The sequence below is a fragment of the Miscanthus floridulus genome, chromosome 15 (assembly GCF_019320115.1).
Source record: "Miscanthus floridulus cultivar M001 chromosome 15, ASM1932011v1, whole genome shotgun sequence".
Lineage (NCBI taxonomy): Eukaryota > Viridiplantae > Streptophyta > Magnoliopsida > Poales > Poaceae > Miscanthus > Miscanthus floridulus.
In genome coordinates, this window is record NC_089594.1 from 19,703,268 (window position 1) to 19,775,356 (window position 72,089).

The following is a 72,089-nucleotide window of genomic DNA, read 5'->3' on the forward strand; positions in this document are numbered from 1 at the left end:
AATTTCCCAAAAAAATAACGACAGCCAAAAAAATAGAAAAAAAGAGGGGCAAAAGAGGAACAATATCTAGAGGAGCACATAGAGAAGGCCAAACGTTATTTTGGAACACTAATTGATTTCAGATGAAAAAAATCATGAACATAGAAGTTGCAGAACTTATCAAGATCTACAAGTTTTATTTTGGTCATTTCTTCATCCGATAAAGTGGTAATAACATTGTTCACAAAATTTACATATCTCTCTTATAGTTTCATAAACAATAAGAGGGATATGTAATATTTATGAACAATGTTACTACCACTATATCGGATGAATAAATGATCAAAATAGAAGTTATAGATCTCGGAAAGTTACGAAACTCTATAGTTAACAACTTTTTAATTTGAAATCATCTTGTCAAGGAAAATTACGTTTGAATTTCTAAAATTTAAAATTTAAATTTTGTAAACGATCTCGGATGGAGAAACAACCAAAATAAAAGTTATAGATCTCGAAAAGTTATGAAACTTTGTAGTTGACAACTTTTTCAGTTGAAATCATCTTGTCAAGAAAAACTACGTTTGAATTTCTAAAAATTTGAAATTTGAAATTTTTAAACGACCTCGGATGGACAAACAGTAAAAATGAAACTTATAGATCTCGATAAGTTATGAAACTTTGTAGTTGATAACTTTCTCATTTGAAACCATCTTGTCATGCAAAACTACGTTCGAATTTCTATTATTTGAAATTTAAATTTTATAAGTGACATCGGATGGAGAAACTACCAAAATGAAAGTTGTAGATCTCAAAAAGTTATAAAACTTTATAGTTGACAACTTTTTCATTTGAATTAGTTTAGGGCCTCAAACAATCAATTTATGCTCAGTTTTGTATAATACATGGGGAATCAAAATGGATTATGGACACAAGTGAATGTGAGGTGTAGTGGTAGAGGAGATGGTGTGCGAGTGAGAGGTCGCCGGTTCGAATCCCGGCCGACGCAAAGTGTGTAAAAATCGTGAAAAAATGCTGCAACCATAGAGTGAGGGTGTGTGTGGCTGCCAGTGGGGACCTCCTCAAATCGTGAAAAAATGCTGCAACCATAGAGTGAGGGTGTGTGTGGCTGCCAGTGGGGACCTCCTCGGTTAAATTTTTTTTGCTATTTTCCCCCCTTTTTCGTTTCTAAAAATTGATTTGTAGGGGCGGCTCAATATCCAGCCGCCCCTACAAGGGGCGGCTGATAACACCAGCTGCCCCTACAAATCGATTTGTAGGGGCGGCCTGGGAACCGCCCCTACAAATCACTGATTTTTAGCCACCCTTTCATAGGGGCGGCTGGCAAAACCGCCCCTACAAATCGATACCAGCTGCCCCTAAAAACCTTTTTCTACGTAGTGTACAAATACCTCTGGAGGCAAATATTTGGAGCCTAAAACTGGGGATCTTTTTACGGCTCGGTACGCTGATAGTATCTTTGATGAAGAACACTTCCCGGCATTAGGGGGAGGATTGTACCTTAAATCTAAAAAATGCTGGGAAGTAGAATGGAATGACATGGGCATCCATTCAATTGATCCATGCACTAGAGATGTTGAACTTGAAGTTCAAAGAATAATTCACCTGCAACAATTAGCAAATAACTTACCAGATGCTTAAACTAATATAAGAGGAGTGTCAAAATCGCATATTCCTGCGGCTAATGCACCAGAGAGAGTGGAAATACCCATGGAAGTAACAAATTCCACTCATGCCTCCAATCCTAGGAAAAGAGGGAGAGAACCGGATGACTCGGTGAATGAGTCGCGGAGACGTCCACAAAGACAAAACACCGGAATAAATGCATTACGCTCCCAATCAGTAGTCCCAGAAGAGACATGCCCTGAAGGCGATGGCCCTAGTGCTCATGTGCGCACAAATATAATAAATAGCATGAGGGCATCGGAACAACCAGTCTCAAGTGACACGGGAAATCCAAATGAGCTGGATGATTCAAATGAAGAAATGGCCACAAACTATGATCACTCAAGAGAGTTATATAATAGAAAGACTATAGTTGTCGACATAAATTTCTTCTCTAAGATTGCTACTGTAATCGATGAGGATCACCACAGTCGGAATTGCGCTCAGATTGGGTCAAATGGAAGAAAGCAATAGAGATGGAATTGCGCTCGCTTAAAAAAAGGCAAGTGTTTGGGCCTGTTGCCCGCACACCTCCCAATGTCCCCCCAGTAGGAGCACTAATGTATCTTGCGAATTGCACTAGGCCTGATATTGCATTCGCGGTTAACTTGCTAGCTAGACATAGTGCAGCCCCCTACAAGGAGGCATTGGGTTGGCTTTAAAACAATATTGAGGTACTTCAAAGGCACTGTAGATCTTGGTTTATTTTTCCTGAAGAAAAATGATATGACTATGGTGGGTTATGCAGATGATGGATATCAATCAGATCCCCATAATGGTATATCCCAGACAGGTTTTGTATTTCTCTATGGTGGTACAACTATCTCATGGCAGTCGTGTAAGCAGACCTTGGTGACAACATTTTTGAATCACTTAGAGATCATAGCTCTATATGAAGCTGCACGTGAATGTGCCTGGTTACGGCGAATGACTAACTACATCTAGAAGTCATGTGGTTTAGATATTGCCGATACCCCCAGTTGGTATTTATTAACACACAAAGATAAATCCGCAAGCGCACGGATACCGCTGTAGCTTTCACCCGGAAGTATTCCAAGTATCATATCCACAAGGAAACATGTGAGACTAACTACGGTCTAACTTAACAAGGGGTAGCAACAAGGTTAGGATAAACATGAGCATAGAGGGGATAACTAAGGTTCTCTTATTCTGACTTCAGAAAGCTATGTCTTCTACTATTCAACTAGGGACATTACTAGGGAAATACACTAGCAGAGGATGCTTTTCTTCGTAACTGGGTCCTACTTGGCCTACAAACAGGAGGTGGACTACAGAGGATTCAACGAGGCTATAAGAGTCACCCTCGCGAGCTACCACCGATCCAGAATGCAGGGTGCATCCACGATTAACCCAAGTCTAAGCACCACACTTACACTTATAATTAATACTTTACTCCCCCTAGGAAGAGAATAAAGCACTCAAAAGAGTCATGATCCTGATGAACAATATAAACAAGATGCTTGCTTGAATCAGAAGTTGATTACCAGAGAAATCTCAGAAGCAAGCTCAAGTAGAACTTGGATCCGCCAAGGTACAAGCCGTAGAGAGAGCACCGACAAGCCGGCACATCCTCCAAACTCTTCTCTCACTCTCTATCTCGCTATTTCTATTTACAAGACTAGATCCAATAGAGGACTAATCTTCTCTCGATTGTTGTCGGTGTTTCGAATAAACACCAACTAGTAAATTTATATTTGTTGTGCGTTAGGCCCGGATGGTGTGCTAAAGGACATAAGGTTTATACTGGTTTGGGCAGAATGTCCCTACGTCCAGTCTGCTACTGCTTGCGTTATTAGCACCAAAAAAGGTTTGTAGTAGGGGGTACAAACGGTCGAGAGAGGGACAGGTCCCAAGTCTCTGATGGAAGGGTCGAAAGGATGCCAAGATCTCGGTTGCTGCTTGGCTATGTGTTGTGCGATGTGTTGTGTATGAAATTGATCCGTCCCCTTAGTGGGGTGTCCTGCCCTACCTTTTATAGACTAAGGGGGAGCAGGGGTTACAGATGGGAGAAAGAGGAAAAAACCAAAGGTAGAGACGGTCCTTCGAAGGCACCGAATCTTTCTTTTCCCTTGAGCCTGTCCTGCTGACATGGCAGACCATGCCAGGGATAGCACGTTCACTGATCCTGACATGGCCGTGCCCTGGCTTCATTTCAGCAAGTGGTTACGTCCCATCCCACTCCGGCGGATGGTGCGGCATGCCGGGGTGCCGAGCCGTGATCCTACAGAGAGCAGACAGGGAAGTGACTATACATCCATAACTGTAGATGATGCGAGTTCTCTCTTGGATTGTAGTGGTTGTCATATGTTTATGTCAAGATCCGCGTCCGAGGGCTGATGGCGGTGCCCACAACACTGTAAGCCAAAAGTTGGCGCCTACAACACTGTTTGGGCTTTGCCATGCCAAGAAGGGCTTAAAGCGCCCGTCCTGTCGTATCCTGATGGTACTTTCCTGCAGGCGTGCAAGGCATGGTCCTCGGTACTGCGGTTGACTAGAATGTCCTATCTTACACTGTGCCCATCATTATGAAGGAGCAGAGTGCAGTCGTCGGGCAAGGTGGAGCCAGCCCTCAGTCGCTGAGCGAGGCGGAGCCAGCCCTCAACCGTTGGGTGAGATGAAGTCTGCCCCCTAGACATTGGGCGAGGAGGAGTCTGCCCCTAGGCATCGGGCAAGGCGGATTCTACCCCCAGATGTCGGGCGAGGCAGAGTCCAGCCCTAGGGGGTCGGGCAAGGTGCGGCCAACCTCCGGTCGTATGGACAAGAAGCACAGTTGCATTTTTGTCTGCTAGAGAGCATCAACATTCGATGGTTATTAGCTTCACCTCATTGGGTACCCTAGTATTAGGTCCCCGACAGTAGCCCTGAGCCCCTGGGTGATTCAAGTAGAATCAGCTGGGGTGATTTGACATGCCAGAGGGTGCGCGTGAGCGCACCCGATGGGTGTAGCCCCTGAGCCCCCGGGTGATTCAGATAGAATCGCCCGGGGGGTTTTTTTATTCGCTATAGGGTGTGTGCGAGCGCACCTGTCGGGTGTAGCCCCCGAGCCTTCGGGTGATTCGGATAGAATTGCCCGGGGGTTTTTTTGATTCGCCAGAGGGTGCGCGTGAGCGCACCCATCGGGTATAGCCCCCGAGTGATTCAGATAGAATTGCCCAAGGTGTATTTCGGACCCTTTGCAATATGGCTATGAGATTTGGTATTTTGAGAACTAGATAGTTTTAAAGAGAACCCTAGTATCCCGTTCACGGGGATTCATTCAGGGTTAGCCCGGTTGAGACTCAATCATGGATCGAGACTCCCTTGAGGTTCGTGTGCCTGAGTTCTGGCTGCTTGCGGGCCCATCCCTCATTAGGACGACCGTTGAAACTATTGGGCCAGCCCTCGAACTCCTGGGCCCGGGCGGGCTAGAGAAATGGTTCTTGACCTGTATCCCCTCTGTGGGAAAAGAGTCCTAGTCTGCCCAGGAAGGCGAAACGTCCGGCAAGACTCTGGTGGGAAAGGATATGGATTGCAGGCGCATATCCCGCGACGTGACATGGTGGTATATCATGGTAGGCATGGAGATCTAGGAGGATGGTTGCCCTTCTCGCATCCATCGCCCCTATAAAACCAAGGGGTTCGCCCTAGGGTTCCGTACTTTGCCTTCTTGCCTTTGCATCTACATCTTCCGCCACCAATTGCCTGAGCCTCCTACACCCACATTGCAGCCATCGTCGAGCTCGCATCCACCCCCCTCCTAATCGTCCAATGGAGCTGTGGTGCAGATCCGACGTCACCCCTCAGCGCCTGGAGGGCCTCGTTCGCTGTGGCCTCCTTTGCTCACTTCGATGACCTTGGGGTGGCGCATTCGGAGGAAACTGGCTCACTTGTGGCCCATGCCATAGATATTATGGTGCGGGTGCGCCAGCTTGAGGAGAACGTCTTTCGCGCTGGGATCACCCAAGCCTTTGCTGTTGCCCGCTCTCATTATGATCGGGAAATTGACTTGGAGATAATGAGCCTCGGCTTTGCGCCTGGCTATGAAGCCTCCAAGCTGGATGAGATTGAGAAGGCGGTGACTCCCATTGTGTGGAACCTGGCGGACAGGATGAAAGACATAGTTCTCCCCCCGAGGAGATTGTTAGTCGAACAAGTCTGATAAACATTTATCTGTAATCTGTGGACAAGTGTTGGTTCTTTTGTGTCCAAAAATAGATTCATAATTTTGTTTTGTTTGTCTGAACTTGTTTTCTTCCTTTTTGCTTTCGAGAAAAGAGGTTTATGCGATCCGACCCTTCCGTTCATTAAGACCGTAGGGCCTGAGGTGTATAAGGAGGAAATTTCGATTATGCTGGTGAGAAAAGTTACCATAGCCATCGGGGCGTGGGTTTTGTGTAGTCTTACCAGGCATGCTCGTTTATCTGTTCCCACAAACCTTGCCGCTAACCTTAATGAGAGGAAGAGGTATGATGCAATGACTGTTTCAAAAAAAGGGAGGTATTTATACCTTTATCAGCCCCCGAGTGAGATTTGACCCCTTGTGGTCGCTAGGGCCGGATGTTACTAGAGACTGAAGCGAGGGTAGCGAACTTACTCTTGTATTCGCACGTACCCCTTACTTAGGATTTTAACGATCATTCTGTGACCGTGCGTTTGGTCTCATTGCTAGCCTGGCCTTCCCCGAGCCCCCGCGCGTGGCGGGGATTCGGTCAAGGGTTGACTCATTTTATGACTGTCGCTCCGTTCGTGGTTTTCGTGACTAGGGGGGTTGAGGCGACATCACCTGCCTCAACGGCTCAAGGGACGTGCTTGATGAGCTCGCTAACGGGGATGTTCGAATGGAATCTGGTCCCATCGCTCGTGATAGGGTCGACAAAGCCCTCGGGTGACGTTCCGTTGTTCCATACCGTGCCTTCCAACAGATTCCCCCTTAATGGGGATTCTAAGGGCTCGGCTAGAGGCTAGATTGAACTAAAAGGTTGAGATGACCCTATCCATCTCTATGCGGGTTGGGCAAAGGCCGCTGAGGCTCATCTATGTTTTCTCCCCAGGCTCTTGTTTGACGCGAGGTGGCCTCAGGCCCTTCGTGGGCTAGCCTTCGAACCTCGATCTCCTGATCTAGGATCAGGCGGCTCGAGCCCCTGAGCCCTTTGGGGTCCGATAGGGGTTGGCCATGTTTTACGCGTCACCTCATCCTCGGTTTCTGCAACTAGAGGGGCTGAGCTGACGATACTTGCCTTAATGGCTTGAGTGCTGTGCTCAATGAGCTCGCTAACAGGCATGTTCGTGTGGAATCTGAGTCTGTCATTCGCTGACGGGGTCGGTAGAGCCCTCATGTGGCATTCCACTACTTCTTAACCTGCCTCCCAGCAGATGCCCGAGCCGTTCGATAGGCTCAGGTGGCCCGTTGGCCTCTCCTCGACGGAGATTTTCTGGGTTTGGCTCGAGGTTAGAATCGAACGAGAAAGGTCGAGATGTCCCTATCCACTTCTGAGCGAGGTCAGGCAAGGCCGCTGGGGCTCATTTTGGTTTTTCTCCCCTAGCTCTGTTTAATGTGAGGCGGCCTTAGGCCCTTCGTGGGCCGGCCTTTGAACCTCGGTCAGTGCCGCTCATATCGAATGAGGCGACTGCCACTTCGTGACATGACACGAAGCGTTGAGATGCAGCGATTGCATATGCAACGTTTGGATGTATGGGTTTAATGTATGATTTAATTGAAACGAAAGCGGGGGTCGGTGATGTTACCTTGGTGGCATGAGCGAGGAGAAACTTTTACCGGACATGTCCGTGCAGAGTTTGGGTCTAACATTTGTGACGGGGCCGGTGTGACCTGCATGAGCATCACAATTTTTTGTTTCTGTCTCTCGGCGGCGATCCGAGCTGTTTGATTGACTTAGGGGATCTGACAGCTTCTCCTTGAAGGAGATTATGCAGGAGGACCCCTCCAAACCCTTCTCAAGAAGGCAGATGCTAAAGTTTGGGGTGCGGGGAACTGTGAATTCGATTATGCTGGTGAACAAAAACACTATAGCTGCTGGGGTGTAGGGTCTAGCGGTTCGTCCAGTTTTACTCAAAGTTTTACACCTGCACACCGCGCCTCCGGTTTTAAACATAAGGAGGGGTCGGGCGAAGAGGATGTCTAAACAAGTAGACACTCTCGGCAGCCCCTGAGCGATGTCCGTGCCCCTGCCATTGCTGGGGTCGGAGGCTCGGTAGTGAAATTAACACACAAAGTAAGTAAACAAAGGTGTTTATCTTTTGGTGGCTGTTCATTCGGTGTTCACATGGGCTGTCCGATCGAACCAGGAGGCCCGTTGGGCTCCCCTTGATGGGGGTTCCATCATCTGGTCCTTCCAGATGCTGCCTAGGAAAGCGGGGAGTCGCTTGCATGCGGGTGTGCCTTGTTTCTCGCGCCCAGAACATGGTAGTGGTGGGCCATGCTCGGGCCACATCCCATTCGACCAGGCGTCATCTCATCGAGCAGGGTGCGTCCCGTCGGTCAAGGTGCATCCCCTCGAATTCCCATCTGCATTGAATATGGGAAGGGAGAGGGTTTTTTGTCCCAACCTTTCACCTTTCTCCAACCACTGCATCTTGTCCTTAAATAGGGGGGAGAGAGGAGTTCTTGTCCCATTCCTCCGCTTATTCTTGAGCTGCCGCTTCTCCTCCTTCTTCCTTTTCACCGAGCACGTTCGCATGTCATGGCGGTTCCTAAGTGAGAGAGGGTAATGCGAGGGAGAGAACTCATAGATCCGTTCATTAATCTGGAGCGCGATGTCGAGCTAGAGGTTATCCAACGTAGATGAGATGGTGTTGGCCGCCTTGGTCGAGGAGGGGCCGCTTCCGCCAAAGGAGGCATACTGGAGGGTGCTGAGCGTCGTCGGCTTTGTCGTCATCCGCGAGGCCTTCGTCGAAATGGAGCCGTACAGGGACTTCTTTCGATGAATCTTCCCCAGGCGAGCCTTGTTGGTGGGGAAGCTGCCCAGGACTACGTTGATAGGGGGTTATACCCTTGCAGGTGCTCAGATCGGCCAGTTCATGAAGCTTGATGAGATGTCAGAGACATCCATCAGTCATGGCAACCTTTCTTCGGTAGGGAGCGCCCCCCGTCCAGGTGCTATTATTAGGGTTGCGGCTGATCACGATGGAATAGTCCCTAGATGCCCTGGCAAAGGATCCACGGTCATTGACGTGGTGCTCGACGTTGTAGACGACGGCACCCTCAGGGATCCTGCAGAGCGGTAAGATGTTGCCAATGGAGAGCATGGCGCGTCGACCATAGTAGTACTTAGAGTAGATCTGGTCAGAAAGTGTAATCATTTAAGTTATGGGGGGGGAGCCCCTGTGGAAACAGTCTTTTGTATTCATGAATACATCAGTCCCTTTTTTGATGAAATCACTTTATAAGCGATGAATTTGTGCAAAAAATGAACAAATTCTTAAATTTCGTGATGGCAAACAACTTTTTAGCTCTTCTCCCTCTTTTTATAAAAGAGGTTTAGTGCCTTCCGACCCTTCCCATAGTTAAGGTCGCAAAAAATTGGAGTGCGAGTGAGCCAATTCTGATCACGCTGGTGAGCAAGGAGGCCGTAGCCATTGGGGCGTGGGTTTCCTACAGTCCTACCAGTTATACTCAGATTTTGTTCCTGAAATCCTAGTCCTTAGGACTTACCATGAGAAAAGAGGGAAAACATAGAGAATGTTTGCAAGATAACATAGCGAGTGCTTGCAAGATAAACATACTTATATCAGCCCCCGAGTGAGGTCCAACCCCTCGCATTTTGTAGGGGTCGGATGTCATGAAAGATCGGGGATTTTTTATGACAAAAACTGATAAGAGAAAGTATGCGTTTATTTAAGGGTAAAAATGATGTAGCTGCTCAATGTTCCAGGCGTTGGTGAAGACCTCGCTGTCGATGGTTTTCAACTTGTAGGCGTTTAGTCGGAGTACTTTCGCAACAACATACGTCCCCTCCCTAGGCAGGGAGATCTTGTGATGGTCCTTGTTGCTCTGCACGAGGCAGAGAACCAGGTCTCTGACGTTGAAGGCTTGGTCCCGCACTCATCGGCTGTGGTACCGACGCAGCGCCTGTTGGTACTTGGCTGAGCGGAGGAGGGCGAAATCACGAGCTTTGTCTAGCTGGTCCATGGCATCTTCGTGGGATGCCTCTGCTCCCTATTCATCATATGCTCTGATCCTTATCACTCCATAGTCGAGGTCGGTTGGGAGGACGGCCTCGAAACCATAGACCATGAAGAAAGGCGTGTAGTCGGTGGCTCAGCTAGGAGTTGTCCTTAGGCTCTAGAGCACCGTAGGGAGCTCGGTGACCTAGCGTGCACCAAACTTGTTCAACCAGTTGAAGATCCTAGGCTTGAGGCCTTGTTGGAGCATGCCGTTTACGCGCTCGACCTGCTCATTCGTTCGGGGGTGCGTGACGGCGACCCAATCGACCCGGATGTGTTGTTCATCATAGAATTGAAGGAATTTCTTACCGGTGAACTGTGTGCCATTGTCTGTGATGATGGAGTTCGATACTCCAAAGCGATGGATGATGTCAAGGAAGAACAACACAGCTTGCTCAGATTTTATCACGAAGATCGGTCGAGCTTTGATCCATTTTGTGAACTTGTCTATGGTGATAAGTAAGTGGGTGTAGCCCCTAGGCGCCTTCTTAAGAGGCCCAACCAGATCGAGCCCCTAGACCACAAAGGGCCACATGATGTGGATCATCTAGAGTGCCTGGGCCGGGAGGTGAGTTTGCTGAGTGTAGTACTGGCACCCTTCGTAGGTGTGTACGATCTGCTCAGCGTTAGCTACTGCAGTGGGCTAGTAGAAGCCCTGTCGAAACACGTTCCCAACCAAGGTTCTAGGCATGGCGTGGTGACCGTAGACCGCACCGTGGATCTCGCTCAGCAAAAGCTTCCCCTGTTCGATGGGGATGCAGAGCTGTAGGATCCTAGTGTGGCTTTGTTTATAGAGTTCGCCTTCTACAAGAACGAAGGATTTAGCGCAACGTGCGAGCTGTCGAGCTTCCGTCTTGTTCATTGGCAGCATGTCACAAAGGAGGTAGTCAAGGTAGAGCTTTCTCCAGTTGATCAGAGGGTCAGGCTCTGTCGCTGGATCCTCTTCTAGCTCCATGACCTTGGGGCCGGATAGAGCTGTTGGTTTGTTAGCCCCCGAGGCGGGATCAGACAAGCCATCATTGGCCCATTCTAACCCTTCATAGCGCACCAAGGGTTTGTGTTGGTCGCTCTCGACCAGACGCCGCTTTTGTAAGCGCGTCGGCCACCTCGTTGAGGCGTCTTGGGAAGTGATTGAGTTCGAGGCCGTTGAATTTGTCCTCCAGCCATTGGACTTCTTGGCAGTACGTAGCCATCTTGGTGTCGTGATAGCTTGACTCCTTCATGAGTTGGTTGATGACCAGCTAGGAGTCGCCCAGGATGTCGAGGCGTTAGATGCCCAACTCGATGGCGATGCGTAGGCCGTTGATGAGTGCTTCATACTTGGCCACATTATTGGATGAGGGGAAATGGAGATGAACCATGTACCTCATGCGAACCCCGAGGGGTGATACAAAGACCTGTCCCATGCCAGCGCCCTTCTTTATCAGTGATCCATCGAAGTACATCGTCCAGTACTCTTGATCGATGACCACCGATGGTGTTTGGACCTCAGTCCATTCTGCGATGAAGTTAGCCAACACCTAGGACTTGATCGCCGTTCGGGAGGCATATGTGATGCCTTAATCCATCAACTCGAGTGCCCACTTTGCGGTTCTTCTTGTGGCATCCTAGCTCTAGATCACCTCGTCAAGGGGGAACGACGTCACGACTGTCATGGGGTGTGACTCGAAGTAGTGGCGTAGCTTCCTCTTGGTGATGAGGACGGTGTATAGGAGCTTCTGGATTTGGGAGTAGCGGGTCTTCGAGTCGGATAGTACCTCACTAATGAAGTACATAGGGTGTTGTACCTTGAGGGCGTGCCCCTCTTCATTCCACTCTACTACCAGTGCGGCGCTGACCACCTGCGTGGTGGCCGCTATGTATAGCAGGAGGGATTCTCCGTTGCTTGGAGGAACTAGGATCGGGGCCCTTGTAAGAAGCAGTTTGACCATGTCAAGTACCTCCTGGGCCTTGGATGTCCACTCGAAGCGGTCGACTTTCTTCAAGAGTAGATAAAGGGGGATACCTCATTCGCCGAGGCGTGAGATGAATCAGCTGAGTGCGGTGAGGCACCCTGTAATTCACTGAACCCCCTTTATGTTCTAAATCAGGTCCATCCTTGTGATGGCTGAGATTTTCTCTGGGTTGGCTTTGATGCCATGCTCAGAGATGATGAAGCCGAGCAGCATGCCCCTTGGGACCCCGAAAACACACTTCTCAGGATTGAGTTTGATGCTATTCGCTTGGAGTTTTGCAAAGGTCTGCTCAAGATCGGCAACGAGGTGGTCAGCCCATTTGGACTTAACTATGATGTCATCGATGTAGGCCTCAACGGTCCACCCGATGAGGTCCCCAAAGCATTTGAGCATACAGCACTGGTACATAGCCCCAACATTCTTCAGTCCGAACAACATTGAAACATAGCAGAATGATCCGAAGGGGGTGTTGAAAGACGTCGCGAGTTGGTCGGACTCTTTCATCGTGATTTGATGGTAGCCAGAGTACGCATCAAGGAAGCAGAGGGTTTCGCACCCTGAGGTAGAGTCAACTATTTGGTCTATGCACAGCAAAGGAAACAGATCCTTTGGGCATGCCTTGTTGAGACCCATATAGTCAACACACATCCTCCATTTCCCACTCTTCTTTCGTACAAGAATGGGATTAGCTAACCACTCTGGGTGGTACACTTCCTTGATGAATCCGGCCGCCGAAAGTTTGGCTATCTCCTCACCAATGGCCCTGTGTTTCTCCTTGTCAAAGCAACGTAGGTGTTGCTTCACCGACCTAGAGCCTAGGTGGATCTTCAAGGTATGCTCGGCAACCTCCCTCGGAATGCCTAGCATATCCGAGGGTTTCCACGCAAAGATGTCTTTGTTGTCATGGAGGAAGTCGACGAGCCCACTTTCCTATTAGGGGAAAGTGTGGTACCAATGCGTACCATTTTGCCCTCGGAACTGTTGGGGTCTACAAGGACTTCCTTAGAGCCCTCTGCCAGTTCAAACGACCCAGTCAACTTCTTGGCATCGGACGCTTCTTCGGTGACCTCTTACCTAAGGGTGGCGAGCTCTTTGGAGGCGATGATTGCTGTGGCGTGACCGCAGCACTCGACTTCGCACTCATAGGCGCGCTGGAAGGAGGTGCCGACGGTGATGACCCTATGGGGGCCCAACATCTTCAGCTTTAGATATGTATAGTTGGGGTTGGCCATGAACTTCGCATAGCATGGACGTCCTAGGATGGCGTGGAAGGTTTTGGGGAAACCAACCACCTTGAAGGTGAGGGTTTCAGTCCTGTAATTGAACTGATCCCCAAAGGTAACGGGTAGATCGATTTGCCCGAGTGGTATGGCCTTCTTCCTAGGCATGATGCCATGGAAAGGCGCTCGGGTTGGGCGGATGTGTGTCCGGTCAATGCCCATCTTGTTGAGCGTCTTGGCGTATATGATGTTGAGGCCGCTACCTCCATCCATTAGTACTTTGGTGAGCTGCTTTAGGCCAATGATTGGGTTGACCACGAGCGGATATCCTCCTAGGTGCGGGACGTTGTTAGGATGGTCGGTCCGATCGAAGGTTATGGCGGACTCTGACCACCGGAGGAAGAGAGGTGTCACTGATTCGGCCATGTAGACCTTGCGGCGCATGACCTTCTGACGACGTTTGGAGTCGTAGGCCGCTGATCCTTCGAAGATCATAAGGCAGCCGCCCGACATCGGAAAGCCGCCGTCCTTCTCGGTGTCATCCATAGTGGGGGCAGGGTCCTTTCTCTGCTCCCCTTTGTTGGAGCCTCTGGACAAGAACCACCGCATGAGGTTGCAGTCCTTTAGCCGATGTTTCATCGGAAAGGTGTGGTTCGGGCATGTGCCCTTGAGTAATTTTTCAAAGTGGTTCAGAGTGCCCTCCATGGGCTTCCGACCACCCTTGCGGTCAGCAGCGACCATGAGCGCTTTTGGCAGAATGATTGGAGGTGCCTTCATCGGTGCCCTCGTCCCGCATTGCCTTGCCTTCGAGACGATCGAAGATTGCTCCGACCGCCTCTTCTCCTGAGGCATGGCTGGTGGCGATGTCCAGGAGCTCCTTGGTGTTCCACGGGCCCTTGTGTCCCAACTTATGAACCAAAGACTCATAGGTAGTCCCAGACAGGAAGGCTCCTATAACATTGGCATCGGCGACGTTAGGGAGCTCGTAGCACTACCGGAAGAAGCACCGAATATACCCATGAAGGGTCTCACTAGCCTTCTGACAGCAGTTCTTGAGGTCCCATGGGTTCCCAGGGCGCTTGTATGTGCCATGGAAGTTCCCCACAAAGATCTCCTTCAGATCCACCCAACTCTGGATCATGTTGGACGGTAGGTGTTCCAACCACGCTAATGCCAAATCGGCTAAGAATAGTGGAAGGTTGCGGATAATGAAGTCATCATTATCCACACCACTGGCTTGGCAGGCATGCTGATAGTTTTCGAGATAAAGTCCGAGGTTTGTTTCCCTAGAATACTTAGGCATATTGGTAGGCGGTCGGTACCTTGGTGGGAAAGTAGTATTGAGGATGTGCCGACCAAAGGCCTGAGGGTCTGGTAGGCTAGGGCTCGAGCTCTAGTCCTCGCCGCTGTCATAGCGTCTACTGCAACGAGAGTGATAGCCACAATGGGCTCCTTCTCTCGGGTCGCTCTAGGAGCGTCTGCGGGCATTGAGGGTGCTGCCTGCGTCGCGGTTGCGGTCGAGGCACTGATGCACCAGGACCACGACGCGCTGCCTACCGCCTTGTGGTGCCTGGTGGACTAACGCATCCCTGGCGAGGCGCGCTGAGGTTGTGCACTGGCTAGCATTGAGCTCGCGTCGTCTCAAGACAGCGAGCTCTTAGCCCGCTGTGCCACCATATGCTCGACTAGCGTGCGAATCTCATGGTGGGCCTAACGATCCTCGGGCGTCGCGGCCTCTGGAAGACCATGGAGCAAGGCCGTCGCGGCGGCGATGTTCTGGCTTGCCTGGGCAAAGCGAGGAAGGGCTTCATCATCAGCGATGATCCTTCGGTTCACATCACGGGCCCAGGTGTGTGCGCCCACCGTCTCCGTGGCGTTCGATCTCCCGATCGACCTCCATGCATTCCCGCACAAGCTAGATTCTGGCTTCCTCGATCTCCCGCTTTTGGGCTCTTAGCTGCTCCACCCCTATGCAAGGTGGGGCCACTATCCCCCCTTCGGTTCTATCGTCGAGGTTGCCTACCGAGGTAGCCTCCTCCGCAGAGATGCTTTTGACGTGTCCCTCAGGGATACCTGCCATGAAACATTCCCAGGAGGGGTGATGGCTCCCCTTGCTGGAGTCAGAGCTAGAGTCCAACCCTAGCTCCTCCACGAGGAGGCCGTGGAGGGATTCTGTGATGCTTTCGATTATCCCCACGAACTCATTATTCGTGGGGGGCGGGATCATGCGTTGTGCCACAAGGTGGCTAATGGTCCCTGTGGCGTTGTAGAGACCAAACAAAAGCACCATTGGGGCACTCCATGTGGAGTGTTCTGGAGAGAGGGTGAGGCGGCGTGGGTCCTCCCTAGATGGCTAGAGTCCAAGGGAGACGCCGGCTAGCGCTTAAGCCTCCCGTAGTTGAAGCCAATGGAGGCGAGAGATTGGATGGCGGCGTGGGCCAACACCAACTCTCCTCCCACCGTGACGATGAAGTCCAGGTCACCGAAATGCTCATATGCGCCTAGGACCCAGCTGATTGCGTGGCTAGCCATCTAAGGCCTGATATGGAATGCGTAAAGGTCCCCTACCTGGCGCGCCAACTGTCGGTGTTTCGAATAAACACCAACTAGTAAATTATATTTGTTGCGCGTTAGGCCTAGATGGTATGCTAAAGGACACAAGGTTTATACTGGTTCAGGCAGCATCCAGTCTACTGCTGCTTGTGTTATTAGCACCAAAAAAGGTTCATAGTAGTGGGTACAAACGGTCGAGAGAGGGATAGGTCCTAAGTCTCTGATGGAAGGATCGAAAGGATACCAAGAGCTCAGTTGCTGCTTGGCCATGTGTTGTGTATGAAATCAATCCATCCCCTTAGTGGGGTGTCCTGCCCTACCTTTTATAGACCAAGAGAGAGCAGGGGTTACAGATGGGAGAAGGAGGAAAAACCCAAAGGTAGAGATGGTCCTTCGAAGGCGCCAGATCTTCCTTTTCCCTTGAGCCTATCTAGCTGATATGGCAGACCATGCTAGGGATAGCATGTTCGCTGATCCTAACATGGCCGTGCCCTGGCTTCGTTTTAGCAAGTGGTTACGTCCCATCCCACTCTGGTAGATGGTGTGGCATGTGGGGGTGCTGAGCTGTGATCCTACAGAGAGCAGACGAGGAAGTGACTATACATCCATAACTGTAGATGATGTGAGTTCTCTCTTGGATTGTAGTGGTTGCCATATGCTTATGTTAGGATCCGCGTCCGAGGGCTGATGGCGGCGCCCACAACACTATAAGCCAAAAGTCAGCGCCTACAACACTGTTCGGGCTCTGCCATGCCTGGAAGGGCTTAAAGCGCCCATCCTATCGTATCCTGATGGTACTTTCCTGTAGGCATGTAAGATATGGTCCTCGGTACTGTGGTTGACTCGAATGTCCTATCTTACACTATGCCCATCATTATGAAAGAGCTGGGTGCAGTCGTTGGGCGAGGCAGAGCTAGCCCTCAACCATCGGGCGAGGCGGAGTTTGCCCCCAGACGTCGGGCGAGGTAGAGTCTGCCCCTAGGCGTCAGGCGAGGCAGAGTCGGGCCCCAGATGTTGGGCGAGGCGGAGTCTGTCCCTAGGCATCGAGTGAGGCAGAGTCCAGCCCTCGGGGGTCGGGCAAGGCTGAGTCCAGCCCTCGGGGGTCGGGCGAGGCATAGCCAACCTCCAGTCGTTGCATTTTTGTCTGCTTGAGAGCATCAACGTTCGATGGTTATTAGCTCCACCTCATTGGGTACCCCAGTATTAGGTCCCCGACAATTGCTGGCTTTGATCCTAAAGATATGAATTAGGGTTTCAGGGATGGATCTGCTATAGGGGTACATGGCTATATATATAGGGTGTAGCGTCAATTCTGGACCCTCAGATCAAACAGACTTAAAAGGACGGCGTAGATGCAATCTAGGAGGCGGTGGAGAACCGACATTCGAAGGGGAGGCTGATAGGTGGATCCCATAGGCCAGCTAGCTTGTAGGTGGGACCGGCCAGCCCCACATGTCATCCCCTTGTGGTCTGCTTTAGTGGGTTGCCTTCTAGAGTGTCTAGAGTCTTCCCAAGTCGATACCATCATGGATAAACATGATTTGCTTTGATGAATTGGTCCTCCTTGATGGTTTTCTGATTAAACCCTACTAAAAACATAGAGTCACCAAAACTTATGGAATTGATTAGTTTAAACCCCTAGACCAATGTTTGGTTATGGAATTAAGTATATATGCAGGTTATATTGATAGTTTATAATTGATGTTAACGACCGTCAACAAGCTCCCCCGAGCTTAACCTTTTGCTCGTCCCTAAGCAAAGCTAAACTCAGCAATGGATCAGGAGTTGCTACAATGTTTTCACTCATCAAAAGTACACATGCGTTCAAATAAGAATTCTCCTCCGAATAAATTGATCTGACTTTCCAAACTTACCCATATTACCTTCAACCATGGGGCTTCTTAGACTTCACTTGGGTCTTGAGCAATTGAAAGACAGAACGATCAAGTCAGGCACTATGTCTCAAGTTCTTTGTTCGACCATTGTTCTAGAATTTTTATAAGTTTTCAAAATAAAACTCAGAGATTCCATTGTATGACACTCTCAAGTCTCTCAATATATGTGGTATTTGTGGATCCTCACCAAGGCAATAAAGATGTAATACCTTTTCTCTTCCTACTACTAAGGCTTATGTGGAGTTCATAGGTAGGGAGAAAGCTAGAGCATACTTGCGATGCATATATTGTAAAGTCAAACAACGGATCCAAAGAGAGTTGAGTCATACAATCAAATCAAGATGTGCATGTGTGTGGAATATATGGTGGATATATATAGTGGCTAACCTAATTCTACTTTGCTCCTTGAAAACTTATCTCTCTTTTGAAAACTTGAAAACATTTGCTAGAGAGCAGGGGCTATCTTATTCATCTTCTCTTCTTTTTCTAGGCGGGCATCTAAGTACCCATTGTTTTTAATATCTCAGACACTTTTGTGTCCATTTTTTAACTCTTCTTCTTTTTTTCTTTTTTATATATGAATAACTTTTGCATAGCCCATATCTCTTTTTTGCAACAAAGCTTTAAGAGATAGCAACAAGAACTTGGAGCTTTTATTTGGTGGATGGAAACCTATCAAGCATGCTTTTGTGTTCACTCCTAGTGTAGGAGTAAAATATTTTTGGGTGGATCTAGATGGAAGACATGTTTTTACGCCTACCCCCAGTGTAGGAGTAGTGCAGATTTAGGTGGTGTGTACGTGATCTTGATTTTAAGAGCATGACAAATCTCTCATAAGGGTCAACAAAGCTTGACAAAACTCAATGCAAAAGCAAGTAGCATATATGTGAAAGTTTTCCTAGCCTAAATAACATGTATGACTCTAATAGGAATTCAAGCTTTGTCATACAGGAACTCATCATGTAACATTTTTATGTTTTTCAAAAGATAAATCTCTAGAACTTTAGTGTCACTTGGAACATGATAAACAGCAACTCAGACCATCTCATATCATATCCGTCAATTACCTACACTTAGATCAAGCATATGCTATCCACGAGTTTCAAGTTCAGAGTAAATCTTTATATCAAAATAGTCGTATCCAAAACTCGAGAGAATTCAAGGCTGAAAACTAGGTACTTGAATGAAATTACAACAGAGCAACTATTCATCATTTCTATTTCAAAGATTATCTAGAGAGTCCTCTTTATTTGTTTCAGCTCTTAAAAACAAATTAAAGCAAACTAGACACACCTTTTTTTATTTTGTTTTCAATTTTACTAGATCCACATTGTTACTAAAAATGACTAATGTAAAGATAATTTTTTATTTTGTTTTTCATTTAACAACTTTTTTTACTATTTAAAAGAAATTAAAACTAGAACAAAAGGGAAAAGAATACTTACCTAGATACACGGGAGTGCATTCCCCCAAGCTAGCTCTTTCGGTGAGGGTTCGGTGTTGTAAGTCCTTCGAACTGGACTTTTCCTTGTGAAGTTTATTAATCGAGTACCTCGGTTTGCTCTAAAGAAGAGGGTTCTTGTGATGACGCCTCTAATAGTGATGTCACATTCTTCTGCCAAACCTGTCTTGATTTCAAGTTTTGATTTTGGTTTGACAGGTTCAGAACTTTCACTTGTAGAAATTAGGGAATCGACTGTCTTCCCCCATGTTTTGCTTGAAGTGTGTCCTCCGCATAAAGACAAGGTAGAGATCAAGTGCATGGGCTCTGTTGGTGGGAAAACACCAAGATAACCAAAACTTTATTCATTCTTCTCTAACCTTAGACACATGGAACAAGATAAAGTTGATGTTATGCGCGCTGTTCAATTATAACATGGGTGGTAAGATCAAAAGATTGAGTATGAATGTAGCATTTAAGTGCATTTGGCCAAAAGGGTTAAATTTCTTAACCCATTGAAGGATTGTCTATCTCTACATAATGTATTAATCTTTACAAGATTATGACTATCATCTTCCAGAGATAGGATGTGCACTTTTTAGTTTAATTGGTTAAGGCTGTGAGATCAACAAAGTGGTGCTGGGAACAAACTAAACACGTTGAGTTAATCAGGTTAGATCAAGCAAGTTGTAACTCAAACATGTTTATTTATTTCTTGTTTATGCCTATAAGAATTAAGGAAAAGCTCTTTTAAATAATGACCATTTACCTTAGGATGTTACCTTTGTCATTGGAGCGTCATGACACCATGTGACGAAGGGTAGATGATTCATGATAGTCCTTCCCTTTTTGCTTGAAGTTTTCCTTGTTCGGCTAGCCTCATAGCTTGGGTTGTTTATGGACTTTTTGTTTCCTAGATTGCACCCTTTCTTTCTCATCCTTTTGTCATGCCATCTTTCTGCTCTTCGTTCTTACCGTTTTGTTGGGCCTTCAGCCTCACTCATTGTTTTATGTCTGTAAAGGATTAGTGAACAACACATACCCGAAGGATTGTACAAATAATTCAAGGCAGAGGTAGTGTTGTAATAGGGCTGAAGGTCATCTATGTTAGAGTTGGTTTTAACATATTAATTAGCATAGAACTTTTTATCCCATGTTTTAAATGATGTGCCTTGCTTCATCTTTGATTTGAATCCATCTCGCAACTTACCCAATTTGAATTTAAGAGTTTCCTGTAGGGGTTAGTCCAACAAAATATCTAGTGTCTAGACAAGTAATTTTTAGTTCAATAACCAAACTAGACTTCATGTCTAATTTGACTAAGGGAGGCTACTTAACCTAAGCACCATGCTTAATTTAAACGCCTATGGAAGTATGTGCAGTACTTCTAAACCAAAACTTACTATGGCAGGCAAAGGTAGCATGAAAGCATTATAGAGATTTATTCAATTGGAGATGAAAAGGTATGATTGTTATTTAGCAAATTGAGCATGGCTTAAAGGTAGAGACAACCAAAATTAGCAACACGGCATAAGATTTTTCAGAGAAGTTCATCCCCCACACTTGAATTTTGCAAATGCAAAAATTGAGTTTGGATGGATGTGATTAAACGTTGCATGATAATTGGTTGGACATACCTTACATCATCATCCTTCATTCCTTTTGCTTTAAACCTAGAAAGGTTAGTGACAAAAATACCCGAAGGAATATTTTCATAATTATATTGCTATGCTCATTTCACAAGGGCATCACAGCAAAAAGATGAAAGCTCATGTTATCTTCCGAAAGTGCTTGTTTTAGGACAGAAGCTCATCCTTGGAAAACCTTCGAATTGTGCTTTAAGTTGGTGGAGTGGTTTCCCCTCCAACACCAACCTTTGCATACCTATCTCAAGATTTACGCCAACACACAACGAGATTTGCAATATTTATGATAAACATACACGTCTGCAACCACCCTTTCAAAAATTTTATGAAAAAGAAGTATGAGGGGGTTGAAGATCTCGTGTGTGGCAATGGAGAGACCAATTGGTTCAGGAGATTTCTCATACGAGCATGGATTTGATGAGATGTTCATGAAATAACTTCCATGCTCGTCTATGTAATCTTCCTTTTCAAGCTCCAGGGTTGATTCTTCATGAATGTCCATAGGTGAAAACATTATCTCCATCATTCCATGCCTATGACATTTATTGGACTCTTTATTGTCCAAGATTTCCCATGGATTGGTAACACTTGGGTTGATCTTGTCTAAGACCTCGTCCATCCATTCAATGGCAACGACACATAAGTTCTTAATATCCTCTAGCCATTGTTGTTGCTCTTCTTGGTCTTCCTCATGGTCTTCATGATTCCTATGCTTAGTTTGTCATAGTGGATTTCTAGGATCATCATGAGACTTAGGAGAAAGAGCATCAAGGGATTTATCGAGGTCAAGGATGGGTTTAGAGATGGATTCAGAACTTATATCGGTTGTGAGCATAGGAGGGGAGAAGATAGGATTGGTTTCTAAATGACTCGGCTCTCCTTCTATGGCATCACTTGACATGCCACCCTTGAGTTCTTCCTAATGTCCTATATGGGAATAAGGATGCTTTCTAAGAGATCCCTTCTTGAGAGGAATTGAATTGTATTCGTTCGAAGGTCTCTTATGGAACTAGAAGTTTAAGCTTTTCTCAAAATCAGCATAAAAAGATCATCCTCACAAGAAATTTCAAAAGGTTGAATTTCTTCTTCCCTTGGAGAATTTTGGGTATTGATGATTCAGGATTGATAGCTAAATCTTGGCATTGGAGTGGTTGTGATTTGGCTATCAAAACTTCATATTCTTGTTCGGGGTATAATTCCTTCACTTCCTCGGAGAGTTCATCATGACTGCTAGTGCAGGGAATATTTCCACTAATTCTATCAAGGATAGTCCTTGCTTCACTAACAGACAAAAAGAGGAAAGCTCCTCTAGACGCTGCATCAGGGGATTGCGGAGAATCCTTGCTAAGACCCATATAAAAATGTTGAAGAAGCATTGGGTGTGAAATAGCAAGGTCTGGGCCAGTGGTAATAAGGCTATTAATACGATCCCACAATGTGCCAAGAGATTCTTCTTTTAGTTGTCTAAAATTTAGAACCTCTTTTCGAAGTCTAACCACTCTAGAGATGGGAAAGAAACGTAAACAAAATTTAGAGCATATCATTTCCCAATCTCCTTGCATACTTCCTATGGTTCGACTATATCATTGTTTAGCTCTTCTCATCAAATAGAACAGAAACAACTTTCATCTTAAGGTTTCGTCAGATGTGCTAGCGATACGCAAGCATGCGTAGGTCTGTGCAAACTCCCATAGGTGTGAGTATGGGTTTTCGTTGCCTTCTCCTGAGAAGAATTGTTCTCGAATTAATTTTATTAAGCATGGGCATAGCTCATAGCCAGGTGCTAGGATATGCTCTGAAGATTTTGGTGGCTGTAGGCTTGCGCTCGTAGGTTTAGCATATTGATAGATAGGAGTGGAATCCATAGTGAAAAGGAAAAGAATAAAAGATAAAAGATAAAAGATACAAGGTTAACCTAAAGTCGTAGTTAATTCAGCAACCATTTCCCCGGCAACGGCGCCACAAGGCTTGTTGGTATTTATTAATGCACACAGATAAATCCACAGGTGAACGGATACCGCTGTAGCTTTCACCTAGAAGTATTCCAAGTATCATATCCATAGGAAAACATGTAAGACTAACTATGGTCTAACTTAACAAGGGGTAGCAACAAGGTTAGGATAAACAGGAGTGTAGAGAGGATAACTAAGGTTCTCTTATTCTGACTTTGGTAAGCTATGTCTTCTACTATTCAACTAGGGACAATACTAGGGAAAGACACCAGCAGAGGATGCTTTTCTTCGTAACTAGGTCCTACTTGGCCTACAAACGGGAGGTGGACCATAGAGGATTCAACGAGGCTATAAGAGTCACCCTCGTGAGCTACCACCAATCTAAAATGCAGGGTGCATCCACGATTAACCCAAGTCTAAGCACCACGCTTACACTTACAATTAAAACTTTACTCCCCCTAGGAAGAGAATAAAGCACTCAAAAGAGTCGTGATCCTAATGAACAATATAAACAAGATGCTTACTTGAATCAAAAATTGATTACCAGAGAAATCTCAGAGGCAAGCTCAAGTAGAACTTGGATCCACCAAGGTACAAGCCATAGATAGAGCACCAACAAGCCGGCACATCCTCCAAACTCTTCCCTCACTCTCTATCTCGCTATTTCTATTTACAAGACTAGATCCTATAGAGGACTAATCTTCTCTTGATTGCTGGCTCTGATCCTAAAGATATGAATTAGGGTTTTAGGGATGGATCTCCTAGAGGGGGTATAGGGCTGTATATATGGGGGTAGCATCAATTCAGGACCCTCGGATCAAACCAACTTAAAAGGTTGGCGTAGATGCAATCAAGGAGGCGGTGGAGAACTTACATTCGAAGGGGAGGCTGACATGTGGGGCCCATAGGCTGGCCGACCTATAGGTGGGGTCGGCCAGCCCAACATGTCATTCCCTCGAGGTCTGCTTTAGTGGGTTGCCTTCTAGAGTGTTCTAGAGTCTTCCTAAGTCGGTATCGTCGTGGATAAACGTGATTTGCTTTAACGAATATGTCCTCCTTGACGGTTTTCTGATTAAACCCTGCTCAAAACATAGATTCATCAAAACTCATGGAATTTATTAGTTTAAACCCATAGACCTATGTTTGGTGATGGAATTAAGTATATATGCAGGTTATATTGATGATTTATAATTGATGTTAACGACCGTCAACACCCCCACTATTATCTATGAAGATAATACAGCATGCATTGCACAAATGAAACAGGTTATGTGAAGAACAATCTAACAAAGCATATATCTCCCAAGTTCTTCTATCCCCATTATCTCTAGAAGCAAGGTGAGGTACAAATACAACAAACTAGGTCATGTGATAATCTAGCAGACCTGTTTCCAAAATTTCTGCCTGCTACTATGTTTAGAAAATTTGTTAAAGCAATTGGTATGAGATTTTTAAAGGATTTGCAATGTTCAGGGGGAGAGCGCCCCTAAATATTGGCTTGCGCTTTGGGTCTAGAAGATCCTTAATCATATAATCTTGAAGATTATAATATGTCCAGAAGACAACCGTTGTACTCTTTTCCCTTCATGAGTTTTCCTAAAGTTTCTCACTTAAGGTTTTTAATGAGGCAACAAGTGCAATGCATTAAGCGGCAGCAATGTACTCTTTTCTCCATTTTTCCCATAGGGTGTTCAGGAGTTTTTAATGAGACATGTGCTAGGCGCGGTATTCGCCCTAGGGGGAGTGTTAAGATATCCCTTAGGTACCTTAATTATGGGCTCATACCATATATACCCCTGAAGGGTGGACACTATATAAAGGAACTTGTACCCATCTAATCTAATGATAAGAGTGTTAGAGTGATCTCCACCAGTTGGCCCAACGGCCAATTGGGCCCTTGATCCACGCCCTGATCGGGGCGCCCAGTCGTTCTCCTAGCTGATGCCCCCCATCACGTAGCACTATAAAGAGGAAGGTGGGGGCCGGGGCGCAAGGCACGAGGTTCACCGCAGCCGCCAGCGCCCCACCAGTTTTCCTATCCCTAAGCTGATCTAGAGGGCATGCTGTAAGCAACGGGAAGCGTCATCACCTTCATCGCCACCACTGGACTGCCTCTGCATGGCTTCCTCGACTCCGACACTAGTGGCCACGTCGTTGCGGCGCCATGGCTGCTACTACGCTTGGCGACCCAAGTCTTCTATTTAAGCTAAGTATTACCTACTGATCTATGCCTAGAAGTACTTTCAGACTTATCAAAAGCATCAAGAGCTAGGTTGAGTGTAGATCTAGATCAAGGGTAGAAACCCTAACCCTAATGACATGGACAGAGAGGGAGATGGACTCACCAGAGCTCCTCCACCGCCATCACCACCGCCATCACGAGGGAAGAGACCCACCATTGAGCGGGCAGAATGGGAGCAGCCATCGCTCAATGCTGTGTGCATAGGCACATGGGCTCAGGGCACTGAAGTGGGTGTGCGCTCCGCCAAAGGACCCACAATGGCGTCGTATCCTCCTCCGACTACCACACGTGGCCTCTTCTTTGGGCACCACCGGCGAGAGAGGGTCGAGGGGGAGAAAGTCAAATGAGGCTAGGGTTAGGGGAGGTAGACCAAGAAAAAAAGGGGACTCACCATGCTTCTCCATAATTGGAACCACCGCCATCACGTGGGAAGGAAACCGAGCCACCACGAACACGAGCACTCGCCGCCGTGTAGTATTCATCTTGGGCTCGGGTCTAGGGCACCACCCGAGGGCCGCTCGACGGCAGCGCACTCAACCTCCGATGAGCACATGTGTCGGCAAGGGGCCCCACGACAGCGCCATCATCCCTCTGGACGCATCATGAGAACCATTGACGCTCCATCGAGCAGTGCACGTGCATAAAGGGCGCCATCACTAGACCACTCGACGATGGCGCGCTTAACCTATGGTGGGTGCGCGCACCGGCGAGGGGACTGGCGGCGGCACCGTCAACTTCTCTCCAACCACTGAGGTTCTAGTTGAGAAGGGAGAGAGAGCTGGCGTGGCAAGGAGAGAGAAGTAGAGAAAGAAAATGACCTAGGGTTTTCCATGTGAGCAGCCACAGCGGGTTTTTTCTCGGGTGAGAAGCGTGGATGGTCGTCTGATGCGATCCAACAAACGGCATCGCTCGAGCTAGAATCAGCCCATGCGGATGAGTGAATTCCTAGCCCAGGTCTAGGTTGCGGCCTGGTTGTAGGGGAGCGGGCGCGTGCGCGCTGGCGAAGCAGGCTACTGGGCCACGAGCACAGGCACTACTGGTCCGAGCACTACCGCTGCATTGTGGGCCGCGTGTGAGCGCCTGATGGGTCGGACCAAATGCACAGTAAAGGTTATAAATTTGTTTATTTATTTTTAGAAGTGAATTTTGATGAATTTTGATTAGTTTTTCATCTCTATTCAATTTTGAACCAACGGGATAAACTGTTTAGAGAGTAGATAAGTACACAGTAAAATACTTCTGAAAAGTAGATAAAGAATTTTTCCATGTTTCCGCTATAAAGTTTAATGTTTATTATCTTCTAATTAAATTCAAACCAATGGAGAATTTAATTTGAAGAGCAGTTAGTTTTAGTAAATTATGATTATGTTTATCCTCTAATTAAATTGAAACCAACGAGAAAATTTAAATTAGAGGAGTAGTCCGATTTGTTTATGTTAAATTATGGTATTGTTATTTTCCGACCAACGTTGATGATAACAATATTATAATGAGTTTAAGGTTGAAGTTTAAATCTCTGATAAATTTTACACCAACATGGTCATTTTTTCAAAGAGTAGATAAAGACCAAGAAATGCTCCTGAACTAATAGAATGTATTTTATTATCGTGTTTCTACTGAAATAAAGTTGATTATCTTCTAATTAAATTCGAACCAACGAGAGAATTTAATTTTGAAGAGTAGTTATATGTCTTTCAAGTTAATTTATAAGTTTTATGCATTAATTATATTTTCTGCCCAACGGTGATGTAGAATTGATGTAGAAGCATCTTGTAAGTTTTATTTTTAACCGACGAGATCACTCGGCTGCATGCCAATGGGCTACAATGCTGCGGCATGTGAATGAAAAGGCTTGAGTCATGCCAGTTTAGGATAGTTTTTTGTTAGTTTACTAATTTTCTTATTAAATTGGAACCAACGAGAAGATTTAATTAGAAAATGAAATATAAGTGAATGTTTTAGTCATCATGACTAAATTTTTTGTTACGGTAATTTGTATATAGATTTATCCCGCATAAGGAGAAGTTTGATATAGTACTTATGCTAGTCAATTCTGCATGGCGGGAGAAGTTTTGTGATGACTCATATGTTATTGTATCCCGCATAGCGAGAGAAGTTTGGGTAGCTTTTATGCTATCCTAGTATTGACCATGGCACAATAGAAATGCACTATTATGGTTAATACTAACCAAAATATAAGAAAAAAGATGCAAGCGTGACTTGCAAAAGTACTGCTAATAAAAGACCTCGATGAGTTCTTGAAGTGGAATGAAGAAAGTGTACTCCTATACGGATCAAGAAATAACTTTGTTTGCATGACGTAATCATGTGAATGAAGTAAGTTATAAGTCTCTCCTCGTTCATAGTTTTTCTGAATAGTTCTCAAAATTATGTCAGTAAAGTTCATGCCATATTTCGAGGGGAAGGAATAGTAAGATCAATTAAGAAAGATACTCTTCATTAAGAGTGAGATAAAGATTAATTAAGATGAATGTGACCGTCGGAGGAGTACAACAGTCACAATAACGATACCCCTAAGCAGAGAAACAGCTAAATTCCTAGATTTTTTAAAGTTCCAAGAGAAAGATAGCGTAGTCACCATCAAAGATATTAAAGCGGTGTTTAAAGCGTCATATAAGGTTTTAACAGATTGAACCCAAATAAGAAATTGGAAGATACACTATCTTTATAAAAGATGGGACGATCTGGGGGAGCACGGTATATAGAGACCTATGACTTGAAGAGAAGCGGAACTGAGTGCCCACTTTAGTGATTCAAAACAATGAATTTCTCAATACCTGTTGATGTTGTATGACTTATACAACACCTGTTGTTAGCTCTTCGAAGAAGATGAATAATGTAAAAAAGAATCTTGTAATACAGGAGCCTATAGAATCAATTGCCTCTTGGCAATGAAGAGCAACAATAGCCCCACATGAAAGTGCCAGTAACTGAGGCCCAGAAGGTCTCAAAGAATTAGTAAACTAGTTTTCTGATGACTCTGAAGTCTATGTTAGTGAAGAAATTCAAATGGAGGGTGATCCCACCTCATTTGAAGAAGCCATGAGAAGCGTTTACTCGTTTGAATGGCAAGAAGGTATGGAAGTTGAAATGAATTCGATGAATACCAACGATGTTTGGGACTTAGAAGAAATTCCTAATGGACCCAAAATAGTAGGCTATGAAAGGGTCTACAAGACAAAATATGACTCCAAAGGGAATATGGAAAGATATAAAGCATGACTTATAGCAAAAGGTTTTACGCAAAGAGAATGAATAGATTACGATGAGAGTTTTCTCTCCAGTCTCATGCAAGGATTCTTTTAGAATCATAATTATGTTATTGGCACATTACGATTTAGAGTTACATCAGATGGATGTAAAGACGACATTCCTCAACGAGGATTTGTATGAAAATGTTTACATGGCACAACCCAAAGGTTTTGTCGTGGAATAAAAAGAAAATATGGGATGCCGCATGTAGAAATCTATTTATGGGTTAAAAACAAGTCTCTAGACAGTAGTATTTGAAGTTGATGAAACGATAAGAAAGTTTGGGTTTAAAGAAAATGAGAAGGACAACAACATTTATGTGAAGTTCAAGAATGGAAAATTCTTTTTCCACATCCTATGTATAGATGACATCCTACTCACTAGTAGTAATGTTAATCTGCCATTGGAGAAGAAGAAGTCTTTGTCCTCAAGTTTCAATGTGAATGATCTTGGTGAAGCTTCATTGGTTCTAGGAATTGAAATTCACCAAGATAGATGAAAAGGGCTATTAGGACTATCGCAAAGGCATACTGAGAAAAGATTCTAAAGAAATAAAGTTTGCATGCGAGTAAACCTATGCCTGCTCCTATAGTCCAGGGTAATAGATTTGGGAACTTTTTGTGTTCCAAGAACTGATATGAGATCGATCAAATGAACATGGTTACATATGCTTCAGCTATTGGAAGCTTAATGAATGTACAAGTAAGAACTTATCCTGACATAGGTTATGTATCTGGGATAGTTTGGCAGAAGTCTAGTCCAGATATAGATCACTGAAATGGAGTCAAGAATGTCTTACAATTTTTGCAAAGTATCATAGGCTGAAATGGAGTCAAGAATGTCTTACAATTTTTGCAAAGTATCATAGGCCTCATGCTGAGTAAGAAAGAACAAGTACTCTCAAATAGTTGTGGGTACAATTGTTAAGTTTTGGCGAGATGTGTAGTGAAATCCACAGTAGTTGCTAACACCCGCAGTTGGAGTATTATTATGGAAAAGCTCCAATGAAACAGTTGTGGTGTCATCAATGATGCATACCATAGTATAGCTTGTCATTAGGCCTCAAGAACAGGCAAAAGTGGTTAAGGGAATATGCACCCAGATTTAACAATGGTAGTCAACAACAATAACCATTTAATGTAGTTAACTCCTAAGACAATAGATCAAGTGTGCTGCCAAACACATTGACATTAAGTTATATGTTGTAAAGGAGAAAATCCAAAATCATTTGGAAGCATTGAGCATATAAGTACCAAGCAAGTACTTATGGATCCGCTTACCAAAGGCTAACCACCTAGTGCATAAGCCAAGACATGGGTTTATGTGAAAGCCTATGATTTTTTGATACTAAGCATCTAGTTGAGAATCTGTTTCAAAACAGAGAGGTGCATTGTAACTGTTTAATCTAATGGCAATTGACCGTGATGATAAGGCACGCTCTATGCACTGATCTGCGATGGAATGGGAAAAAGATAAAGTAAGTTAAGTTTAACTCATAAGGTGAGATCAAGAGGGAGAATATTAGATTTATCTCCACCAGTTGGCCCAACGGCCAATTGGGCCCTTGATCCGTGCCCTGATCGGGGCACCCAGCCATTCTCCTGGCTGATGGACCCTCATCGCGCATCGCTATAAAGAGGAAGGTGGGGGCCAAGGCACAAGACACGAGGTTCACCACAGCCGCCGGTGCCCCAACGATTTTCCTATCCCTAAGCCGATCTAGAGGGCGCGCTGTAAGCGATGGGAAGCGCCATCACCTTCGTTGCCGCCACTGGACCGCGCCTGCACGGCTTCCCCGACTCTGACCCCAGTGGCCATGTCGCTACGGTGCCATGGCCGTGACTATGCTTGGCGACCCAAGTCTTCTATCTAAGCTAAGTATTACCCACTAATCCATGCCTAAAAGTACTTTTAGACTTATCAAGATCAGTTCCTTCCACATTTCCTGTCTCTCGTGTGTGCTACTTTTGGGGTCGGGAAGGGAGATGGGTCATCTACCATCCTCTCCACACCTAATCTGCTATCAGGAGGGGAGTTTGGATTAGGAGATCCACGATGACACCTAGATCTTAACTGATGTTACCAGCAATCAACCACTTGGAAACTCTGGATGGAGTGCCAAGGCTTACTTTGATGTTGTCATCACATCGTCTTGGCTTATGCATCCTTTTTTCGTTTCATTTCTCGTGTTGTCCCAAATCTCGGTATAGGCAGGATCGATCGCAGGAGGTGCCACGATGGCATGCCAGCGCACCCACGCTGGCACTCGGAGCCTCCGAGGTGTGCCGAAAGGACTAGTGATGACAACATCATCTTCGGAATTAGAGGACAGGGACAGAGGTGTCGCTACAGTTGAGCATGTCCTGCAACACCGCCACCTCGATAGCATCGTGCTCAGCCTATAGAGCTCATGGGAAAAGTTGCACACGGGCTCCCAAAACAAGGCGCGGGCCTGGGTGCATGTGCCGGGAATAGAAGGATACATGCATAATTTTACGTTTTCACTAGAAATGTCTTAAAAGAGTAGAATTTCATACAAAATTCTGCTTTTTCATTATAAATTTCTTTAAAAAATAAAATTTTATGCGTAATTTTGAGTCTTCACTAGCAACGTCTCGAAAAAGTCGAATTTTGTGGAACAGGCCACATCATGCCAATAGAGCTCATGGGGAAACTTGCTTGTGGCGGCTGGAATAAGGCATGGGCCTGAGCGCGTGGGCAGGGAATAAAGGAAGGATACATGTGTAATTTTGTGTCTTCGCTAGGAAGGTCTCAGAAAAGTATATTTTTACGTGTAACTTGTGAAAGCATCTAGGCCCTTAGTTGGGTTTCGGTGATTAATGACGACACAAGATTACTATGACTAACATGTATTTTGTAGAGACAGTTTGAGTTAGATCATGGTAATGGAAATTGATTGAGCAATCATGGTTGTCATGCCCCTGTCGAAGGAAATCATTTCGGTTTTAAAAGGATGGACGACAAGGTTAATGATGGACTAGTTCTAAGTTTTGTTTGGCGTTAGAGAGACACTTAGAGTAGTTTAGGACTTTGTTTTTCCTTTGGCCGTACTATTAAGGGGGATATAGACTAGTAGCTTGATCTAGATGATTCTAATGGATTAGGTGTGGTGCACATGTGTCAAACTTAGTACTAGGTAGCTCAAGAATAGCCCTGAGATCGATAGAAGTCAACTTCATTCTCGAAGGATTTCGAATTGGAAGTGAATGGAGGGTCAAATGACTGACCGGACGCTAGATTGGTTGTGACCGAACATAGGTTGAAGAGTCCAGTCAGTTCATTTGATTAGCAGCTACAGTCATGTCCTGACCAAATGCTAAATAGTACATGACCGGACGCTAGGGTGCCTGTGTCCGATCAACATCAGAGAGCATCCATAGGGGCATTTTGCTGATCGGACACGTCCGGTGGGTGATGACCAGACATAGGTCAGAGTCTGGTCAGAGCTAACGGCTCTCTCTAACATAGTGACGTGTACTACTGATCGGAGCGTCCGGTCACCATGACCGGCGCGTCCGGTCACCCTGAAACTTACTGAGTTGGCCTCCAACCGTTATGTTTTGAATGAGGGGGGTATAAATACTTATCCCACTCATTCATGGGAGGTCTCTTACCCAATTGTTCAGCTGTGAAACGCCTTTGGATTTCAACAGAGAGTAAGATCCTAGTGTGGTGATTGAGAGTTGATAATCCAAGATTAAGGACCTCACTAGTGCATAGAGAGTAGCAAGTGTGCATCCACCTTTCTTATTAGGCTTGTCTTGGTCAAGTGAGAGTTTGTGTTTGTTACTCTTGGTGATCGCCATCACCTAGACGGCTCGGTGGTGGTTGGGAGCTTGGTGATCATCCAGCAGAGCTTGTGGATGACCCAAGTCATGTTGTGAGCGGTTGTGGGCGATTCACCATGACAGAGTGTTAAAGAATCAGCCCGTAGAGAGCACTTGATCCTTGCGTGGATCAAGGGGGAGCTACACCCTTGCGTGAGTGCTCCAACGAGGACTAGTGTGGAGTGGCGACTCTCTGAAACCTCGGGAAAACATTGCCGTTTTCCTTTCCCTCTCTTTATTTTGAGAATTTACATTTGAATAATTCATTTCATGTCTTTATATTCCTAGAATTACCATGCTAGAGTAGAATTGGAACCTAGGGTGCAAAACTTTTGTATGGCAGAACAATACAAACACATTCTAGACACAAGGGGCGAAATGGGCTAAGTGTGGAGCTTAATTATTGCAAAAAATTTAAAATTAGCCCAATTCACCCCCTCTCTTGGGCATCTTGATCCTTTCAACTTGCGTCTTCACTAGGAACGTCTCAAAAAAAGTAAACTTTTATGCATAATTTTGTGTCTTCACTAGTAACGTCTCAGAAAAGTAGAACTTTGTGGAATTGGACGCATCATGCTGATAGAGTTCATAGGGAAAGTTGCGTGATGCGGCCGGAATGAGGCACGAGCCTAGGCGCGTGGGTAGAGAATAAAAGAAGGATACATGTGTAATTTTGTGTCTTCACTAGAAATGTCTCAAAAAAAGTAGAATTTTATGAGTAATTCTCTTCATTAGGAATGTCTAAAAAAGAAAAATTTGATGCATAATTTTGAGTCTTCACTAGTAACATCTTGGAAAAGTCGAATTTTGCGGAACCAACCGCATTATGCTGATAGAGCTCGTGGGAAAGTTGCGTGTGGTGGCTGGAACGAGGCACGAGAGTGCGAGGGCAGGGAATAAAGAAATGATACATGTGTAATTTCATGTTTTCACTAGGAACATCTTCACTAGAAAAGTATATTTTTATGCGTAACTTGCGTCTTCACTAGGAATGTCTAAAAAACTATATTTTTATGAATATTCGTCTTCACTAGGAACATCTCAAAAAGTAAAATTTGATGCTTAATTCACTAGTAACTTCTTGAAAAACTAAAATTTTGTGGAACCGACCGCGTCACTGAAAGAACTCATGAGGAACGACGGCCGGAACAAGGCACATGCCTAGGCGCGTGGGTAGAGAATAAAAGAAGGATACATGCATAATTTCGTGTCTTCACTATGAGCGTCATAGAAAAGTAGATTTATATGTGTAATTTTGCATCTTTCACTAAAAACGTCTCGAAAAAAGTAAAATTCTATGGTAATTTTGTGTCTTCACTAGAAACATCTTGAAAGAGTAGAATTGTACGGAACCGACCGCATCATGTTGATAAGCTCATGGGGAATGTTGCGTCCGGTGGCCGGAACGAGGCACGGGCCTAGGCGCGTGGGTTGAGAACAAAAGAAGATACATTTGCAATTTCGTGTCTTCACTAGAAACTTAGAAAAGTAGATTTTTATGTGTAATTTTGTGTCTTCGCTAGGAGCGTCTAAAAAAGTAACTTTTTATATGTAACTTTGTTTCTTCTTTAGAAACGTCTCGAGAAAGTAGAATTTTGCGGAACCGGCCGCATCATGCTTACAGAGCTCATGGGGAAGTTGTGTGTGGCGGTCGGAATAAGGCACATGCCTAGGTGCATGGGCAGAGAATAAAGGATGGATACATACGTAATTTCGTTTCTTTACTAGGAACGTCCTAGAAAAGTAGAATTTTATGCATAATTTTGTGTCTTCACTATGAACATCTCAAAAAAGTAAAATTTTATGCATAATTTTGTATCTTCACTAGAAACATCTCGGAAAAGTAGAATTTTGCGGAACCGGCCGCATTTTTCTGATAATAGAGCTCCTGAGGAATGTTGCATGCAGCGGCTGGAACGAAGCACGGGCCTAGGCGTGTGGGCAGGGAATAAAGGAAAAGTCTATATGTGTGATTTTGTGTCTTCACTAGAAACGTCTCGAAAAAAGTAAAATTCTATGCGTAATTTTGTGTCTTCACTAGGAACGTCTCAGAAAAGTAGAATTTTACGGAACCTGTCGCATCATGCTGGTAGAGCTCATGAGGAAGTTGCGTGCGGTGGTCGGAACGAGGCGCAACCGCGCAAGCCTAGGCGCGTGGGAGGGGAATAAAAGAGGGATACTTGCTTAATTTCACGTCTTCATTAGAAACGCCTCCGGAAAGTTGGATTTTATGCGTAATTTCGTGTTTTCACTAGGAACGTCCCGGAAATTTTGCAGATGGCAGAGATTTCGGGAACGTTTACGATTTTTAACTGAGGACCGCTAGTCCACTCAAGTCCTTATCAACACGTACGAGACAACCAGGCAACAATTTTTTTACCATAAAATTGTTATCATAGGCCGATATCAGTCCCATTTTGTGCCCACCTCTCTCTATATTATTACCAACACGGCAGCACCTCCTTCTGCTGCCAAATATCTACAAGTAAAACATACGGATTGTCAATATCTATCTGGCAGGACCAAAATCTTTTTGCGATCCATGACTACCCGACGCAGAAAAGGAAATTCCCCCAACCCTTGCATGGCTGCTCTGCCCGGCTCTATCTCGCACTCCTCCCTCAGAGGTTCCTTCAGGTCTTTCCATGCATTGATACATGCACGTGCATCCCGCTCCAACATGCAGCCGCGGTATTCTTATCTTTTTGGCAAATCTAGAAAGCACATATCACGGAAAAAATCAACAATAAGGGAAATATTTAAGTCCATCAGCAGGACGTTGTTGTGCCTGATTGCGTGCACCCCAGCGCTTCAAGATCTACGATATTTTTGCCTTTCAAGGAAAATTGGACAAATCACAGGAAAAAACAACAACAATCAAATCCTGATGCCATCTATGATTATCTTTCCATAACACTTGATTCCTAAAGAAGTGTAAGCTTATCTTTCGCGTATCGTAGGCATGAAGTGATGCGACAATTGAAGTTGATGTTTTAGTTTTGCATTCAAATTTAGAGTTATATTTTAATTATCTATCTTTCGTGAAGACTTATGTAATATTGATTGGAACATTATGATTGCGGTATCTATTTTAGATAACAGTATAACACACGCTCATATATGTTATCGTGGTATTATGTGTTTCCGTTGCAATGCACGGGCATTTACCGTGTGTGTGTGTATATATATATATATATATATATATATATATATATATATATATATATATATATATATATATATATATATTGTGTAAATATATATACTAGCATTGAGATAATAATCAAATAATGTTTCGTGTTTGGCAACTTATTTGCATTTGGTTTCCCTCTCGTCTTCTCCACCCTGCTCGTGGTCGGTCGATCTCGATCGATCGCCTCCGATCCCACCTTCCTTCCTCGACGTGTCCTCCTCGATCACCACCTGCAAGCAAGGTACGTACCAGCAACCACAGCCATGAAGCTTAGCGTGCCGTTCTGCGGCGGCGGCTCCTCCTCCTCCGCCGCCTCTCCCAAGGCGAGCAAGAGCCGGAGACGGTCAAAGGACGGCAAGAAGAGCGGCGGTGGCAGCTCGTTCAGCTCCACCGCGTCCTCCCACGAGTGCGCGTCCGCCGTCACCATGCCGCGCACCGTCCTCCTGCCACCCTCCCCACCGCGAGCGTCGGCGCCCGGGGCGGGCAGCACCAGCAGGACTAGCAGCTGGAAGCCGACGGCGGTGACGCGGGAGGAGCTGGAGGTGGCGCTGCGCCGGGTGGTCTCGAGCGAGGAGGAGCTGGCGGAGATGCTCGCTGAGGCGGATGCCGGGCTCGTCGTCGACGCGGTAGCGGCGGCGGGTGACGAGGGCGACCTCAGGGCGGCGTTCGCGGTGTTCGACGCCGACGGGGACGGCAGGATCTCGGCCGAGGAGCTCCGCGCCGTGCTCGCTTCGCTGGGAGATGACTGCTGCTCCGTTGACGACTGCCGCCGCATGATTGGCGGCGTCGACGCCGACGGCGACGGCTTCGTGTGCTTCGACGAGTTCTCGCGCATGATGATGCATGGGCTGTGATGTACTGTGCGTGCATGTCGGCTCTTTTGTGCCGTCGATATGATCGACCGAGATGTCAATGCTTCTATATATCATTATGTAATATGTCTTCAATTCCCTTTGCGGTGGAACCCAACAATTCAGAATGTCAAATATATGAGCTTCCTTGTACATAAATTCTTTCGCACATTTCCTACAATCCAGTCGCCTGAAATCTTAGAGAGATTTCAGGCGACGACGCCCATCGTGACCGCAAGCATCTCCGGCGTCCCGTGCCCACGTCTGTTCTTCTCCAACTCTCCGGCCTCCCTCTCCGGTCTCTCCCCCCTCTATTTTCTCCAACTCTGGCGGGTATAGAAGGGACCGGTCTGGGGAGGCAGGCTTCAAGGCCTAGGCGGCGGTGGAGGCGGCCGGGCCAGGTTGGGGCGGGGCATCGCGGCCATTCGCCGGAGTCGGAGAAGAAAGCGGCGACGGAAGGGGGGGAGGGGAAGAGGGAGGCCGCCGCGTGCGGTAGGGGTGGTGCGGTGGGCGGCGATGGGAGGAGGGGGGAGGGGGACCAGACAGGAGTTGGGACTTGGGCTGGAAGGCTGAGGAAGAAGATGAACAATGGCTGGATCAGCTGGGGGCGTTGGATCTTCATCCAATGGCAGAGAACGTCGCCTGAAAAAAAAACAAAACTTCAGGCTCCTAGACTATAGCAGTTCCCATTCTTTTGTCTTAATTGAGAGGCAGAACTCCTGCCATTGTTGCAAAAAATAATATATGAGCTTCGACCCTGAAAACTATAAACATTACTAATTAACTTTTGATTATTTAGTTCAAAGAATAATAAGTTTTGTACGTAGAATTATACTCCATGTGTTCCCAAATAAATCAATTCCTAGAATCCATGCAAACTTTATAGAAAAAAGTAACAATATCTATGATAATATTTTATGGTATATCTAATGGTATTATTTTGATGTCATAAATTTTGACGCATTTTTTTAGAAATTTGGTCAAAGATTTAAAAATTAGAGTTAAGACAACTCTAGGAATCTATTGTTCAAGGAGAGGGACAAATATAATTGTAGGGTCTCTTAAAATTTATGGATTTTATATTATATTTTAAAAGAAGGTACTGGTAAAATAAATGTGCATCAAAGGCCATATGCAAAGTCTAATGCAGCACGTATTTTATATATAGAGTTAAATATACCAAAGATCACCATTTAGATATGCAAACTCGCTTTTTTCTAGTTCAGTATAATCACCTTGGTGCCTAAGTGGCATGGCCAAAGGGGACACCGACCTATGGGCTCCACATGTCATCCACATAGCAGCCAGAGCCTGCATTCGTCAGTCGTCACCAGCACACCGGCGGACCGGCCCCTTGTCCCTGATCGTGGTTGACGGATGAGAGAGAACAATGGGAGGAACAAGACAAATATGGTGTGGATGACATTTGGGTCCCACCGGTTAGTGTCCACATCGATACCCCAAGTAGGCGACCAACAGTGATAAGTTAATGGGATGCTAGCGTAATTAACTCTATTTTATATAGATCGAGAGCATATTTGACAGATAAACTTTAGGATTTCGAACAAAATAGCTGAAAGTGTTACCCAAAAATGCACTGTTGGACTTAATCCTCGTTTTGTCCACGCGTTGAGTGAACCGCACACTCTCATCAACCGCTTGCACTTTTGTGCTCACTTCGCGTAAAAAGGGTTAACTCAAGTGTGATGGTATGAACTCTACAAAGCTTATATGTTCATAGTCTAACCTCAATAATCAAGGTGAGACTAAACTCCAACAATTTTATATAAATAAACACAACATGAGTCACCATGAGCTAAATTCAAACTAGACCGGACGTCACATCTAAAAAGAAGTAGAGCCTGGTGATTGGTACGAGCCCAAATGAAGTATACAAGAAAAGGTAGAGGCAGATATACTAATTTGGCACTTGTTCTCTGAAAATCTAGGTGATAGTGACAATATAAATGTGTTTACCTGACAATGGCCCCATTCGCTTCGCCGAAAAACAAACCGAAACACTGTTCCGGCTGATTTGCTGTGAGAAGAAAACACTGTTCCGGCTAAAAAAATAAATCGAAAAGTACGGATTATAAGAGAAGCGAACATGAATGACGCAAAAAAAAGATTGGGTACAAAATCAATCGACGGCCAGATAATAATCAGAAAAAAAAATCAATCTCTGTTTTTTCCCCAAAAGACGACTGCGGGTGTGTTTAGACGCATATGTATGTCGTGCACGCATGACTGCAGCAGTGGTGGTGGCAGCTGGGATGCTGCAAATGAAATCTGCACGCAGCACCGTACAGTATCTGCAATATATGCCACGAAATTCCAGGCTCGCAACGCAACTCCAGAACTTCACTTGAATTTCTGGTCCGTCCAAGGCTGCACCTGCATGTCTTGTGTCTGTGTCTCCACGTGCAAGACAAACGCTAAAGCTATCGCCGTCGTTGACTGCTGCTGCCACCGCCCGGGCCCTGGACGACCCTGGATCCTGGTGCATGTACACTGTGCACGAGTCAAAAGCACGGAGCCACGCTCGATCGTTTTCATTTTTCTCAGTGACAAACGCAAGAGGTCGAGATGATGCAGCCTTTTTTCCACCAACTTTTCGTCAACTTTCTAGTTTGAACAAAAGTGTATTTACCCACACGGGACGTCCGATCCGACGACAAAAAGTGTTTGGTTCTTTAGTCGCTCCTAAAATTTATATCACCTCGAATGTTTAGATACTAATAAAAAGCATTAAATATAAATTAATTACAAAACCAATTACATAGATAGAGACGAATTTTTTAATCCTAATCAATCTGTCATTAGCACATGTTTACTTTAGCACCACGTTCTCAAATCATGGACTAATTAGACTTAAAAGATTCATCTCGCAAATTAGTCGCAAGTTGTGCAATTAATTTCGTAATTAGTCTATATTTAATATTTCATGCATGTGTCCAAATATTCGATGTGACAGGAATTTTAGGAGGTCATGTAGAAACCAAACATGCTCTAAATCACCGTGGTCGGTGGGACGTGCGCTTTTGAATGACGTACTCCCTCCATTGTTTTAGTAATTATTATTAAAAAGAAAGGTTATTACGAATTTAGGATTATTTGATAAAACATTTCAATCGTTCGCGGTGTTCGACGCCGACGGGGACGGCAGGATCTCGGCCGAGGAGCTCCGCGCCGTGCTCGCTTCGTTGGGAGATGACTGCTGCTCCGTTGACGACTGCCGCCGCATGATTGGCGGCGTCGACGTCGACGGCGACGGCTTCGTGTGCTTCGACGAGTTCTCGCGCATGATGATGCATGAGCTGTGATGTACTGTGCGTGCATGTCGGCTCTTTTGTGCCGTCGATATGATCGACCGAGATGTCAATGCTTCTATATATCATTATGTAATATGTCTTCAATTCCCTTTGCGGTGGAACCCAACAATTCAGAGTGTCAAATATATGTCCTTGTACATAAATTCTTTCGCACATTTTCTACAATCCAGTCGCCTGAAATCTTAGAGAGATTTCAGGCGACGACGCCCATCGTGACCGCATCCATCTCCGGCGTCCCGTGGCCACGTCTGTTCTTCTCCAACTCTCCGGCCTGCCTCTCCGGTCTCTCCCCCCTCTATTTTCTCCAACTCTGGCGGGTATAGAAGGGACCGGTCAGGGGAGGCAGGCTTCAAGGCCTAGGCGGCGGTGAAGGCGGCCAGGCTAGGTCGGGGCGGGGCATCGTGGCCATTCACCGGAGTCGGAGAAGAAAGCGGCGACGGAAGGGGCCGGGGGGAGGGGAAGAGGGAGGCCGCCGCGTGCGGTAGGGGTGGTGCGGTGGGTGGCCACGGGAGGAGGGGGGCCGGACAGGAGTTGGGACTTGGGCTGGAAGGCTGAGGAAGAAGATGAACAATGGCTGGATCAGCCGGGGGCGTTGGATCTTCATCCAATGGCAGAGAACGTCGCCTGAAAAAAACGAAACTTCAGGCTCCTAGACTATAGCAGTTCTCATTCTTTTGTCTTAATTGAGAGGTAGAACTCCTGCCATTTGTTTCAAAAAATAATATATGAGCTTCGACCCTGAAAACTATAAACATTACTAATTAACTTTTGATTATTTAGTTCAAAGAATAATAAGTTTTGTACGTAGAATTATACTCCCTGTGTTCTCAAATAAATTAATTCCTAGAATCCATGCAAATTTTATAGAAAAAAGTAACAATATTTATGATAATATTTTATGGTATATCTAATAATATTATTTTGATGTCATAAATTTTGACGCCTTTTTTTAGAAATTTGGTCAAAGATTTAAAAATTAGAGTTAAGACAACTCTAGGAATCTATTTGTTCAAGGAGAGGGACAAATATAATTGTAGGGTCTCTTAAAATTTATGGATTTTATATTATATTTTAAAAGAAGGTACTGGTAAAATAAATGTGCATCAAAGGCCATATGCAAAGTCTAATGCAGCACGTATTTTATATATAGAGTTAAATATACCAAAGATCACCATTTAGATATGCAAACTCGCTTTTTTCTAGTTCAGTATAATCACCTTGGTGCCTAAGTGGCATGGCCAAAGGGGACACCGACCTATGGGCTCCACATAGCTGCCAGCGCCTGCATTCGTCAGTCGTCACCAGCACACCGGCGGACCGGCCCCTTGTCCCTGATCGTGGTTGACGGATGAGAGAGAACAATGGGAGGAACAAGACAAATATATATGGTGTGGATGACATTTGGGTCCCACAGGTTAGTGTCCACATCGATACCCCAAGTAGGCGACCAACAGTGATAAGTTAATGGGATGCTAGCGTAATTAACTCTATTTTATATAGATCGAGAGTATATTTGACAGATAAACTTTAGGATTTGGAACAAAATAGCTGAAAGTGTTACCCAAAAATGCACTGTTGGACTTAATCCTCGTTTTGTCCACGCGTTGAGTGAACCGCACACTCTCATCAACCGCTTGCACTTTTGTGCTCACTTCACGTAAAAAGGGTTAACTCAAGTGTGATGGTATGAACTCTACAAAGCTTATATGTTCGTAGTCTAACCTCAATAATCAAGGTGAGACTAAACTCCAACAATTTTATATAAATAAACACAACATGAGTCACCATGAGCTAAATTCAAACTACCGGATGTCACATCTAAAAATAAGTAGAGCCTGGTGATTGGTACGAGCCCAAATGAAGTATTCAAGAAAAGGTAGAGGCAGATATACTAATTTGGCACTTGTTCTCTGAAAATCTAGGTGATAGTGACAATATAAATGTGTTTACCTGATAATGGCCCCGTTCGTTTCGCTGAAAAACAAGCCAAAACACAGTGTTTCGGCTAATTTGCTGTGAGAGCAAAACACTGTTCCGGCTTAAAAAAACAAGTTGAAAAGTACGGATTATAAGAGAAGCGAACATAAATGACGTAAAAAAAAAAGATTGGGTACAAAATCAATCGATGGCCAGATAATAATCAGAAAAAAATCAATCTATGTTCCCCCCCCCCCCCCCCCCCCCCCCCCCCCAAAGACGACTGCGGGTGTGTTTAGACGCATATGTATGTCGTGCACGCATGACTGCAGCAGTGGTGGTGGCAGCTGGGATGCTGCAAATGAAATCTGCACGCAGCACCGTACAGTATCTGCAATATATGCCACGAAATTCCAGGCTCGCAACGCAACTCCAGAACTTCACTTAAGAATTTCCGACTTGTTCCCGCTTGTTTCAACTTATTTCCTCTTATAGAATACTATTTAATCATTCAAAACCATCTAAAATCAGCCCAAAAGCTACCAGCCCAACGACCTGCTGGTCCGTCCAAGGCTGCACCTGCATGTCCTGTGTCTGTGTCTCCACGTGCAAGACAAACGCTAAAGCTATCGCCGTCGTTGACTGCTGCTGCCACCGCCCGGGCCCTGGACGACCCTGGATCCTGGTGCATGTACACTGTGCACGAGTCAAAAGCATGGAGCCACGCTCGATCGTTTTCACTTTTCTCAGCGACAAACGCAAGAGGTCAAGATGATGCAGCCTTTTTTCCACCAGCTTTTCGTCAACTTTCCAGTTTGAACACAAGTGTATTTACCCGCATGGGACGTCCGATCCGACGACAAAAAGTGCACGACATAAGGGCGTGTTTGGTTCTTTAGGTGCTCTTAAAATTTATGTCACATCGAATATTTAGATATTAATAAAAATCATTAAATATAGATTAATTATAAAATCAATTACATAGATGGAAACTAATTTTCGAGACGAATTTTTTAAGCCTAATTAATCTGTCATTAGCACATATTTACTGTAGCACCACGTTGTCAAATCATGGACTAATTATGCTTAAAAGGTTCGTCTCGCAAATTAGTCGCAAGTTGTGCAATTAGTTTCGTAATTAATCTATATTTAATACTTTATGCATGTGTCCAAATATTCGATGTGACAGAAATTTTATGAGGTCCTGTAGGAACCAAATATGCTCTAAATCACCGTGGTCGGTGGGACGTGCGCTTTTGAATGACGTACTCCCTCCATTGTTTTAGTAATTATTATTAAAAAGAAAGGTTATTACAAATTTAGGATTATTTGATAAAACATTTCGATCGATCGAGGTATGCCTTTATTTTATTAACTAGCAAATGGGTCCGTGCGTGACAACGGAATGTACATCTTATTGCATTGTCACCTGAACGTGACTTGTGGCTCGAATATTTATATAACGATTGCGCCATTTGTTCCAATATGTATTAGAATTGGACTCTATATAGCGTCGCTTGGCACGTATTGGAATCGGCTTCGCATTGCAAGACTCAAGTTGTTCTAGCTCGTATGAGCACAGATCATGATTCTGAGTCACATACAAGACATGGACAATGTGGGGATAGTTTGAAAAGTAAAAAAAAAAACATAAGATGAAAAAAACTTTGTTCTATAATATTAACTAGCAAACGCGTGCTATGCTGGCATCTTATTGCGCATGTCTTTGATCTCGTTCAAAATAAGCAAGATCAACTATGCTGGTAGCCACGCCATGGACATCAAGATGACCTCTACCACAAAGTAGGCCATGGACATCATATATAATTTTTGTTTGCTGTAGAAATTAGGGGAGGGGGCGTGCCCCTCTCCCTGCGCCCATGCTTACCTTTACGTAGAGTGAGTTTTGCATCTATAGCATACTTTTTTTAATATGTTATATGTATTTTCTTATAGGTTGTACCACGTCTCGTCTTTGGAAACTGCCATATTTCTTGATTACGACAGACCGACCCGATCGTCATAGTTAATGACCCTAAAAAGATGTATATGTCCTCAGAGGTAAATATAACGAGTTGATATTGCTTATATTGTTGATATTCCTTCATCTCATGCTAGCTTCCTGTTGTAACATGGCCACCGCGAGTGGCGGAGACCTGCGCAGTCAGCAGGTTACGAAGGCGTCTCCGACCTGTTACCAAAACGGAGGTTGTGCTCCCACGCCTCCAAACCCGGGAGAGAGAACGGTTGGTTAGATTGAGCTTGCAGGTTGCGGGCGACGGCCCTGACGCGGTCTCCGGCTGGCAGGCTCGCAGACGTCTCCGGCCGATTGGGCGGAGGCCGCTCCGATAGGAGACTAATTAAACGCCAACATTGTTTGGGTATGTGCAGGTAACCGGATGAGGGCGCTCGTGGACTGCGCGGGTGCTCCAGCACGGTCTCCGCCCGTCGGGGCGAAGACCCAACTAGGAGATCGGCGATCCTGGGATACCGGAGGCCTACGGCTTTGGCATCCCAGAGGCGGAGGCCCGAAGGCTCATCGTCGGATCCTGAGGCCGGACAGAGCGGAAACCCACGGCGGAGGCCCTAAAGCCCATCGCCGAGTCTTGAGGCCCGATGGGCCGGTTGATCATGCGGGCCCAATACCAGATGGCGGCATGGCAAGATTACCCCCGAGACGGAAGGCGAGTAGAGGAATATCCCAAGAATGTACTGTAGCAGTTGAGGGACACTACTGTAAACTCTGTGAATGTGGTAGTTGAGCCCTATAAATAGGGAACACATGTAACAGTAAATGGTTGGTTGGTGAATGAATCAGTGAAACCCTTGCTTTCCGTGCCATCTCACCACACTCCCTCCTGTCGTGCCTAACCCGAGCCTCCGCCGAAGGGCGACTTCCGACAGGCGGAGGTCTCTGTCTCCCCCACGTTGTCTGAAGCCGCCAGCTTCAACATTGGCGCCCACCGTGGTTTGGCCGAGACAAACCAACGATGGCAGGGAAAAGAAAAACCACCACCAGAGCAGCAACGACCACGGGTCAGAGAGGAAGGCCTAGGCGCACCACTCGTAGCACCTACGCAACCTCGCCAGCGGAGGATGGCACCAGAGCAGATGCCCAGGGTCAACAACCGGAACCCCAACATCAAGAGATCCAAGAGCCGGAGGCCCAACCAAACTCAGGTACAACACACGAGCAAGAACTGCAACAGCTGCAAGCACAGTTGCAACAAGCGCAACAAGAAAGGGACAGAATGGCAGCAACATTCGCAGCGAATCAGCAAGCTACTCAAGCGTCAGCACAAGCAGCAGAAATAAGGCAGCAGTTGGTAGTCCTACATGCTGAGATGCTAAGTATGCAGCACGCAGTACCAGCGTCAACCTCCGCGATCCCAGCCTCCGTAGCAACACCAACCGCAAACATGCCTCCGCCAGTGATCAGCCCAACCACGATGCAAACTCAGGCGATGCGGAGGCCTATCGACCCCAAGTCCCCACTCTCGGAAGGCATACAACAATCGCCATGGCCAACGGCGTACAAGCCAATCACACTACCAAAGTTCAATGGCAAGACAGATCCCCATCAGTTCATTATGAGTTACGAGGCAGCAGTAGCCTCCGCCGACGGAGACGACGCCATCCTGGCAAAGTCATTTGTTATTGCTGCCGAAGGTGATGCGTTGGCTTGGTATTCCATGCTTAAACCAAGCACAGACTATTCCTGGGAAAATCTCCGGATAAGATATTGGCAAACTTCAAGAGGCTAGCAGCACAGTCGCTGATATCCATAGATCTGTTCCAGTGCAAACAAATGCAGGGAGAGACACTACACGACTACTTCCAGAAATTTGTGCAACTAAAGGCGAAGGCACCAGACGTCCCAGAAGAGATCGCCATTGAAGCGGCGATCAAAGGGCTCCAAATCGGGCCGTTCGTAGCACACCTAGCAAGAAAGAAACCAACTTCCATACAGCAGTTGTACGACGAGTTTGAGAAGTACTGCAGATTAGACAATGACCTCCGAAAAAGGCTGGAGGAGCAGGGTCAAAACAGACAGCAAAACAACACCAAAAACTCACAGAAGAGCTATACGAATCAGAACACATCAAATCAGAAACCACGCCAGGGGCAGGTGCTTAGCATCGAGGGGCAACCTCACCCCGAACAAGGGCAACTGACAGGGCCAACAGGGCCGGAGACCCAGACCAGGAACCAAGGTAGGCAAGGCTACCAAGGAAAAAACTGGAACAAAAACCACAACCAGAAACAACGCAGGCCATATTGCGTTTTTCACGGCGAAAACGCAGGGCACAGCACCAAAGATTGTCCGGAGACAAAAGAGACATAGGAAAGAATGAAGAACAAGCAGACCGCCCAACCTCCGGCACAACAGAATGCAAGAGAGGTCAACAACACCTACACAACTAGCCACCAACAGTACTGCCCGATGTACCCAGCGCTAAACGCAAACCAAATACATCCCTCCACACTGGCCTCCGCCTATTACCCAGAATTCCTACCAGCATGGCGGTCAGCGCCCTCACAGCAGCCTCCGACGACCAACTACAGGTCGGAGGCAAGCCTGACCTACATAAACCCAAAAACTCCCCACATAACCTACCTCGAAACAAACCAACCGCCACAAAACCAAAGCAGGTTCGAGTATCCGCTGCAATAGCAGCAAATGCAGCAACTGCCTCCGCCACCCCCTCACAACCAACTCCCAACACCAAAAAATGAGCCAAACCCAGAAAACCAAGTCAACCCTCATGGAGCACTGCCGACAATAGGCATGATACTGCCAATCGCCGGAGGATCATCAATGGGTTTTCAAACGAAAAAGCAAAAAAAAGATCACCTCCGCCTGGTAAACAACGTAGCAGTCCAAGGCCCAGCAAAATACACAGATTGGTCCAGAGTCCCAATCACCTTCACAGAAGAAGATCTCCAGCTAGAAAGCTACCCCCACACAGACGCGATGGTAATCAAAACAAACATAGCAGCATGGGAGATAAGCAGAGTGTTGATCGACACGGGCAGCTCAGCAGACATCATCTTTACAAATACCTTCGACCAAATGAAGCTCAGCAGGAATCAACTACAGCCTTCCGAATCACCTTTGATAGTTTTCAGAGGCAAGCAGATACAGACACTAGGAAATATATCACTCCCAGTGTCCTTCGGAACCCAAGCAAACGCCAGAACCGAATACATAACCTTCGACGTCGTCGATCTGTATTACCCATACAATGCCATCTTGGGAAGAGGATTCACAACCAAATTCAACGCAGCCCTGCATATGGCCTACCTGTGCATGAAAATACCAGCACTCCATGGTATCATCACAGTCTGGGGCAGCCAGAAAGAAGCAAGAAACATAGAAAAAGCAATCTACAGAGCCCAAAGAAACATCAATGCAGTTGAGTCGACAGACAAAGAACTAGAGCCTCCGGATATGCCTAGAGGAAAAACAGACATGGCAGACCAAGAAGAGACAAAGCTGACCCCTCTAGAAAAGGAGCTACCAGACAGGAAAGTAACAATCCGCTCAGAACTGAGCAAGGCAGAGGAGCAAGAGCTCATGGAAACTCTAGTAAGAAACAAAGACATCTTCGCCTGGTCAGCCTCCGACCTCTAGGGAGTCAGCAGGGACATCATACAGCATGAACTGGATATAAATGAAAACATGAGGCCAAGAAAGCAGAAACAAAGAAAAATGTTGGAGGACAGAATCCTGGCAACAAAGGCGGAGGTGCAAAGATTGCTAGATGCAAAAGTCATCAGGGAGGTCAAGTATTCAGAATGGCTCGCAAATGTGGTACTGGTACCAAAGAAGAATGGCAAAATGAGAATGTGCATAGACTTCACAGATCTCAACAAAGCCTGCAAAAAAGACCCTTTCCCATTGCCAAGAATAGATGCCTCCGTCGATAAGGCAGCCAGATGCCAGAGGTTTTCTCTCCTCGACTGTTTCTCTGGGTACCACCAAATTTGGATGAAAAAAGAAGACGAAGAAAAGACAAGTTTCACCACTCCATTCGGGACATACTGCTACACCAGAATGCCGGAGGGACTCAAGAATGCCGGAGCAACCTTTGCCAGAATGACAAAGGAGGTTTTGGGATCACAGCTAGATAGAAACATCATAGCCTACGTCGACGACATAGTGGTCATGAGCAAGAACAGGAATGATCATGTCTCCGACTTACATGAGACCTTCGCCAACCTAAGGGCAGCTGGCCTCCGCCTCAACCCAAAAAAATGTATATTCGGAGTTAAAAAGGGAAGATGCTCGGATACATCATAAGTAGCGAAGGCATCAAAGCATACCCAGACAAAACAAGGGCAATAATGACAATGGCAGAACCCAAAAATAAGAAAGAAGTGCAAAAACTGACGGGAAGAATAGCAGCGCTCAACAGATTCATCTCAAAATCAGCAGAACGCATCCTTCCTTTCTTCCAAGCCCTGAGAGGCGGAGACAACTTTGAGTGGGGACCCAAGCAGTCGGAAGCATTTCACAACCTGAAAGAGTATCTGGCAAGCTCGCTGGTGGTCTTCGTCCCAGAATCAGAAAGCCACCTACTGCTGTACGTAGTGTTTTCCTAAACGCTAAACGCTAAACAGTCGGTCACCTACCGTTTAGCCATTATTCGGGCAAAATGTCCCATTAAACGGGCTAAACGGCCAATTAAACGGGGTAAACAGGTGATTAAACGGAAACGGCGCACCACTGTGTAGAGTTTATACGGTGTTTAAACGGGCTAAACGACCGTTTAGGCGAACAGTGGCTGTACGTGGCGGCCTCCGACCATGTAGTCAGCGCAGTCCTAGTTCATGAGCTTCAAAAAGATTCAGGCAAAACTCAAAGGCCAGTTTATTTTATCTCAGAAGCACTGTCCGGAGCCAAGCTAAACTACACGGAGGTGGAAAAAGTCACCTACGTAGTACTGGTGGCATCAAGAAAACTAAAGCACTATTTCCAAGCACACGAAATCTCAGTTCCAACATCACTGCCATTACAAGACCTGCTCAGAAACAAAGAAGCCTCCGGCAGAATAGGCAAATAGGCCACAGAGCTATCACAATTTGGTATCTCATATGTCCCCAGAACAGCAATCAAATCACAAGCACTAGCCGACTTTGTAGCAGATTGGACACCTCTGACAGAGCCCAAGGTACAACCAATCAGCCAAGGCTGGACAGCATTCATGGATGGAGCCTGGGGCCAAGCCGGAGCCGGAGCCTCCGCCGTCTTAACGGCACCCTCCGTCGTCAGAATGAAATACGCAGCCAGGCTAGATTCAAATCAACAAACAACATTGCAGAATACGAAGGCCTGATCCTAGCACTAAGCAAAGCAAAGGCCCTAGGGGCAAAAACATTGACAGTCAAAATAGATTCCCAAGTGGTCACTGGCCAAGTAGAGAAAGAATACACAGCAAGAGAGCCAGAACTCATCAGATACCTATCCGTAGTCAGAAATTTGGAGCGGAGATTCGAGGGCTTCACCCTAAAGCACATACCAAGAGCAGAAAATGCAGAGGCAGATGAATTGGCGAAGGGTGCAGCAAACAACCTGCCACTGCCACCAAACACTTTTTACCAGATCTTGAAGTCTCCGGCAACTGCAGAGATACCTAAGGCACCAAAGGCAATACTACACCTGCAAAATGAAGATTGGAGAAAGGCGATAACAGAATTCCTAGAAGGCAAAACCAGCGAAGAAGATGAAGCGAAAGTAGCAAGAATATAGGCCAGAGCAAGGAACTACACAATCTTAGATGGTGTACTGTACAAGAAAGGAGTAGTACAGCCTCTCCTCAAGTGCATATCGCAGAGTGAAGGCGTAGAGTTGCTTCAAGAAATACACTCAGGAATTTGCGGGTCACACATTGGCTCAAGAGCGTTATCAGCAAAGGCAATAAGGCAAGGCTTTTATTGGCCAACACACATACAAGACATAGAGAAGACAGTTAGAATATGCAAAGCATGCCAAACATTCTCTCCAGGGCAGTCAAAACCATCGTCGGAGACCTAGCTTATACCTCCGACATGGCCGCTGCAAAGATGGGGTATGGACCTGGTCGGCCCATTACCGCCATCACAAGGAGGAAATAGATTCGTAGTAGTAGCAGTGGAATATTTCACAAGATGGATAGAGGCAAAGCCTCTGGTGAAGATAACCTCAGAAACTATCAAAAAATTCTTCTGGCAAAACATCATCTGCAGATTCGGTGTACCGAGGATTTTGATAGTAGACAATGGAAAACAATTCGATTCAGAGAACTTCAAAGAATTTTGCAAAAGCATAGGGACAAAACTAGCCTTCGCCTCAGTATACCACCCAGAGTCCAATGGCGCTATGGAAAGAGCAAACAGAATAGTGTTCTCAGCAATATCAAAAACATTGCTGGGCCTACGCAAAGGAAAATGGGTAGATGAATTACCTAGAGTCATTTGGTCACACAACACATCCGTCTCAAGAACAACAGGATTCACACCATTCAAACTGCTTTATGGAGAAGAGGCCATGATGCCAGAAGAAATAAAGCACGAAAGCCTCCGCACAACGAGTCAGCTGATGTTGCAAGATGAAGAATATGCAAAAGAAACTATAGAAGCAATAAGACTGCAAGCAGTCGAAAACATTGCAAAATATCAGTCCCAAACCAAAAACTAGAGAGACTCCCAGGTGGTAAGGAAAGACATAAAACACGGAGACCTCGTACTCAGAAGAAAACCCAACGCACAACTGGTCGGCAAGTTGCAACCGAAATGGGAAGTCCCTTACACAGCAACGGCAGCAGGCCGACCTGGTTCTTTCCACTTGACCGACAGCGAAGGTGTCACAATAGCCCACACATGGAATATTGACAGCCTGCGTAGATACTACATCTAGGCAATGTACCAAAGGGCAACCTCCGCAAAATATAAGCGGAGGCCCCTCCATGCATTTACCTTAGTTTTTTTTACTTCAATCAAAACAAAATGTAAAAGAGCCTGCACTCTTTTCCTCACAGGGGAACTCCAAGCAGAGGTGAGGTTTTTAACGAGGCAGGCTCAATGTAAAAATCCTCTACAAGTATAAAGAGGTAATTCCCCAAAAGAACGACCCAAAAACCCAAAACCGAAAGCGGCTAGCTCTGGCGCCGCAATATTCGGTAAACAAAAAGTACAGGTCCTTTCAAAGCGCCAGCCGTAGGCACGGGCAATTTGAAACGACCTCTATGGCCAAACAGGCCTTCGACCTTGACAAAGACCTGTCCAAAGTCAGGCATCAAGGCAGCAAAAACAGCCAAAACAGGCCTTCGACCTTGACAAAGACCTGTCCAAAGTCAGGCATCAAGGCAGCAAAAATAGCCAAAACAGGCCTTCGACCTTGACAAAGACCTGTCCAAAGTCAAGCATCAAGGCAGCAAAAACAGTCAAAACAGGCCTTCGACCTTGACAAAGACCTGTCCAAAGTCAGGCATCAAGGCAAAAAAAAATTCTTGGCCAAAAAGGCCTACGACCCTTGTCGAAGACCTGAACAAAGCCAGGCAGCAAGGTCAAAAAAAAGGAGAGCCAAAAAGGCCTCCGACCCTCGAAGAACAAATTCAGGCGCCCTGGAAAAACAACCTCGGCAAAACAGGCCTTCGACCTTAACAAAAAACACCCCTAGCATCAGGGGCAACAAATTTGTGGCGCTAGATCAGGAAGAAGGCCTCCAGCTAGAAAGCTACCCAAGGTCTCCGCCATCGAAAATAGGAAAAAATAAAAAATGCCTGACAAAACACTGCCACCAATGCGGCGCCAGGCTTCTTTACTCCAAAAGATCTCAGGGGGAACGAATGATTCAAGCAAGATACAGGCTATTAAAGCCAGGATACGATCCAACCAACAACATACAAAAATGTTAACACCTGAAAGCCACCACCCCACTATAAAAATGGATTCCCCCCATGCCCTTAAGAAACTCAGTCAGCATAAGGCACAAGGGCGCAAGGGGGGAGCAAGGCATAGCACAGGCAAAACCCTGTACGATAGCCATGGAGGCAGGGGTCTCCTTAGATATCCAAATCGGCCGTAGATATTGTACGAAAACTCGTAAAATCGGAGGCAACAGTAGACAGTCGGAGGCAGTGGGAAAAGAGATAGGACCCACGACACGGTGATGAACAGCAAAGGCCTACGGGAGAAGGGGGATATCGCACGAAAACTCGTAACATCCCCCTGGTGCCGGAGACCTAACCTGCCATCTCCAAAGATCAACCATGTCCCATGGGTGTGCAGCGTCGGAGACCCATACCTCCAGACAGCTAAAACACCCAGCCAAAGAAATATCTAGAGTCTCCGCCGTCCGCGCAAGCTGCGCCAAACCTCCAGCCGGATCAAACAACGATTCGGCAAGCCTCGCCAAGCGGCCTTCAAGTACGCCTCCACCGGTCGAAGGACTGCGGAGACTTCTACCTCGGCCATCAAGCAAGCACAGAGAATGAGAAAAAATGGGGCGGAGGTCCTGGCCACCACCTCTGTATCGCGCTCGCTCGCCCAAGCAAAGGACAATGGTGCGCGAGCTCGGGACTAGACGAGATATGTAAACTACCACGACGGGCTCGAGCCACCGCACAAACAATCAAGAAAGTGAACCTGTCTTGTATTCCATAAAGCGTCGAGAAACATTCTTACAGGACACCAACTTGAGATAAAATCCTAACTATTGTGGCGGAGGTCCGCGCCAAGCAAGCGCGCGAGTAAACCCAGCGCGCTCGTCATCTATGTCAAACCTAACTGACTCAAACACGTCGCCCACAACGCTGCGGGGAAAGGCTGAACGCCAATACTCCCAAAGCTCTCCGCTCACAAAAATACCATCGTTGTAGAGAGTCAAAGGCGCAACATCATGCGCAGGCTCCCAATTCGGAACCTACGCAAGGTTAAAATTTTCCACAAAACCATTCAGAACAAAATAAACTTTATTCACAAAAGTCCAGCTGGACTGCAAAATACATGCTAGAACGACTAAGTGCTACAAAGAGCCTAGACCTCTGGCGCATCAGCCGCAGCGGAAGTCTCTGGAGCGGAGCTCGCATCAGCTGCGGGCGAGCATGGCACCTGCGGCCTCCAACCACCACCTATCGTAGATCCCCCCGGAGCACCGCCAGCGGCGGAGGCACCGACCGCAGTCGACGAGCGCGGAACCGACGGAGGCCTGCCCGCAAGACCCTTCTGCGTGTCCTACAGCATAGGATAGAGTGTCAGGGTCAAAAGCAATGAAAGCCTTCGTAGCAAAAAAAAACGGCAACAAAGACTACAAATACCTTCGCCCTCTTGTCCTCCGCCAGTTTTCGGGCAGCAGATCTCCCAAATGGAGCCCAAAAGTGCCCGATGAAATTTCTCAAGGTTTTTCGCAAACCAAGAGAGGTCTCACCAAGCTCCTCCGGACCAGGCAGCGCCCCCTCCGGAATACTTTCGGTAAGCGTACACCTGCCGCATGCCAAAAGTTTGGCATAATTCGCCACTCCCGCTAGCGCCCCGTAGTCCATGCAACCATTGATCAGACCGGGGAGCTTCGCAAGGTGACGCTTTAGCTAGGAGGCGAGGGCGTACACGCTGTCTTCCTTCGGAAGAGCGGAGGTCTCGCCTAAGAGCTCGGCGACGGTGGCCTGGTAGTGGCCGACGGTTGCAGCAAGGACTCCTTTGACCGAGTCCAAACGCCTCGTCGTCAGAGACAGCTGCTCCCTCACCGCCGCTGCGGATTCCTTCTCGGAGGCAAGCTCTCGCCGAAGACCCTCGGTCAGCTCGCTCGCCCTACGGGCCTGCTCGACGGACAGGACCTCCGCTTCCCGGGCCTTGGCGAGATCGGCCCTCAAGCCATCCTTTTCTCGCTCCTTCTCCATCAGAGACATGCGGAGAATTGCAAGAGAGTCCGACAGACCCCCCCTTTTCACCTTCCAGCCGCTCGATTTTCGCCTTGAGCGCTTCGATCGCGGCGTCTCGGTCGGAGACCTCGCGGGTGCAGCGCTCTTCCATAACAACACCCGTGTGATACCCCTACGACCAGAGGGAGAATACAAAAGCGATCAGCAACGGAATCAAGAACAAGTCTAGAAGCAAGCATACGCAAAAAAATAATAAAAGAAGGAAAGGGGCAAAACCGCCGGAGACGCACCAGGCTCTGGTGTTCCAGGTGAACGCGGAGAAGCTGGAAGAAATCCATGTCCCTCAGACGCTGTTTGAAGCGATCTGTTCAAAGAAGAACAAACAAACACGAAACGATAAGGTGAGAAAAGCAAATCTCACGTTAAACGCACCAACAACCAAAGACCACCTCCGACGTCTCCAAGAACGGCAAGATAACACTCCTCCCAACCTGAGATAGAAGTGTCGGAGGAGCCTACATAATAAAAAACAACAAACAACAGCAGCCCAGGTCAGAGGGTAGATCAGAAACATGCCAAATAATGATCAAAATAAAAACATCTTATACTCACTCGGTCCCGGCGCCGTCAGCCCCAGCTGCCCCGGACCGAACCTTGCGCCCGCAGTGGCTGCTCGCTCCTCTGGGGTGAGGAGTCCTGCCATGACGTCACCTGCAAAGCAATAGATACACAGTATTAGCACTTAGCGCAATACGCAAAGAAATGAACCGGCCGAAGACAATAAACACAAAGATGTGCACCTAGCGGACTTACTCATGAAAAGCCCAGGCTGGGTGGCTTGCCGCGCCCTCTGAGCAGAAGTCTCCACCATATCGTGTGACGGAGGCCCAAAGGGCCAAACTTCCTCAGCCAGTGGCCCGGCGGGCGGAGGGCTCGAAGAAGCCCGAGCCACCGGGCCCTCCTCAGCAAGCGCGGCCTCCAGCCGACCGACGTCGGCCGCTGGCACGGGCGAAGGCGCGACAATGGCAGGGGACAAAGGAGGATGCCGCAGGATGACCTCCGTGTCCTCTTCAGAGCTTGAGCACAGCCCGCCAAGAACATCGGGCAGAGGCTCGACGGCGCTATCTTCCGGCTGCTCGCCGACGCTCGTTGCACCATGTGAGGAGCGCACCGGGGCAGCGCTATTTTTCGGACGCCCGGCACCGCTCACAGCTCCGCTCTTCGGGCACACCAGAGATATGGGAGAGCCGCGATCCCCTCCGCTTGCAACTCGCGCGTCCGCAGACGGGACGGAGGAGCTCTCCATGTCTTCACTGCCGGCGGAGGCCACGCCCGCACTACCGGCAAAAGACATGGCCGGCGCAATCAATGGAGCGCTGCCCTTCTTCTTTTTCATGGGAGACCGAGCAACAACGGCGCCCTTCCTCTTCTTAGACTCGGCCTCTGCCGTAACGTTCTTCGCGAAGGCCTTTTTCTTCTTTTTCTCAATCGAGGCCAGAACCTCGGCGGGAACCTCGCGCTCCCGGTAGACGATCCCGACCTCAAAAACTCGATTCAGCCGCGGCTTGGTGCCCACCACGGCCATCCGAGATGTGTACTCATGCTTAGAGATCTTGCCAACCAACCCTATGGTGGCCTCCTCAACTTCGGAGACAAAGCTATCCTCCGTCACTCCCTCCCCCAAAGACCGACCAAAACGGGGAAACATAATCCCGGCCTCCGGCCCAAAGACTGGGATCTTCACCTGTTCCAGCCAAAAGGCTGGGTTGTTTTTGCCCAGGGGCTAGTAGTTGGAGGCCATAATCTCCTCCACTAGGTCGCGGCCCCCGGAGTAGCGGCACGCTGCCACAAAAGCCTGATCACAAGACTCCCTCATCGGAGACACCTCCTTCGGCGGATCCACATGCGTGAGCGGCGACATCTCCTCCATCCTAGAAGTCAATGGATACTCCGAGAACTCCGCGCCATCCTCAGCGGCGCTACGGACCCCATAGGTCTTCACATAGAACCATTGCTCAAGCCAGCCGCGATCCCACTTGCCCTTCTGGCAGAAAGAGATCTCCAGGCGGTCCGCACCCTGGTTCCTCTTAGACATAAAGGTGCAACTACCGTACTGGTAGATCACCTCCACCTCCTTGCCCTCTCGCACCTCCTTTTTCTTCTTCGGCTGCTTCTGCAGCTCGTAGTACGCGCAAAAGGTATCCACATCCGGCTCGGCACCGTAAGACACACACGCCCAGCAAAATTTGCTAAGCGTGAGAAAGGCAGTAGGGGTCAGATGATGGAGCTAGACATTGAAGGTCTCCAACACCCGACGAAGGAAGGGAATGTAAGGAAGGCGGAGGTCGCAGGTGAAGAAGTCCCGAAAGACCACCACGTACCCCTCCTCTAGCTCCGGAACAGTCTGACCCGGCGGAGGGACTTTAACCCTGGAAGAAGGAAAACATGACTCCTTTAGCATCTCTGCGATTGCCTCCTCAGTAATAGAGGAGGGGTCGAAGTCCCAAGACTTTATCGCCATATCTCTAGAGTCGGCGGCGATCAGATCTCCGATAGACACAGAGACACTCCCCAAATCCTCCTCTGCTAGTTTTTCTAACTCCAACGCGGAGGCAGAGGCAAGCATGCACTCCTCAAAGCGTGCACCCCAGCCAACGGCCCTAACGCTGAGAAGGTGGCGATAGGGACCGAAAAAGGTGGGCCGGTGAGTTTGGGCGGAGGCGGAAGAGAAAGCCCCCGCGACAGCAGCCTAAGTGCGAGACACAGGCAGAACACGCGAGGGCAGCAAAAGGCAGGAGCAAAGAGGGCAAAGAGCGACTACTCAGAGGAAGCGAAAGCGAACGAGCAATGCAGGGGGGGACCCCACCACCAACAACACCCTTATATAGGCAGCGGCAAGGCGGTCCGCCTCCCGCCGTACAACGGTCACCTCCGGATAAGTCGCAAGATGCACAACGACTATATTTGCAGCCAAACGGCTACTTTGACAAGACCAACGGCCGCGCCAGAGCACACCAGGGGGGAACCGGAGAAGATCGGTCGGAGACATGACCAACGACCGCGCTAGAGCGAGCTAGGGGGGAACCAGCGGAGATCGGTCGGAGACGTGACTATGCGCAGTCTCTGCCCCCACGGACGTCCTTGCTTAGGGTGTTTTGAGCTCACGGCACGCTCAGGCGGACCGCGGTCTCAAAAGGGGGGAACTGTTGTAACATGGGCACCGCGAGTGGCGGAGACCTGCGCAGTCAGCAGGTTATCAAGGCGTCTCCGACCTGTTACCAAAATGGAGGTTGTGCTCCCACGCCTCCAAACTCGGGAGAGAGAACGGTTAGTTAGATTGAGCTTGCAGGTTGCGGGCGACGGCCCTGACGTGGTCTCTGGCTGGCAGGCTCGCAGACGTCTTAGGCCGATTGGGCGGAGGCCGCTCCGATAGGAGACTAATTAAACACCAACATTGTTTGGGTATGTGCAGGTAACCGGATGAGGGTGCTCGTGGACTGCGCGGGTGCTCCAGCACGGTCTCCGCCCGTTGGGATGAAGACCCAACCAGGAGATTGGCGATCCTGGGATGCCGGAGGCCTACGGCTTTGGCATCCCAGAGGCGGAGGCCCGAAGGCTCATCGTCGGATCCTGAGGCCGGACAGAGCGGAAACCCACGGCGGAGGCCCTAAAGCCCATCGCCGAGTCTTGAGGCCCGATGGGCCGGTTGATCATGCGGGCCCAATACCAGATGGCGGCATGGCAAGATTACCCCCGAGACGGAAGGCGAGTAGAGGAATATCCCAAGAATGTACTGTAGCAGTGGAGGGACAGTACTGTAAACTCTGTGAATGTGGTAGTTGAGCCCTATAAATAGGGAACACATATAACAGTAAATGGTTGGTTGGTGAATGAATCAGTGAAACCCTAGCTTTCCGTGCCATCTCACCACACTCCCTCCTGTCGTGCCTAACCCGAGCCTCCGCCGAAGGGCGACTTCCGACGGGCGGAGGTCTCTGTCTCCCCCACGTTGTCTGAAGCCGCCAGCTTCAACACTTCCCCTATCAACGGAAACTTACATTTCAGAGGTATATTTATTTTAACTAGTTGTTGATGACCAAAGCTGCATTTTTTTTCTTTTTACTTCTTCTTTTAGGAATTAGTAAGATTTCTGGTAACACCTCAAAATTTTTAGCAATGGCGAGTTCTCTAGGTTGAGGTTGAAGGATGGGGTTGCCGGGTCGAAATTGAATAGCCAGCTCTACAAAGCATAGGGCTTTAGTGGGCATAACAGGACTGGTGGACAAAGCAGGTGGTGGGTGAAGCAACGAGGCGGGGGTGATTGTGCATGCCTATAAGAGGAGGCGTGAGGTGGCACGGAAGGTCGAAGACAATTTCAACGTGGTTTAATCTGGAGATTTTTTTATTTATTTTTAACATTTTTTAAACTATTTTTAATTCTAACACTGTTTTTTAAGTAACACTTTTGGACACGTCTGTTTGCATGGCGCGACAAATTCACGCTGCCACGCCATGCATGGCGGCGTGGCATGGGGCGGTCAACGGCCGCGGCGACCGCTGACGTGGCGAGGCCGACGCGCCGTGCATCATGGCGCGGCGGTGCCGCGCCACCCATCATGGCGCGGCGAGGCTTTACTTACCCATTGCGGCGCTAGTTCCCTCCCTCTATCTGTCTGCCAGACTCGAGGTGAGGCCGCTCGCCGCGCCCGCGCCATTGCCACCCGGCTCCCCCACGGCCGGCCGCCGACTTTCCCTCCCTTGCCGGCCCCCTCCCTACCTTCCCCGAAGCTCCTCCTCGGCCTTGTCAAGGTAATGAAACTCCTCCTCGGCCTCCATGGTGGATCGAAGGATTTGAATGAGTAATTATGGTATGGAAGAAAATATGAGTTCGTTAGAACATTGGATTAAAGGATTAGGATTAGGATTGCCAATGTTAAGGTTAATTGGTTAGTTAGAATTATGATTACCATGTATTCTAAGGTCAAATTTTATATGAATTTTGCTTGTTTGAGTTTGCATCTCAATTTTTATATGTGAATAAATATATGGACACACTATTGATGTACCAAATTTTATTTTTTAGTGTCAAAAGTATAGTTTTTAAATAGTTTGCATGTTTACATCTAAGATAGAGTTTGCACCAAAGTGTAGGTTATATTTTATTTGTTGTAATGCAAATGGTTCTCATTGACATTAATTTGTGATGTTTTGATTTTTGTTTGTTAAATTACAACCGTTTTGTTAGATGCAAGACATGTATCGGGCGGAGTTTTGGCGAAAACGGGGTTGTCCTAGAGAATTATACCCCGACGCGTCTAGCAAAGATGCCCCTGTCCCTCCTAACCTCCCTGTCCCTAAATGTGACTGTGGTTTTCCGGCCGACGTGTTTCAATCGAGACATCTAGACACAGCGGCGCATTGCTTGTACACATGCAGTCGTTTTAATGTAAGTAATTATTTTCACTATCTTTTTTCTTCATTTGTGTAAGTAGGTTACTAATATTTTATTGGAATCTTGTTGTGTAGGCCCATGAGAGGTGCTTTTTCTTTCAGTGGATCGACGGTGCAAACAAGTTTGACCCTAGGTACCTCCTTTTCAACGACTGATGTAGAGGGAGACATCCACATGAGCACTTCGAACGGTGGATTCCACCCCCCTCTAACCCTTCCCTAATGATGGCTAAGGAGAAGCACCTAGCCGCAGTTAGACGACTCAAGGAACCTCCTTTGTGCGAATGCGGAGATCGAGCTGTGATAAACCCTAAGAATACGTTGGAGTTTGTGTGTCTGAACAAGCACAAAGTAAGTGGAAAGTGTATCTATTTAAATGTTTATCTCTATATGTGTGAGTGTACTAATGTATTCTCTTATAGCGTTATGGATTTGTGAAGTATTGTTTCAATGAGTGGCTCTACGGTCCTAAGAATCAATGGCCGGAGCCACCAAAGGCAAAGGAAAAGAACAAAGAAAGGTTCATTTACAAAGCACCTCCAGTCATGTGCGAATGTGGTGTTAAATCCAATTACGGTCTAGTCCCTTCGGAGCTTGGAATAGGCCATTATTGCGGCCATATGGTTGACTATGATGAGGTTGATTATTTTTGTGGTAAACATAAAATTGTATTTTGTTTCTTTTGCTAGGACATATATGATATAATTTTTCATTTGAACAGAGCACTAGGAAATGCAGGTGGAAATGTTATGATGGTCAAGCTAAGTTCTTGGATGAACTGAAGGGGAGGCAAGTAATTGCATGGAAGAGGGGATATGGACCTGACTACGTCAACCTATTCGTTAAACAGCACAAAAAGAAGATGCGTGAGTTTGCTAGACAGCACGGTATTCGTAACCCGATCGATGTTAGCCTTGACAAATGGGGGTTGGAGAGATAGAGGGCGTTAGAGGAGGAGAGGGCAAGGAAGGAGGCAAGGAAGGAGACAAGAGTATAGATGTAGGTCTTGAATGACCATGTTGTTGCATTGTGTGCTAGTGAGTGCTTGAAAGCCTTTTTATTTTTGTTGCCTAATTTTAAATGTAATATAATCGCGTTGCTAACTGGTTGCATTTTATACATGAAGGGATTGGATGCAGCGAGGACCATGCTGTAGAGGTGGCCCGTGCAAGGTATGAGGAAAAGAAGTTAGATGAGCACAGAACGTGAGCTGGTCGCACCGTCCAATCTCCGATTGTGTTGGCCGATGATGGGGACGACACTGCCAGGCTGAGCGATCTCATCGCTCTAGCGAAGGCGGGATTACAGGCGGAGAAGGCTGAGGAAGACACTGGTAGACTTAGCGAGCTTATTGCTCAAGCAGATGCGGGCTTGCAGGCGGAGGAGGACGTGTTCTTCTCTCGGGCCACAGAGGCCGCAGATGAAGCGGAGGCCGCTTACTACAGGCGACAGACAGATCAAGGCAATGCAGGTGAGCCTAGCCACATGAGCCAGATGGAGGAGGACGCGTTCTTGACTCAGGCCATAGAGACCGCAGGTGAAGCGGAGGCAGCTTACTACAGGCGATAGGCAGGTCAAGGCAATGCAGGCGAGCCTAGCCACAACAACGAGGTAGTGGCAGAGGACTGGTACTCGGATGACGAGTTGCTTACTCAGTATATTTCAGACTAAGGATTGGTAGAGGTGTGGTAGAGGATTGGTACAGGTGTGCTAGTTCAATGCTTTAGATTTGGTATTTATATTGTAGTAGAACTTTTTTGGTGCTGCATTGTGATTTATTTGAACTATTTATGTATTGTACCCATGTAACAAACACTGACAGACAATGTGTTATCTCATAAAACTTTTGCCACAAAAAATGGTATTACAATGCTGCAAATTGCATGTATTTGTTACGTTCTCGGTATATAATGCTTTTGCTTTTGTCATTGTCACAATTCGAGTATTACTTTTGGGTCTTAATTTGGTGCCCATCTTGTCCAAACATTATCTAGAAGACTGTACCAATCACTAATGACCTTGTGTCATGTCTATGCTCTGTTTTTTTAAAAGATAAATAAAAAGTTGTTCTCACCATTGCGATCTTTCGAAACCCCCTAAATTATATGCATCAAAATCTTGCTGCTGCTGATGCGCTCAGAAGGGAGTCTAGCCAGCGCCTAGCATGGGTTTGCTGCGCCACCATCCACGACGCGGCTAGGCTGACGCGCTAGCCGCCATGGCACGGCAAGGCTGACGCACCCCCAGCCATGGCGCGATGGTCAAAGCGGCAGCAAATGGAACAAGGCACTACTATTATGTTCTCACATGAGCCAAGTTATTTCGTCGTGTCGGTTTAACGAATAGGTCAGCAGGAAGGTTAAGTGCACGAGACAATCAATACACAAGTTCAGCAATACTAACTTGTACATGTCCCAAGTTCATCTCAAGTTCGACAATACCTCCGTTTGACATAAGTTCAGCAAGTCATAACTATGACACAAGTTCATCAATACATAAGTTTGACATTACTCGATATACTACATGTTCCATCAGTATATGGGTGTCCGAGTACAAGTGCATCATGTCATCCTAAAGAACTCCTATGACCTAGGAGTATATGGGTACTGCGGACGTCGCTGCCTCTTCAGACATGAAGGTAGCACATTAGGGGTGAACCCAACGCCGATACGGTCTCGTTGGCGGTACACCCGGTGGTACTACTGAGAGTAACTAGGACCCTACAATTACAATATAGGCATCGTTACTTACAATGTTTAAGTAATTGTGATGTATATAACAAAGGGTTGTTTCAAGTACCTGTTTGTCGAACTGTGTAGGAAATGGTGCATCACCAAGCTAAGACATCCCAATCTCATCGTAGTCCTCCTCCTCGTCCTCGTCCTCCTCAACGTCGTGCTCTATAGGACCCTTGCCTGCATTGCCGGGAGTACGAACATAAGAGGTCCCAGCAGCCATCGGTCGGAGGTGTAAGGAAAATGGACCCTAGGCCCATTTACTTTGGATTTTGGTGTTTGATGACCAACACAACCAAATTGGACTAATGAATTTGCAAATGATTGTTGTGTAGTTCAATAGGATGCAAGACGTGACTTGGACGAAGGCGACGTGATGATCCGATGATCAACACCATAAGCAAGACCCTAGGAGCACAAGAGAAGACCCAAGATATCAAGCAAAGTCCAAGCACGAAGATAGGAACCAAGCCATATGCAAGATCGCGAAGAAACGAGCTCACAGAGGTGACCAGACGGTAGTGCAAGGCAACCGGACGCTCCAATCAAGAGGCTCGGCAACAGGCGTCAGCAGCAGCGACCGGACGTTGGACCGGACGCTGGCGACAAATCAATCGGACGTAGGACAACAGGGTTCGATCGAGTACAGAAAGGTTCCAGAGCGGTGAAATTGCGACCGGACGCGTCCGGTGGCATGTGACCGGACGCTGGCAGCGTCCGATCAGTTGATCATAGCTCTAATGGTCGGGACGACCGGACATGTCCGGTCAGGATGTGATCAGCGTCCGATCAGTAGCAGAACAGCGGGATTTTATCCCAATGACTACTTTCTCAGTGGGGCTTATAAATACAACCCCCAATCGGCCAAATGAGATGAGTGGAGCTGAGGAAACATACCAAGGGTGTTGATATACCATTTTAGTGATCTCCATTTGCATAGTGCTTAGTGATTCATTAGGTGATTAGCATAAGTGCTTTGCGAAGTGCTTAGGTTGATTAGACCATCGCTTATGCGCTTGCTCTAGGTTTAGGCCTAGTGTTTAGTGATGTTTGTGTACCTCTTACCACTCGGTGCTTGCACGCACCATTGTTGTACATCGGAGGGGCTTGTAGTCTTGCAAGATCACACCAACCGTGTTTGTGGTGTGGCCGCCACCGTGTACCGGAGGGAACAAGGCCCGCGGTGTTTTGGCCAGAAGCTTGATAGTGAAGACGGCGGGGAGCATCTAGGAGAGGCTTGCCGGAAGGCACGTCGGAGACCCACTTGCACGTGGGGAAGGCCCGTGGCTATCCACGTAGTTACCCGACCGAGAGCTTGGCCCTTGCGAGGGATTCCTTGAGAGGGGCTCCAACGAGGACTAGGAGGAAGCTTGAGCGCTTCTTGATACCTCGGTAAAAATACCGGAGTCATCAACGGAAGTTTGCATATCTCTACCTTGGTCTTTAGCTTCCGCATTTACATTGATTGTATTACTCCTTTTGCGGTAGAGATAGCAACACACTAGCAAAACCGTAGTTGCACATTTAGATAGTTTATCTATTGCATAGGTTTTGCTAGGGTTAGAAAAAGATGCCATAATTTAGAAGTAGATTTTTAAGTTGCCTAATTCACCTCCCTTCTTAGGCGTCACGGTCCCCTACAAGTGGTATCAGATCCGGTTGGCTCAATTTGGATCTTTGGCTTAACCGTCGTTGAGCCAACGCTATTTAGAGTGGTTGGGATGGATACCTCTAGGCCTCCGCACTTTGACGGCACTAACTTCTCCTATTATAAAGCTAGAATGGCTTGCCACCTTGAGGCAGCTGATTTGGGTGTTTGGAGAGTCACTCGTGATGGGATGAAACCCATTAAGAATCTCGATAAACCCACGAAGAGTGAAGAAAAGGAAATTTATTTCAATGCTAGAGCTAAAAATTGCTTGTTTGAATCATTTAGTATGGATGTGTTTAACCAAGTGTTCACTTTAAATATGGCACATGAAATTTGATTAAAACTTCAAAAGCTCCATGACGGCACATCTAATGTCCATGAGCAAAAACATTGTCTAGCTAAACAAAATTATGATTCCTTTACAATGAATGATGATGAGCTTGTTCATGATATGTATTCTCATTTGAATCTAATTATCAATGAGCTCCATTCAATAGGATTAACAAAGGTAGATGATGCAGACATCATGAGGAAGATCATCTCCGTGCTACAACAAAATAAATATGCAAGCAACATCACCATCCTTCACAACATGGAGAACTTGAGCACCATGACCCCGGACATAGTCATTGGCAAGATAGTGGCATTTGAAATGTCACATAAGATGGGTCAAGACGAAGCCTCTTCATCAAGCAAAGGCAAAGCTCTCGCATGTAGCGAGAAAAAGAAGATGAAGGGCAAGCAAGTTGAGACAAGCTCAAGCTCAAGCTCCTCAAGTGAAGATGAAGAAGAAGATGAGGATGAGGATGATGATGATGATGATGATGATGATGAAGATTCAAGTGAAGATGATCAATCTTCCTCCTCCACCTTCGACCTTGATGAAGAATCAATCAAACTAATCAACAAGGTGGAGAAGATGATCCAAAGGCTCAATGTTAAGGGTGTGCCCATCCAAATCTAAGATCTCATTTTCACCAATCAAAGAAATAAGCAAAGAAAGAGCGGATGCTATGGATGCGGCGAGTTGGGGCACTTTGTGGAAGTTTGTCCAAACAAGCCCACACCCAAGACAAAGAAGAAGGCATGCAAGAACCAAGCCCTCACATCAATAAGGTCATGGGATGATTCTTCAAGTGAAGAAGAACACCATCACAAGAGGCGAGGGCGCAAGCACTCATCATCAAACTCTTCTCGTATGTGCCTTATGGCACGAGGTAACGAAAGCTCATCCTCTAGTGAGAGTGAGAGTGATGATGAAATGCCTTCTTATGATGAAATTGTGCAACAAAATCTTAATTATGCTAAAGTTTGCACTAGTCAACAAAAGAAGCTTGAAAAATTAAAAGAAAAGCTAGATAGTTCACAAGAAGCATACAAAACTTTGCTTGAACAATATAAGAACTTTGCTAATCTCAATATTGAACTATCTACTAAAATTGAGCAACTTGAGGCTAGTGCAACAACAAATGCATGCACAATCAATGATGAGCAACTTATAAAGAAAAATAAAAAATTAAAAGAAAATTTAGCTAGCTCACAAGATGCTTATAAAAGTTTGCTTGCTAAAATGGAAACAATATGCAAACATTGTGATGAGCTAACTAATAAAGTTGCTAATCTTGAAGCCGTTAGTACAACCCCCACCAAGGCATCTAAAAAGAAAAGTTCTATCTTCAACCTGTCTAAAAAGGATGCCTCTACTTCTTGTAATTATTTATGTTTAGACTCATCTTTGTGCAACCAAGTTTGTGTTGAGAAAGTTGTTGTAGAACATGCACACAAGAGGTTGCAAAGGAGAATGAGCAACTCAAGCAAGAAGCAGCTCGCCTCACCAAGGACTTGACTCAAGTGAAAGGCAAGGCGAAGCAAGCCCAACTTCATCAAGATAACACCGTCAAGGGAGTGAAGAAGCTTGATGAAGGACAAACCATGGTTTGCTATGTGTGCCACAAGGAAGGTCACAAGTCCTATGAGTGCAAGGTGAAGAATGGGGGTGGAGCAAAGAAGAAAGAGAAGCAAACAAGCAAGCTCTCCAACACCTACACGAACAAGGTGGACAAGAAGGCCTTCACACCTTATCTCTTGAAGAAGAAGAAAAATGACAAGGTGGTGGCCATCAAGGTGAACAAGCAAGCCAACAATGGGGCCAAACGCTTTTGGGTGCCAAAGGAGATCATTTCAAACATGAAGAGCACCAAGAAGGTTTGGATCCTGAAAGGGAAGTGAGAAGTCCGATGGACATCAGGGAATTTGGAGACTTGGCAAAGTATGGGTGCATTTCATGGGGTGCATCATGATGAACAAAATCATTGTCAAGTGGGTTAGTGAATACTGTGGACCCAAATTCCCCTTCCCATGTTAGGTAACTAGATTCAATTTCCTTCAAGTAGTATCAATTTGCATTTCCTACAAGTGGTATTTCTTACAAATTGATATCGTTAAGCATCTAGTTACTTTTTATGCCTATGTCTGTATTTGCATGCTTATATCTTTTGTCATGCATACACTAGGTATATCTTATGGTAGGCTTGCTCAGTTTCATTCTTAACCCTTGGAGCAAACCTACATGGTTTAAAATTGTTTAGGAGCACGACACATAGCTTGCCTTATAATTGTTCATCTAATATGTGCCAAAGTCCAAATTGTAGATAATTTCTCCCGAATATCGCCTTCGAAAATGACTCTCACATTCATGTGATGTCATCTTTCAAGTGGTATTTTTAATTCTAAAATCAATGTGCATGTTTCCTACAAGTATTTCATACTTATGTGCACAAATTTAGGGGGATGTTACTCTACAAGTTGGATACTTTGAGACTAACACCTTTTTCAAGCTTATCATGTGTGTAGTCTCATTGCATGGAAAATGGAGTCCCCAGAGTCAAGCATCATACTTCAAATATCCACCACCTATTACAAGTGGTATAAATCAAATTGGTTTCCACATGTGGTATTTCTAAACCGATATCATCATGTTGATTTCATTTTTGATATTTATATGCTTTCTCCATGCATTTTATAGATTAAATTCCCTTGAGCAATAAATTGTCAATTATGCATATGCTTTGCCTTCTACCATATGTTTGCATATATTTAGGGGGAGCTTAATCTATATAATGTGAGAGTCAAATTTTGTGACCTATTCCACTCTACATACAAAGGATCACAAAGTTTGACCCTCCCTTGTGCTACTAATGTCTTCCTTTTTCGGTGTTTGATTCCAAAGGGGGAGAATTTGTAGGACCAAAAGCTAGATCATAATAATTTACAAGTGGTAATGGTCTACAAGTGGTAATAGTCCGAGAAAGGGAGGATAGTGGATTATGGATCAGCCTATGTAATGGGGAGAATTTGTGGCTTAAATCCATAATACCACAAGGGGATTTTTACAAGGGCAAAATAAGTGTTCAAGTGGTATCTTCTAGTCTTACAAGTAGTATCTTTTAGCATCATATAATCTTGTCCCTAGCATTGCATCCTAGCAAGTAGATAGTTTTTAAATTCCAAATTTTTATTATTTGTTTGCTTTGGTCGTGTTGTCATCAATCACCAAAAAGGGGGAGATTGTAAGGAAAATGGACCCTAGGCCCATTTACTTTGGATTTTAGTGTTTGATGACCAACACAACCAAATTGGACTAATGAATTTGCAAGTGATTGTTTTGTAGTTCAATAGGATGCAAGACGTGACTTGGACGAAGGCGACGTGATGATCCGATGATCAACACCATAAGCAAGACCCTAGGAGCATAAGAGAAGACCCAAGATATCAAGCAAAGTCTAAGCACGAAGATAGGAACCAAGCCATACGCAAGATTGCGAAGAAACGAGCTCATAGAGGTGACCGAACGCTAGACCGGACGCTGGCGGAAGGCAACCAGACGCTCCGATCAAGAGGCACGGCAACAGGCATCAGCAGCAGTGACTGGATGCTAGACCAGACGCTGGCGGCAAATCAACCAAACACAGGACAGTAGCGTCTGATCAAGTATAGAAAGGTTTCAAAGCGGCAAAATTGCGACCGGACGCGTCCGGTGGCATGTGACCGGACGCTGGCAGCGTCCGATCAGTTGATCGTGGCTCTAACGGTTGAGACAACCGGACGTGTTCGGTTAGGACGTGATCAGCATCCGGTCAGTAGCAGAATAGCGGGATTTTATCCCAACGGCTACTTTCTCAGTGGGGCTTATAAATACAACCCCCAACCGGCCAAATGAGATGAGTGGAGCTGAGAAAACAAACCAAGGGTGTTGCTACACCATTTTAGTGATCTCCACTTGCATAGTGCTTAGTGATTCATTAGGTGATTAGCATAAGTGCTTTGTGAAGTGCTTAGATTGATTAGACCATAGCTTATGCGCTTGCTCTAGGTTTTGGCCTAGTGTTTAGTGAGGTTTGCATACCTCTTACCACTTGGTGCTTGCGCACACCATTGTTGTACATCGGAGGGGCTTGTAGTCTTGCGAGATCACACCAACCGCGTTTGTGGTGTGGCCGCCACCGTGTACCTGAGGGAACAAGGCCCACGGTGTTTTGGCCGGAAGCTTGATAGTGAAGACGGCGGGGAGCATCCGGGAGAGGCTTGTCGGAAGGCACGTCGAAGACCCACTTGCACGTGGGGAAGGCCCGAGGCTATCTACGGAGTTACCCGACCGGGAGCTTGGCCCTTGCGAGGGAATCCTTGCGAGGGGCTCTAATGAGGACTAGGGGGAAGCTTGAGCGCTTCTCGATACCTCGGTAAAAATACCGGAGTCATCGACGGGAGTTTGCATATCTCTACCTTGCTCTTTAGGTTCCGCATTTACATTGATTGTATTATTCCTTTTGCGGTAGAGATAGCAACACACTAGCAAAACTGTAGTTGCATATTTAGATAGTTTATCTATTGCATATGTTTTGCTAGGGTTAGAAAAAGAGGCCATAATTTAGAAGTAGATTTTTAAGTTGCCTAATTCAACCCCTCTTAGGCGTCACGGTCCCCTACAGGAGGAACCTGCTCGTGTTGGCATAGTGCTTGAGCATAAGGAACTAGACAGGTTTGAGTCATAGGGTATCTCCCATAGAGTATCCACACAGCTAAGCTTCTGTGCTAGCTTCTTGCAGCTCCTCCTCACTTTCTGCAAAAAAAAGAAAATACAGATGAATGAGTCATGGGAGCCATTTAACCACTGTCATGGCTTTGAGAATAGAATGTACATCGATGAAGACATGTAGAATGTCGTGCGGCTCCCCTCTGGTCTCGTGAAGTTGCACGGTTGCTTCATTGGACAGACTTGTCAACTGTGTTGCCTGCATACACAATCAACGTAAGTTCGTATCACTACAATTCATAGGAACGTCGGTTGTATTGAAATTCAAATTTCTTACCATGTATCTCTGTAGCAGGGCTCTCTGAAGTTGTGTCTCCATCCTTGTTGCCTCGTCGTATGCATCAGCGATGTCATCCTCGTCTTTATCCTCATCAATTGGCTTGTTAGTGTAGGGGGCTGCATATGTGTGTGAGTACTCATATCCAACCATTGGAGGTAGCGGTCAAAGTTGCATTGGTCGTGCGGCGGTTTCTCGGCGATCAAGACCCTTTGCCTATTCTCCCAGTCGTGGGTGTACCCCACGTGCGTCACGGCCTAATTCCTCTCCTTGTACCTGTTCCTTTGATCGTACCTACAAGTTTAACATAAGTTAGTGGTTGTATGTATGCACATGACTGCTAAATTATTATGTTATAGTCATCGCACCCGTGCAACTTTTTGTTGGTTGTGTACAACGGCGGTGGGCATGGCTACAACCTTCTGAACTGCCTATACACCCTTATAGGGTAGTGCATCTTGACCACATGGAAGAAGATTAGTGGCCCGTTAAAAAGCCACTCGTCTGACTCTTCCTCAGTGAGAGGACTCAGGTACCCCTCTAGCTCGAATCTGGACCAAGGACACCAATTCACGTGAAAGTTAGGTAACTACAGTTAGGTTTTGGGAATAATAAAAAGCAACAACACCGACTAGCAGTATCAAAGTGGTCGTTACCTAGTGCTATGTTAGGACGTCTAGCATGTCCGAGTACTGCCTGTACCGCTGCTTCGGGTTCCCTCTAACTACCTCTGCTTCTTGCCAGACGTACAAAGCAGTCGGTCCAACATCCACATGATTCCATGCTTGCATTGAATAGGATAGTCAGTCACAAGTGCGACATCAAATTTGAGGAAAATAAAAAATAGATGCACTTACAGGTAAACTGTGAACAACGAGCCTCCCGACTGGCTATTGCTCCCAACACCAAACCTGTAGTAGAAGGAGCAACCTCCTAGGTTGGCACTTCCTATACTACATCGGTAGGCAACGCAGAGCTGACGGTAGATCCATGCTAGGACCGTGCTGCCCCAGCTGTACGCTCCAATATTCTCCCATGGCTGGCTCAGTATGTTGAGGAAGGCCCAGCTGATGGTGTTACCCGATACGTCGGGGAACAGGAAGGCGCCTAAGAAGTGCCACAGCCACACCCTAGCATACCTCTCAATCTCCTGCTCTGGAGCGTCTGGGTGCAGCGGCACCCCGAAGTTTTTTGTTATCCAGACCGAACTGACACCGGATGTTTTCCTGAAATTTTTTGAAGGACAATTACATGAGAGCCGAGGGAACAAAAATAAACATTAAATTAGACAAAGACAATACGCATCATAAAAGTTATGTAGTACACCCTCCATTTAAATAGCAAAATAATTTACAGAATATGTAGATAAACGACAGACTTAGACCATAACATATATTTTTGATATAAGAGACCAACCAAAGACTTGCATGTGTTGGTATCAAAATGGTAAATATTTAGAACGTAGAAATTCTTACTTTGCTCTCTTAGCATCCTCGTCCTCGGGTGGTCTTCTGCCACAGAACTGCTCCACCAAGTCCATCTAGTGATCGTTATCAAGGATCCCAGTCACTGGAAGATCCCCCAACCACAGACACAGAATCATCTTCACGTCCTGCATCATGATAGTCATCTCGCCGCAAGGAAGGTGGAAGGTGTAGGTCTCTGGCCTCCACCTGTGGGTTTTTAATTCAATACAAGAAGTTTTTTAATTCAAAGAATAAGACAAATCAATGCTTTGTACTTCACCAAACGTGTATCAAATCATACCTATCGACAGCAGCAGTGAGAAGTGCAGGGTCGAGGATCGGTAACCCAGTGTTGAAGGCCCGGACGATCTCAAGGAAGCTGGCACACTGTATGTAAGGCCGGTATCGCTCGTCCCAGCGGTGCGGCTAGTGCGTGCGTAGTCTAAGAGGTAGCAAGTCCTCCTGAAGCTCCGATAGGTGCTTGGCTCGGTGGTCCTTGTCGTAGTGCACCTCAAGAATAGGGTACTATGGATGATGATCCTCCATCCTGGTTCAAATTTCAAATGGATGTGTTAGAACAAACATTAAGAGTACTATAATATGATGGAACATAAGTGCATAAAAACAAAGTAAATATAAAAGAAATAAACTATTATGCAAAATGAGAGAATAAACATATATCATAATTGGTACTAACATAGTAGTTTTAAATAGCATAGCAAACAATTAACATTAATATAATAAAATGTATGCTATATGCACTTGCTGCCCTTGTCTTCTATGCCTGCTAGCCTTGTGACCAGGCTCTTTACAAACAGAGCAAAGATTCCTGCCACGGGTCTCGTTGAAGTCTCCCCCTCCGTACATGTCTTCGCCGTACCCTCTCATAGCGTCCATGTCCCCCTTGAGTCGCTTCATCCTCCTCCTACCATTGCCTACCTTCATTAGATCCGGATGTGGCACGTAGTCATAACCATGATAAGGTGGCCACTGTGTCGGGTCAAGGTATGGCTCGAAGCTGCTCTCCCAAATACTAACGGTGTTCGAACAGAGATACAAGGGTGACATATATGGCAGATCCTCAAAGTTATACCCGCGAACCCTGCAGGCCGTGATCATATGAGAGCAAGGGGAATGCATGATCTGAGGGACGTTGCAACTGCACACTACTTTGTCAAGATCAACTCGATAGTTTCGTCCACCATAACGTTCGCCGCCCAAGCTTGTGCCAACCTTGCCTGTACACTAAAGATATGGCGGCGGGGTCCATACGGCTCGACGGTGTGCTGCTTGGCCAATTCCTCGGCCTCGTACAAATGTTCTGCTCTAGCCTTTTCAAATCACCCCTGCTCAGCTATATTCCTCTGCGTAAGTTTCCACCTCTTGATAAAATATTCGTTGCAGTTATGAAAGGAGAACTCAACAATTTCAGACACAGGCAACGATCGAACTCCGGTGAATACACGGTTGAAAGATTCCGAGGAGTTAGTGGTCATGATGCCATACCTGAAACCCCCTCGTCATATGCTAACGTCCACTTGGTCTTATGTTCCATCTGCGCCTCTAACCAGGCCTTGCCCGCTTTATTTAGCATCTTGTCTAGTTCTCTCTTTGTCTCCTTGAACTGGTGCTATGTACGTACACAATATAGAGCCTTTACCTTGTCACATACCTCCTTCTTCCTCTGACGCTGCCAGAAATTAGCGAGACGGGACGTTGCCACGTTGTCACCCCTGCCGCGCCCCCTGCATGGCGCGTCTGCTTGAATTCGCCGCGCCATGCGAATAGACGCGTCCAAAAGTGTTAGATTTGAAAAAAAAACAGTGTCAGATTTGAAAATAGTTTAAAAAAAGTGTTAAAAATAAAAAAATTGATCTGGATCGGACAACTACGAAGGTTCACTTAAAAGATGCGAAAATACACGTGCTTGGCAAATAGCATCTTTTTTCTCTCAAAAAGAACGGTGAATTTTTTTACTTTTGTAGTAAATATTATTAGAAGAAGAAATGATCGAGTTTAGTTTAGGAGGAAAATTAGGTTTAAAAACGTACACCTATGAGTAAAAAAGCACACACAACTTGGCTCATGAATCACACAACTAGGAGGTGTACATCGACCATCTGTACACAACTTCCAATCCTATAACTAGGAGGTAGGTAGCCATATCCCTAAACAACTTCGGTACAAATAGCATTTCCTCTAAAATGGAGATGAGAGCATAATGGACTCGTGGACAAGGCAGGTGGTGGTCTAAGCAAGGAGACGGGGGCGAGCACATCTATGAGAGGTGTGAGATGGCACATAAGGTTGAGGGCAATTTCAACATGGTTTGATCTGGATCGGACAGCCGCCAAGTGTCACTAGAAAAAGATGCAAAAAATACACGCGCTTG

The 72,089-nt window shown here is 46.4% G+C and overlaps 1 protein-coding gene across 1 annotated transcript; it reads left to right on the forward strand.

The window, feature by feature from the left end:
• Positions 1-35,327: 35,327 nt before the first annotated feature.
• LOC136506519 (probable calcium-binding protein CML36) lies at positions 35,328-35,918 on the forward strand. Its single transcript, XM_066501444.1, has one exon. It carries the CDS (start codon positions 35,328-35,330, stop codon positions 35,916-35,918), a length of 591 nt encoding a protein of 196 aa, XP_066357541.1.
• Positions 35,919-72,089: the final 36,171 nt, after the last annotated feature.

Bases quoted from the DNA above. Each gene is read 5' to 3' on its own strand.
- LOC136506519 (XM_066501444.1), top strand. From the start codon at position 35,328: ATGAAGCTTAGCGTGCCGTTCTGCGGCGGCGGCTCCTCCTCCTCCGCC.